This window comes from Macaca nemestrina, chromosome 8 (assembly GCF_043159975.1).
Source record: "Macaca nemestrina isolate mMacNem1 chromosome 8, mMacNem.hap1, whole genome shotgun sequence".
NCBI lineage: Eukaryota > Metazoa > Chordata > Mammalia > Primates > Cercopithecidae > Macaca > Macaca nemestrina.
Window position 1 is genome coordinate 2,574,069 of NC_092132.1, and position 68,951 is coordinate 2,643,019.

The 68,951-nt window shown below is 51.5% G+C and overlaps 3 protein-coding genes and 2 long non-coding RNA genes across 13 annotated transcripts in view; 3 read left to right on the forward strand and 2 right to left on the reverse strand.

Moving 5' to 3' along the window:
* Positions 1-824, reverse strand: part of LOC105488421 (lymphocyte antigen 6 family member K) — a 3,737-nt gene extending 2,913 nt beyond the window's left edge. For both annotated transcript variants that reach the window (XM_011752437.3, XM_011752439.3), the window contains exon 1: positions 321-824. In XM_011752437.3, the coding sequence (XP_011750739.2) occupies positions 321-423 (103 nt within the window). In that variant the 5' untranslated portion in view covers positions 424-824. The remainder of the gene's footprint in view (positions 1-320) is intronic.
* LOC105488420 (uncharacterized) overlaps positions 1-9,436 on the forward strand; it is a 28,057-nt gene extending 18,621 nt beyond the window's left edge. The window contains exon 3 of the long non-coding RNA XR_011606648.1: positions 1,092-9,436. This is a non-coding gene — a long non-coding RNA (uncharacterized lncRNA). The remainder of the gene's footprint in view (positions 1-1,091) is intronic.
* A 9,047-nt stretch (positions 9,437-18,483) lies between these two features.
* LOC105488417 (prostate stem cell antigen) lies at positions 18,484-21,510 on the reverse strand. Its single transcript, XM_011752427.3, has 3 exons — positions 21,338-21,510; positions 19,997-20,104; positions 18,484-19,282 (listed from the first exon to the last, which is right to left on the reverse strand). The coding sequence occupies exons 1-3, from the start codon at positions 21,387-21,389 to the stop codon at positions 19,071-19,073; spliced, it is 372 nt and encodes a 123-aa protein (XP_011750729.1). The 5' UTR covers positions 21,390-21,510; the 3' UTR covers positions 18,484-19,070.
* Positions 21,511-31,231: 9,721 nt separating this feature from the next.
* LOC105488418 (Jrk helix-turn-helix protein) lies at positions 31,232-59,056 on the forward strand. Of its 7 annotated transcripts, none has more exons than XM_011752433.3 (3): positions 31,478-36,659; positions 51,230-51,269; positions 55,567-59,056. In XM_011752433.3, the coding sequence occupies exons 1-2, from the start codon at positions 35,079-35,081 to the stop codon at positions 51,254-51,256; spliced, it is 1,608 nt and encodes a 535-aa protein (XP_011750735.2). In that variant the 5' UTR covers positions 31,478-35,078; the 3' UTR covers positions 51,257-51,269; positions 55,567-59,056. The 7 variants fall into 7 exon arrangements, with proteins under 7 accessions (XP_011750731.2, XP_011750732.2, XP_011750733.2 ...); XM_011752434.3 differs by having other exon boundaries at positions 58,471-58,510; XM_011752429.2 differs by lacking the exons at positions 51,230-51,269; positions 55,567-59,056 and adding an exon at positions 31,232-31,305 and having other exon boundaries at positions 34,628-40,862.
* An 8,474-nt stretch (positions 59,057-67,530) lies between these two features.
* The window catches only part of LOC139355730 (uncharacterized), a 6,452-nt gene continuing 5,031 nt past the window's right edge, over positions 67,531-68,951 (forward strand). The window contains exons 1-2 of one of the 2 annotated variants that reach the window (XR_011606651.1): positions 67,531-67,769; positions 68,690-68,814. This is a non-coding gene — a long non-coding RNA (uncharacterized lncRNA). The remainder of the gene's footprint in view (positions 67,770-68,689; positions 68,815-68,951) is intronic. The other variant, XR_011606650.1, reaches the window with a different exon arrangement.

A 68,951-nucleotide genomic window follows, 5' to 3' on the forward strand; every position in this document is an offset into this window, starting at 1 on the left:
GGAGGCGCCCACCCTCCTCCCGCGGTTTGAATTGTGCTCAGCCCGCGAAGCCCGCCGAGGCCAGGCCGCCGGGGCCTCCAGCCTGAGGGCTCCCGGGGACGCGGCGGAGCAGGCAACGGCTGGGGAAGGGCCGGGCTCAGGCTGCCCCGCCGCCCGGGGGGAAGCCGCACGAGGCGAGGCTCCCCGGAGGCTTCCAGGCGCCGCGGGCCCCCTGAACGCCCTGTTCTCGCGGCCTAGTGGGGGCGGCGGCCACGCGGTGCTGGGCAGACGCCGCCGGCCCCGTCCTCTCGGCCCTGGCTGTCGGGGCGAGCCCGGCTCACCCGTCTGCGGGGTGTCCTCCGGATCTTGTTGTCTCGCAGTCAGGTTGAGGTCTGTCCACACCCGCGGTAGGGCCACGACCAGGAGCAAGGCGAGCAGCGCCATCGTCCCCAGCAGCGCCCTGTGAGAGTCAGCGCGCGACGCCCCCTCCTGGCCCTTCCGGAACCTTCTTAGCCTCCGCGCGCCGCTCCCCGGGTCTGGCCGGTAGGGGGAGCCCCGCCGACCCCAGGGCGCCCGCCTCCCACCCGCCGGGGCTGTCGGGGTTCTTGGAGCCCCTCTCAGCGCCCCGCGGCCACTGGCGGCCCTGAATGCCTGTTCTGAGTCCCGCCTTGTGCTGGTGTCGGAGCGGCCGGCAGCCAGGCAGGAGCGGGCGCGGGAGCCCCGGGAAACGCAGCACCTGAGCCCCAGGGCCGTCTCCTTGGGGACCCCACACTCCACAGAAAGTGGCCAGTGGCCGGGTAGGGGATTTTCTCCGCTGAAGAGCACGGGCGCACCCCTAATAACTCGCCCCTGAATAGCTTTTAGCTCATTACAATACCAAAAAGACACACCCCTGGGCAGAGATTTTGGATTCTAAGGAAACACGCCGGTGCATTCGTGTGTGAGGTCACGGCGCATGCGTGCCCAGAGGACTTCGCAAAACTTGCTTACTGGTACGGCCCCTACCCGGGCCCTTCATGAATAATCCTGTAAAACTCTCATCAGGAGGGTCTCCCCAGCGTGAGTAGGGACGGACGCATTCTTTTGAGCAGCCCACCCTGTTCCTCTTTCAGGCTGTACTGCTTTCCTTCACCAAAAGCTCCAATAAGAATTCCTCCTGGCGCCTGTAGTCCCAGCTACTCGGGAGGCTGAGGCAGGAGAATGGCGTGAACCCGGAAGACACAGCTTGCAGTGAGCTGAGATTGCACCACTGCACTTCAGCCTGGGCGACAGAGGGAGACTCCGTCTCAAAAAAAGAAAAAAGAAAAAAAAGAGAAAAGAATTCCTCATAAGTCACTAGCTTTTGGCTCTATCTCCTGAGTGGCAGATTCTGTCTTGTCTCTCTGAGCTCCTGACTCTTTAAATAAAAAGGTTACTTAACCCTTTACCTCTTGCTGTGTATCTCTTGTCTGAATTCTTTCCTCCAAGAAGACCAAGAACTGGAGGATTTCCATGTCTCTCACACTAACAGTGCTACCCAAACATCAGGGTTGTCATCTAGGTCTGCTGCCCTGCACAGAAAGCCAATCACCAAGAGCAGTGCCAGAGAAGAAGGCCTCATTCAAGTGCTATAGCCCAGAGACGGGTGCTCAGTCACAAATCCCTCTCCTCAACCCACTAAAATTAGGAGTTTCTAGAGCAGGGAAGAAATGTCACCCCGTGTGGGAAAACAGAAATTAGGGAGAGTGAGGAGGCAGCTGGGCTTCATGACTGGTGAGGGGTCTGGCCTCAAGAACCTGCTGAGTTTCAGTGCCTTGATGCTGTCTGGAAGGCCCAACAGTTGGTTTCGTGAGAAAGGAACTCAGATAAGACAAATGTAACTTTCCCAAGTTTTAAGCTAGGGTGGGTCAATTTCTATGTTTATTCAAAAGAAACCCTAAATACTAGTTTTATGGGAAATTGGGCAGATCTGAGTAGACCCCAAAGGGCAATCCACAGGTGTTGTTCTCCACCATGCTTTTTCCCCTCAATCCTCTGTGTAGAGGCCCTCTGTTACCACAGGAAGGAGCAGGACTTTCACACTCTTTTCCTTTCTTTTCTTTCTTCTTCTTCTTTTTTTTTTTTTTTTTTTTTTTTTTTTTTTTTTTTACAGTTGTGATATGGTTTGGATCTGTGTCCCCACTGAAATCTCATGTTGAATTATAATCCCCAGTGTTGGGGGTGAGGCCTGGTGGGAGGTGATTGGATCATGGGGGTGGTCCTTCATGAATGGTTTAGCACCATCCCTTTGGTGCTGTTCCTGTGATAGAGTTCTCACGAGATCTGTGTTTTTAAAAGTGTGTGGGCAACTCCCTCTCTTCCTCCCAGCCACGTAAGAGGTGCCCGCTTCCCCTTTGCCTTCCATCATGATTGTAAGTTTCCTGAGGCCTCCTCAGAAGCCAGGACCATGCTTCCTGCACAGCCTGTGGAACTGTGAGACAATTAAACCTCTTTTCTTTATAAATTGCCCAGCCTCAGGTATTTCTTTATAGCAATGGGAGAAAGGACTAATACAAGTTGCATCATATTCCATGGCCTTGATGTACCATAGCTAATTTAAATAGCCTCCTTGAATGAACATTTGTGTTGTTCACAGTGTTTTTACATCTCACACGTCAAAGTCAAACACATTATAGGATGAATCTCTAAACATGTTATTCGGGAATCACAGAATTGTAATTCTGGGCATACACAGACCAGAAATGTGTTTGGTGTGTCTGACGAACAAAGAGAAGGTTGAAAGTTTTATTTAAGAAATGTTACCTATTGTTTAGAAAGAAAACTTGTGGGCACTGGTAGAGGTTTGGGGAGCTGGCAGGCTCTGATGGGTGAGTGACACAGTAGGTAGACCTTGTCTTTGAGTCACGGCAGGTCGTTCCAGCAGCTGTGAGGTACACCTGATTGTAAAGTTGCAGCAGGCATTTCAGCACATGGGCTTGCAGATGGTTCTTGGAGCAGGTGCTGTCTGCCTGAGTGGTTTTCCTCTGGCCCTCAGCCTTGACTTAGTTGGGTATGACCAGAATAACTCAATATATGAAGTCAACTTTCATATACACAACACTGCAATTGTCCCTAATGTCATTCCTTATGTATATCATTATACTACAACTTCCCAGAAATGAGACCAAAGGACAAAAGTTAAATATATTTGCAGTTTATATGAGTATTGCCCAGTTGCTGTATCTGGTCTTTGAAGAATTTTGTCATTGAGGAGTGAGTGCTTGTTTTCATGGCAGCGTCAGAAAGAATATCCTCTTATTCACTCTTTGGATTTTCACCAGTCTGACAGATGAAAATGAAAATAGTATTCAGGTGTATTTTTAATTTGCATTTTTAAATTATGAGTGAGGTTGAGCACTTGATATGGTTTGACATGTTTGATATGGCTAGTGGATATTTGTATTTTCCTGTGATCTCTCTATTTATGTCTCTCATTCATTTTCCTGTTTAACAGACATTGCTTAACAGAAGGCAATATTTGAGTTGCTGACCAATCCCAAAATAGTTGAGAGGTACGATATCAGCAGGACTTGTTTTCTGAGCCTTGATCGTGACCCTGTGATCAAAACAGGACGTAACAAAGAAACTGGCCCAAACCAGCTCGGACCAAGATGGTGACAAAAGTGATTTCTAGTTGCCCTCATTGCTCATTATATGCTAATTATAATACATTGTCATAAGACACAAGGGCACCATGACAATTTACAAATGCCATGGCAATGACCCAGAAGTTATATGGTTCATATATGATGCCATAAAAGCTCATGACACTGGATCTTGGGAGTAATTTTTCAAGGAATATCAACAAAGTCTTTCCTGTGTGGTTAATTCATGAATGCTACTTTGGAATGTTCTGGATGGTCTAGACTTTCCTCTGTAATCAACACTGAGCCCTGTAGAACTTTAGGAGGGCCACCAGACCTTGCTACTCTTAAAGAAAAGGCTGAAGTGGAGGAATTGATTCCCACTGATTTTTTTTTTTTTTTTTTTTTTGAGACAGAGTCTTGTTCTTTCACCAAAGCTGGAGTGCAGTGGCATGATCTCCACTCATTGCAACCTCTGCCTCCCAGGTCCAAGTGGTTTTCCTGCCTCAGCTTCCCAAGTAGTTGGGATTACAGGTACAAACCACCACGCCTGGCTAATTTTAGTATTTTTAGTAGAGATAGGGTTTCACCATGTTGGCCAGGCTGGTCTTGAACTCCTGACCTCAAATGATCCATCTGCCTCAGCCTCCCAAAGTGTAAAGATTACAGACATGAGCCACTCCACCTGACCTTGATTTTATTTTTAACCGTCCTGTCTGAGGGATTATTTGTGGAGGCTGACAACAAATGTGCAGGGTTTAACAGTGCAGTCTGCCGCATTTCTTCAGCTATACCTGATATTGTAAAGACCGTCCAGGTAATGCAACAAGCTGGAGGTAAGGGTTGCAGGTGGGATGCCCTAATATACTCCATTGGTCTAAAGGCACATTTCCTTCTTTTCCACCCACTATTGCAGTCCAGCCAGGCATAACTTTAGGAGAATGTGGTTTGGTAAACATGTACCATTTGGCACAGGGATATTTGAATTTGCTGGCATGAGGAGTGGCGAGACTTGGACTAGCTAACCATGAGAGTGAGTTAGTAGAGATGTGGGTGCCGTCATGCTGATGGCCTGCTCAGAGAAGCACTGGGCTGTTTTCACCCAAACACCCAACAGAACCTGGTCAAATGCAAGGCCCAGTCCGGTCTGGGGACTTCTCTGGAATGCCTGTGCCAGTATAACCACGAATGTCCCTCAAACAGAGAGAAGCAAGTTATTATCTCTTACTGAGCCCTTTGCTAAACAAGAAGCAGAGCTATGTGGACCTATGAGAGATTTGGAGACACAACATTCCCCATTGAGGAATACACTGCCCTTGCTATTCTGAATTCAAATGGGTCCATGAGCCAATAGAAGCATTAACGTATTTGCAAGAGGTAGTGCATGCAGCTTCACGCAGGCCTCCTGAGCCAGTCGTCGAGCTGTGGTTAGCAATATCTGCTATCAGGACACTTGCCGCCTGGGAACCCTTGGCAGAAGCCAGCATTGCCACCCAGCAGGGGCCTCTGGTGTGTTGCAGCTGCTCCTCAAATGCCTCTGGCAGACAATAGCAGCTTATGACCTCCTTGCCAGGAAAGAGCATCAGATAGCCTTCAAACCAGAAATGCCTTTCATGTCTTGATGTCAGAGAACCATTCTACCAAGAGGAGAAGCAGCCCAGCAAAGTCTCTCACCCAGAAAGGGTGAGAGTATATTCCAGAGCGGGGGGCAGGAGGACTTCCACAGCAGAGGCAATGGGAGGAGCCTTCAAGGGCTGCTGTGTGTTCAGAGCCCAGCCAGAGCCAAGCAGGCCTCTGAGCTACCTGCTAGAAGTTCATGTCTGCAGGGCATGTGGCTGCTTGGAAATTAGCCACATAGACCTCACAGTCTGTCTTTGCTGGAGAAAGGCAGGGCAAACCATATCATACACCTTTATAACATTGTTTCAAATCCAGAAGTGTGACGCCTCCACCTTTGTTTTCTTTTACAAAATTGCCTTGGCTGTTTTGGTTTTTTTGTGGTTCCATGCCGATTTTGGATTTTTTTCTTTTCTCTCTTTTTCTGGGGGGAGGGATGGAGTCTTGTTTTGTTGTCCAGGCTGGAGTGCAGTGGCACAATCTTGGCTTACTGCAACCTCCGCTTCCCTGGTTCAAGGGATTCTACCACCTCAACCTCCCGAATAGCTTGAGACTACAGGCGTGTGCCACCATGCCCGGCTAACTTTTGTATTTTTAGTAGAGGCGGGATTTTGCCATGTTGGCCAGGCTGGTCTCGAACTCCTGACCTCAGGTGACCCACCCACCTCTGCCTCTCAAATTGTTGGGATTACAGGCGTGAGCCAACGCCCCAGCCAGATATTTTCTTCTATTTCCATGAGAAATACCACTGAAATATTGATAGGGATCACATTGAATTTGTACATTGCTTTTGATGGGATTATTAGGGAACCAGGAGTGTAGGCGAGCCAGGGTGACACCATTTTCTTTTTTTTTTTTTTTTTTTTTTTGAGACGGAGTCTTGCTCTGCCGCCCAGGCTGGGGTGCAGTGGCCGGATCTCAGCTCACTGCAAGCTCCGCCTCCCAGGTTTACGCCATTCTCCTGCCTCAGCCTCCCGAGTAGCTGGGACTACAGGCGCCCGCCACCTCACCCGGCTACTTTTTTGTATTTTTTAGTAGAGACGGGGTTTCACCGTGTTAGCCAGGATGGTCTCAATCTCCTGACCTCGTGATCCGCCCGTCTCGGCCTCCCAAAGTGCTGGGATTACAGGCTTGAGCCACCGCGCCCGGCCATGTGACACCATTTTCAAGCCAGTTCCATTTTAAAACTAGCAAGGCACATTCTTTGCCAGTCACAGCCCATGGTCACAGCTATTGACAGCTAAGGAGGGAGTTTAGGAATGCCTGCAAGGACAAATTCCTACGCAACAAAATGTCCAGATGCACCAATATCTCATAACAATACGTGCTCTTAAAATAATTAGAGTCATGTGGGAGGCTGAGGCTGGAGAATGGCGTGAACCCGGGAGGTGGAGCTTGTAGTGAGCTGAGCTCGCGCCACCGCACTCCAGCCTGGGTGACAGAGCTAGACTCCATCTCAAAATAAAAACAAAAACAAAAACAAACCAACAAAAAATAATAATTAGAGTCATGCTTTGATGTACTTACTCACTAAAATCCCAAGGATAGTTTACTTTAAATCAACAAAGTAATAAGTTTTGTCATGCTGTCAACCCACCCACACATAGATGTAACTTAGCTTAGCCTTTACGTAGATTAGACCCCTATATGAGAGGAGTTTAAAACAAGGACAGTGTGTTCCTCCTCTTGCTTTCTGAGGATGCCCTACTCTGCATCTGAGTAGCTTTCAATAAACGAACTCTTCTCACTGCACTCTGCGACTCACCTGAATTCCTTCCTGTGCTAGACCGAAAAACCCTCTTCCAGCCACATCTTTCTGGCGATGCACTAAGGGACCATAAGATGAGACCATATGCGGGGGAAATTTTGTCTGCAGCACCAATTGGCCACCTCTGGTAAATGGGGTCCCTCTTGGCATCCTGTGTCACGCTTAGACAAGGATGCTCGCCTAGAAAGTCAGGTTAGAGGCTGGGCCCACAAGGTTAGACGCCCTGCGGTATATCTGGACCAATGGAAGTCTCTTTGCAAGATGTTTGTCAGTATGTGGTCTGAACTAATCCACCTTGTGCTCTCTGCTGGGGATGGGAAAGCTCTACTTCTCATCATCTCCCAGCTCATTGCTTTGCTGTACTGCGGGATTGGGCAGCCCTGAATGGCTGGCCCAAAGTTTCCACCTTCCAGTGGTGGCTTCTGATGCTCTTTATGTGTTTCTCTCTGTTCTTTTCTGCCTGCTTCGGATCTGCTGTTACTATTCTGCTGCCGAGCGGCGACTCTGCTTATCTCACGGTGTTGAGGTGAGACTCACTGTTTTTGGTATTACTAATTCAAGGCTCCTTGGAGATTGTCTTTTATTTTACAGTTCAGCCAGTTCTGGCTAAAATGTATGCATTAAAAACTCACTTAAAACGGAAGAAAAAAATGATGAAAAGGTGTTTTTTAAAAAGCCAAACTTCCTTAAAGACTACTTTACCAAAACTTTGGTCCACAGCTTTCCTTGAATTGCTTGTTGGATGTCTGGTTCATTTCCAATTAAGAAAAGTGTATGCTGTGGGAAACATGTTTCTAGGATTGTGGAAGGGTCTCATCTATAAAGCGCTAACAGCTGGCTAACAGCGCTGGCTCTCTTGCTTGCTCAGTTTTCCCACTCACAGATGAATGAGTGCCCTGTGCTGTCCCGTCCCTTCCCGCTCTGGTTTCCCGTATGCAATGTGCTCAGCCTTCCAAGCCCTGGGACACACAGGGACACTCATGCTCCTTTATGTTCCCCTAGGGACTGGGGGTTAGTGGACCTCACCCAGAGGTGTGGGGTCCTTTGGGTTCTGTCTGCTGGGGAGCCTGGAGCCAGGGATCCTCCAGGTCAGCCAACATCCTGTTGCATGGGGCTCTTCAGCCTTCCGGGTCCCGGGACTGCAGTGCCACCCCAGTGGAGAGCCCATTTAAGGCTCAGAGGGACATTTGCCAGCATGTACTGCAGGATCCCCCTCGTCCCCTTCATTGGCTGCATATTTGCTGTCTGTGCCTCACTAGTGATGCCCGTCATCCTGAGCTTGCATGCTCTGAAGCCCTTCTCCTGGTGATTTTCTTTCTTTGGGTTATTTAATTCAGCATGTCTCTGGGCAGCATTTGAGGCCAAAAGGCTCCCAGGAACTAGTCTTGTTGAGAAGAAAAATAATTTTGTCTAATTCAGAAGTTATCTAAAGGTTAATTAAAATGATGAACTTGAAAATAGTTACTTACGAAACAAGGTAGAAAGGAGCCAGTAAGTAGGGGAGCGAGAGATGTGAATAAAAGTGATGGATATGAAGATGTATTTTTGGTAAGGAAGATTATAAAGAATAGCAAATAATGTATGCAAAAGGATCTTGTGTGGTAAATTTTTGTCCTAAAGTAAAATGACTGATGATTATTAGTCACTAGTCATTAATATGACTATGACTTTTAGCCATTAGTCATGAATAACGACTAAATGATTATTTAGGAAAGAAAGAAGGTTAGGGCAAGGCAGAAAGTTCAAGCATGTATAAGATGGTCTGTGTACACTGGGATAAAGTTTATGAAGGGAAATTTATGAAAGGAGTTTTGTATATGATTAAGTTGGTTATAATGGAAAGGAAGCCATTCATAACAGTCTTTCTAGAAATTGGTCCCCTATGTTAAAACGAAGTTGTCTTGAGGTACTGATTTGCTCTTAACGAAGTTACAAGAAATTTTACTTTCAATTTTATACCCTGTTTCTCTTCTAAACTTCTCAGATCCATATTTTAGACATTCCATTGGTTCTGTCTCACTGCTTTCAACTTTTTCCCCCTTGAGCAGGCTCGAGAAGATGACCCTCTACTTCAGCATTTTTTGTCAGCTCCTGCATCCCTTTTTTCCTCCGTTTTAACTGTTGGAATGGCCTGATGCTAACGTTTTATCTTAAAGCTCTATAAATAAAGTAATGTTTTCTTCTAGTATAACTTGATTTTATATTCTTGGCTTTTCTTGCTGCGTCTAAATTTTCAGTGTAATCAGAAAACTTCTCATGCTGTTCCTAAGAGTCATATATGCCCATAACCTTAAACACTGTTCCTGCACATTCAAGCACTTCTTTCCTCAAGTTTGTCTTCCAGGTTATCTAAATGGGCTTCCCATAAGGAGAAGCAGTCTCACTGCAGAAGGTTTTCTCTGCCTTTTTATCAGCTGGCTTAAAAAAAACAAAAAACAAAAAAAACAAGATTTTATGTTTTTTCAAGATAATTCCTATGCTGTCTTTATTAGCTTTGTGATTGCAAAAAAACTGAAAGTTAAAAGGGTTAAGGTTTTTACATCCATACGACCTTTCTCTATTGCTTGTTAAAGTCTTTTTGATTATTACTCTTGGTTAAGTGAATAACTATTATAATGACCTGTGATTTTATGTTGATAAAATGTTTTGAGCCTTTTAACATCTTAGAGAAATATCCTCAAAATCAAAATCCTAAATTTAGTCTCTGATTTAGTCTTATTGCTGGGGCTTATTAAACCTATAGAAATTAATCTCTGCAAGGTCATAGAATCTTTTTAGAGCTTTCTGGAAGACCATGAAGTCCAGTATCACCACCTCCAGCCTGATAATTATATATTGGAAGAAAATCAGTTAAAGGATTCCCTCAGCCCCCTTGAAGCTGTCCTTATCAGGAGTTTTTAACCAATCCTTATGCTTAGTTAATAACCTGCTGTAGGACTTTGACTCCTGGACACACATATCTAAAGATGGCACTGACTTCTACCAGTATCTGGCAAAAACTCAAGTTAACTGAAGGCTTGTCTTTAGGCCTGGGCAAAGGGGACAAAGTAAAATGCTTTCATGAGACACAGGGACAGGTCTGTATTCCAAAACATTACGATGCATTTCATAATTTTGCCTTTATCTGAAATCATATAATTTCTTCTATGTCTTTGTGGAAGGAAAATATCTTGGGCCCCCAAAATCACTAAGGTAGAGGGAAAATTCAAGCTGGGAACTGCTCAGGGCAAACCTGCCTCCCATTGTATTCATAGTCATCCCTCTGCTCGCTGAGATAAATGTATATCTGATTACCTCCTTTGGAAAGGCTAATCAGAAACTCAAAAGAATGCACTGTTTGCCTCTCACTTACCTGTGACCCAGAAACCCCTTCCCTGCTTTGAGTTGTCCCGCCTTTCCAGACAGAACCAGCGTGACTCCCTAGAATGTATGAAACCAAACTGTGCTCTGACCACCTTGGGCACATGTCGTCAGGACCTCCTGAGTCTGTGTAATGGGCGTGTGTCCTCAACCTTGGCAAATTAAACTTTCTAAATTAACTGGGGCCTGTCTCAAATTTTCTGGGTTCGCATTTGGTAACCACGGGGAGATTCTGAGTGGAGGTGCCCCTGAGCTTTGACAGAGCTTCTATCGATGCTTGGTACCATCATGAACTAATTTATTGCTCAAATCAATAGGACAATTTGCTGAGGTCTGCGAACTGCCCCTCCAGAGAATCCCTGCTCTCCCAAGATTTGGTCAAGATCTAAAGTTTATTTTGGTGTACAACTCCTTTATTTTGGAGTTTTACTTGCTTCCAACAAGGAAGGGAAGTTTTCCTGTTTCCATGACGATGGAAGGCAGGCAACTCCTTTATGGAATTTGAGCTTGCTTCCAACAGGGAAGATGAGTTTTTTCCCGCTTCTTGGATGGTAGAGAGCAGTCTTCAGCCTGAGACCCATCCCTGGGTAAGTAACTGAATTGGGGTTTGTCTTGGCTAAAGTTAAAGTTAACAGCCAGCTGGTCTTAATTTCTTTTTACCGTTGGGAGAGTGTTCAGTGATCATATAAGTTGTGTCATTGTTTGTTTTGCTTACGTTTTTTATTGTTTTTTATTTTTGATGTTCGTTTCTGTTTTTCTTGTTGTTTCAGTCTTTTGCCCATTGGGTTTGATCAGCTCTATCCAACTTGATCAAATCTGAAGGGAAGTTCCAAATTATGGGGAACAAGGCCTCTGAAGTGACTAAATTCCACCCCTCACCTCCCCTCCACACACACACACACACACACACACACACACACACACACACACACAAAAGGTGGTATGGTTGGGGGAGAAAAACAGCCAGCAAAAGGAGAAAAAAAGGAAAGATTTTTGATTTTGACTACTAAAGGGGTTTTATTTACAGAACAAGGCCACCTTTTTGCTAGCTGAAAGCATTGACTGTTGCCCCATGCTGCAGTTCCACAGCTAAGGCTCTGCTTTCTTTTCACCGTGACAGCCTGGGTTTGGTGGGTTTGGTTCCTAAATCAAGTCCTTCCTGGTTTGACACTTGGTACCTCTGAAATAGCAGCAATTTTTTCTGGCTAAAATACGGTAACAAGGCCGGGCGCAGTGGCTCAAGCCTGTAATCCCAGCACTTTGGGAGGCTGACACGGGCGGATCACGAGGTCAGGAGATCGAGACCATCCTGGCTAACCCGGTGAAACCCCGTCTCTACTAAAAAATACAAAAAACTAGCCAGGCGAGGTGGCGGGCACCTGTAGTCCCAGCTACTTGGGAGGCTGAGGCAGGAGAATGGTGGGAACCTGGGAGGCGGAGCTTGCAGTGAGCCGAGATCGCGCCACTGCACTCCAGCCTGGGCGACAGAGCGAGACTCCGTCTCAAAAAAAAAATACGGTAATGAGATTTAAAAGGATTATTTTAAAAGGAGCTCAATGGTTAAAAGTCAGTTTAATTAAAAGGCTAACATCCAAGACATATGTGTGTGTGTGTGCACGTGCATATGTGTATGTTTGTATTTGAAAGGTCTTCATGTGTTTGTTTTTTAGTTGTTTTTCTCCTCTAAGACCTTGCCTTTTTTTTTTTTTTTTTTTTTTTTAGCAAAAGTTTTTTCTTCTCGGTTGACTGAATTCTGTTATTACCTGATTATTTGACTAAAATAGTTACTGCAACAGAGGCTACTCTGGGGTTTTTTAAGGAAGAGTGTAGTTTAGACACTTAGAAATGTTTTTGTTTTAAACTATTTTTTAAGTGCACTGTAAAAGCATCACGTTGTCTAGCCTCATAGTAATTCACCCTTTTTGGAGACCCAGCATTCAGTGTGGGCTCTACCCACACAGAGCTCAGAGATCTGGTTAAAAAAAGAAAAACAGGTAGTCTCTATCTAAATAAAATTGGTCTTCTTATATAATCCAATGATACATTTCTGTAATTTTATTATTGAGTTGGCATCCATCTTTAATCTTTCTCTAGCACCACCAGACATTTTCTCTCTGTACCTGATAAAATAAATTTTGCTATTTGACTTTCACCTGAGTTATGTCCTTTAATATGCAACTTTAAGGCTATTTAGCTGAGAACTGCCTAGCGTTGTGAAACAGGTTATCAAGAATCTGAAAGTCTAAGATATGAAAAAAAAGGTTTTTATGAATCTATAAGATGTACTTCTATCAGCATGCCTAATATGTCTATGTATTTATGTGTTGTGTACACAATGTTTCACTATGAAAAATATATAAAAGAGCTCTAATTAATTGGCTCAAAGTGAAATAAAAGCACTTAAATACTTTATCGGGAAAAAAGGAAAGACTAGTCAAATGCTTTTTCAAATTTGCATAACTTAAGTAAAGTTGTTAATAAATGAACTCACTTTAAAAATATTGCTGAAGTAATATTAGAAATGTCTTAAGAATTGCCAGCATACATTTTTGTTTGCAATTATTAATAAGCAATTTCATACTTACCCCTGCCAAATACTATAAGTTGTCAAAATTTGGCAGAGGGTTTACAAAACTATAAACCCAGCCCAAATCATAATGATCTTTGCTTGTGTAATCTTTAATAAGCCATTGATATTGATTTAATGAATATATCTGCATCTTGAATTTAGTAAGAGTATCATAACTTCTAATCCTGTGGCTTTAGCCAGTCTAGTGCACAGGCAGTAAGGAAGTTTGTTTTGGGAAAGGACTGTTATCGTGTTTGTTTCAAAGCTAAACTATAAACTAAGCTCCTCCCAAAGTCCAGGAATGAACAAGGACAGCCTGGAGGTTAGAAGCAAGATGGAGTCAGTTAGGTCAAATCTTTTTTCCCTATCTCAGTTATAATTTTGCAATGATGGTTTCATAACTTTAAATCATGACTATCACAGTTTTCATAAACAATCTAGGTAAACAATTCAGGTAATTAGGTAAATGTAATGGGATACATACTTGTAGAAAAACTTGTCATAATTTAGAATAGAAAGTTATATTAAATAATAGATATTTCACTATTTAGGTATTTTCCAATAAAAATATATTATAGGAAAACATTCATTCTTGCTAAAAAAAAAAAAGTGTGTCTTTTTTTTAAAAAGGTGAACAAGTTTTATCTAATTTAAAGTTTATTTAAAGGTTATATATAAAACAAGGTAAAGGAACCAGGAAATAAGAGAGATGTAAAGAAAGTTATAAAAATAAAGAGGTATTTTTTGTGGTAAGAAAGCTTAAAGAGTAATAATTTTATATGAGAAAGAATCTTGTATGGTAAGTTTAGTCCTAAAATAAAATGACTGTTTAAGAAAGAGGATGTTCAGGACAAAAGACAAAGTCCAGGCATCTGATGAATGGTCTGTATAAGTCATAGTAAGAGGATTTATTTTTTAAAAAAACCAAAAAACTTTATATGATCAAGTTGTTTATAAGTAAAGGGAAATTATATTGCTCTTCCTAGAGACTGGGCTTGATGTAAAAAAACATTTATGCACTAAATTATTGGTTAGAACAATGAAATTTTCTTAACGGATTGATTTACTCTTAATAAATTATAAGAGATTTTAATTTTTTTAACTGAAAGTTCAACTTTTATTGCATCTCACCATTTTTTGGCTTTTCCTCCCATTTTAAAAGGCATGTTTTCTTAAAGGTCTAAGGAAACGTTTTCTTCCAACATAACATTATGTGCACTGCAGACGGTCTTTTCTTTTGCCTTTTGGTAAATGACCTCACAGATGTAACATTTTATTGAAATAATTCCTATGCCATTATTATCAGATTTGGTTTGCTTAGGAAAAGGATGATTTTTTGTTTTTGTTTGAGATGGAGTCTCACTCTGTTGCCCAGGCTGGAGTGCAATGGCGTGATCTCGGCTCACTACAGCCTCCACCTCTTGGGTTCAAGCGATTCTTCTGCCTCAGTCTCCCGAGTAGCTGGGACTACAGGGGCACACCACCATGCCCAGCTAATTTTTGTATTATTAATAGAGATGGGTTTCACCATATTGACAAGGCTGGTCTTGAACTCCTGACTTCATGATCTGCCCGCCTCAACCTCCCAAAGTACTGGGATTACAGGCATGAGCCACCACACCTGGCCGATATTTAATTTTTTAAATTAAAGTTATTACATCTGTGTATCTTCCTGTATGTGCTTTTAAAGTTCTTGTGACATTGAATTACAGGGCTTTGACTGCTGGGTCTGAAAAGGACACCAAGTCCTGCTCAATTTTTAAACACTGACAACAATTAAAACCCCATCTTTGGGCCCAGTAGAAGATGCCAATCAAAATCAATTGCATTCCTGAAACACAGGGACAGAAATTAAAGCTATTCAACTCCTCAGGGCCCATGGACTACCTCGGTAGAGGTGGGTGCATGAGATTGTAAGGGCTGATTTTAAAGATAAAATAAGTCAGTTTCTCTATAAATTAATCATTAATGTTGAAGGCACACTGAAGCAAGACCAGCATATGGGCCCCTGAGTCAAATTAACAAGGTTTTCTTGAAGTATTAACTGACTCCTATATAAAGATTGTAAAGGTTATGAAAGGCTTATGGAAGTTGTATCTTATGATCAAGATTAAAATTTTATAATTTTTGAAAAACAAATTTACTTGGCTTCTTGTACACCTGTCCAGGATTAAGCTTGTTTCTTATGAGTCCCCACAGGCACCTGAGAAAGACGCCATGGCCTACACTTGTGAACTTTTACAATACCTAAAGCTGTTGTTTTGGAAATAAACAGATGACTAACATCCTTAGTGCCTCCTACTCAGCCTCCTTAACAGCTCCCATCCATATAGATTTGCACCCCCAGTGGATACCTATGGCCATGTGGTCACCTATTCAACCAGGCATAAATAGATTGTCTCTCATTTGGGATCATGAACCCAATGGTTACCAGCGTATTGATAACATTTGGTTCAGGGGTCAGTGTACAACAAGACCAGCAAAGCCCTATGGTATACAATTATATAACATCACTTACCTGAGAGCTAAGCGGGCAATCCGCCTTATATTGGCTGGGGTTGAGACTGCCATTGGCTTACTGACCCCATGGGGAAAATTTGCCTATCCTGAAGCAACTCTTCAAAACTTTACTTCTTCATTCTATACACTGTCTCATAAAACAGGAGACACTTAGATACATTAAAACTCTCTCTTGATTCCTTTACAGATATAATAATGGATGATAGATTAGCATGAGATTAATTATTGCTTGAACAAGGGGACATGTGCACTATAATCAATAAAACCTGTTGAGTTTATTAACGCTGAGTTAATACCTGAGTTAACACCTCAGGTCAAATAGAAGAAAATGCTTGTAAAATATATGAGCAAGCTGCCCGGTTGCATAAATATAACCGAGGTTCTGATCTCAACTATATCTGATCAACCTTTAAAAGCGCCTTCCTGAGTCTCACTTGGTTCTGCCCTTCCTAGGAACTTTGTTAGCTATCTTGTTATTACTAATTGTTGGTCCTTGCTTGTTTATCTTCTTGGTAAACTTGTGTCTTCTAGATTACAACAATAGGAAACATCCCAAAGGCTATGAAATGCTGGCAGATATTACGCTAGGGTTTAGGGATTCGAGCTCTGCACTTTTTTCTTTTTTGCTTTTCTATCATTTCTGGGAAGTTTTTTTTTTTTTTTTTTTTTTTTTTTGAGATGGAGTCTCGCTCTGTCACCCAGGCTGGAGTGCAGTGGCGCGATCTCGGCTCACTGCAAGCTCCGCCTCCCGGGTTCACGCCATTCTCCCACCTCAGCCTCCGAGTAGCTGGGACTACAGGTGCCCGCCACCACGCCCAGCTAGTTTTTTGTATTTTTTTTTAGTATGTTAGCCAGGATGGTCTCGATCTCCTGACCTCGTGATCCACCCGCCTCGGCCTCCCAAAGTGCTGGGATTACAGGCTTGAGCCACCGCGCCCGGCCGCTTTTCTATCATTTCTAAAGATGAGGCAAAGTGGGAAGACTGGGAGGTGCGGGTTCCAGTCCAGATGGAGCTGTGGGGCCCTGAGCGAATAGGTGACCTCTGGAGCCTGAGTGCACCAGGGCTGCGGCCTGCACTGTTGGTACAGGTGGCCCTCCTGGCTGGTCCTTGCCCTTGGAGAGGTCAGCCATCTGTCCTTCGAGGAGGCAGCAGGATGGGGAGAACCTCTGTCCCCCATAAGCCATGTGGCCAGAGCAGGCTCCTGCCCCATCGTGGTGGTGTGAGGGAGGGGCAGGGCTGTGCATCCTCACAGGCCCTTAGCTCAGAGGCCCTGTGACCTGAGGGACAGCTCAGGAGGTCGAAGGGGGCCACAGGTTTCAGGTTGGCCCCGGCATCAAGAGCCCAGCGAGGCCTCCCGCGTCCTTGCCCTTCTTCTCCTCACCTGGCCCAAGGCATTCCAATGCAAGGAAGTCTGGGGAACAGAGTGTGAGGGTCCTGTCTTGCTCCGTCCTGGACACCTCCAGCCCGATGTGGATGGGCCCCAGCCCTGAAGCATGCTGCCTTGTGTCTCTGAACCTAAGCCCCAGGGAGAAGGACCAGGGGATAGGGGCTACTGTGTGGGCACTGGAGTGGGCTGAGTCCTGCTCAGTGAGGACCGGCGCTCTTATCACTGAGGCATCTGCCTCTGCACTGCAGGCCTCCATCTTCCCTGGCCATCCCAGCATTCTTGATCCTCTTTCCTTGCTTTTTTCTCCTAGTTCTTATCACCAGGGTGATTAGGAGCACGTGGAACAGCACATAGACCATAGCAGGGGCTCGATAACTATGTGCTGAATGGAAGGAGCCGAGCAGGGCACCAGCCTCCCTCACCCAGCGTCCTGGATGCTCCCCAGAGCAGGTCAGCAAGCCCAGGCTGGCAGCTTCAGGAGACACAGTGTGGCCAGCAGCACATGCCTGAGCCTAGGGCCCCAGTTCCTGCACCAGAGCCCTGAGAGCTGCAAAGTTCTGTGCAGGTCTGCAGGGTCCTCCTGGAAAACAATGGCCTAGCCCTCGACTCTGGACTCGGCCCCGGGCCAAGGCAGGTCTGAGGGTGCCTTGGGCCCGGGAGGGTGGGTGGATGTCGGGCAGGCTGAAGCCCAGAGCTCACCATGGAAGCCCGGCAGGCTGGGCTGGGTGTAGGCAAGGTGGGGAGGGTGTGACCAGTGCCCAAGGTCACTCAGATGCTGGCCTGGGGAGCTGCACCCTGCTGACAGTGCCACCCTGGGCCCGCGGTGTTCAGGAGGGAGGTCTCCCCGTGAAGTCACATGTCAGACGGGAGGGCTCTTTCCAGCACAGCTCTGCCCACTGGCTGCTCCATGACCCACCCCCAGAGTTCCAGTCCTGGCTCTGTATGGGATGTGGGCAACAGACCCGTTCCCTTTCCTAAGCCTCTGTCTCCTCTTCTCTGAAAATCCCCCTGAGCCCTACCCCTAACAGGAGGCCCCACCCTGAGCAGGTCCCCACTCAGGTCACAGACTGCACCCCCAGCCCTAGGGCAGGAGGCAGGCTGTGTGCGAAAGGCTTCTCCTGAGTGCAGGAGGCAAGTGTGGATGGCGTCCTCCCACTCAGGTGCCTGGGGATGATGGCGGGGCACAGGTTCTCCCAGAAAGAAGCCCCCGGCACTCCAGAGAGGGAAGAGGCTGGGGTTCAGGGTTGGGGGAGGCCACCTGTCACTGGGGACCCTGCTGTAGTGTTTGGATGCTGTATGGTGGGTATGTAGCGCTAAAACAAATTTTGAAAAATAGGAGTGCTCAAATGAGGCCAAAAGGACGAGTGGGAGCGTGAATGGTAGTAGCCCCTCCCCTCGGAACCCTCTCCTTCCTGTGAACTTTCTGGGTCCATCCTCCCAGCAGGGAGGGGTCATAGATGGGCTGGAAGGCTCAGAGAGTTCTGGCCACATGCTTCAGGCAACACAGCAAGTGCAAGTCCTGGGAACTGCCCTCCCACCCTCTGCAGGGACGTCCTCCTTTCAGGGCCAAGCTTTGCTCCTGTCAGGGCAGAGGCTGCAGCCCATATGACCAGGGCCCTGGACCAGACACAGCCCCGGATCCCGTCCCCACCTGGGGTGTGCAAGGACAGAAGGTCTTTCTGGCTTATTCAACAGGTGTTTATTAAGGGCCTACCCTGTGCTGAGGCTGCCGTTCAGGGAGCCCCATGAATGTGAGGTCTGGCCCCTCCCTTCAGGCCTCCAGGCCCCATCTCTGGAGCCTCCCAGGAACTCATGCTACCCCCGTCCTACAGTTCTACTCAGTCCACTTCATCTCAGCCTTTGCTGGGCCCTCCTGAGTGCCTGTCCCCTGCTGGGTGTGGGGGACACCATGGACCTGGCTCAGGTCATAGATGGGGTAGGCAGGGAAGGCTTCCTGGAGGAAGAGGTGCCTGAGCACAGGGTTAAGGGTGGAGAATGCTGGGCCATGGAAACAGCAGCAGAGAGGGTTGGAGGGGCCGTCTGCAGGCCGATCTGTGTCACGAGAGCCGATCTGCCGGGTGGGAGTCCTGGAGAGGGCCATGGGAGGGTCAGGGTGGAGGGCAGAGGCGCAGAGGGACATGGTCAGACCTGTGTTAGGACGTGCCTCAGGAACCAGGACAGGCTCCCACTGGGCCGGGTGTGTGAGGAGTGGCACGGGGACCTGGGGCACCACACCCAGTGTGGGCTGCAGCAGGGCCCCCGGAAGCCTACAGCTGTCTGGGGCCCCAAAGCAGCAGGCTGAGTGCAGGGAGCAGTGCCAGGATGGCAGCAGCTGGCTGCAGGGCATGGGCCCCGCTGGCGTTGCACAAGTCAGTGTCACAGCAGGTGATGTTCTTCTTGCCCACGTAGTAGTCCTGTGAGTCATCCACGCAGTTTGAGCTGCAGCCTTTGCTGATGACGGTCAGGAGGCCCACGGCGCCTGGGGAGCAGCGGGACCCAGGGATGGGGCTGCCCTGCATGCTCACCCGCCTGACCTGTCCCAGGCCTCCTCCTGTCCCCACCCTGCCTGAAGCTCTAGAGTCCCCCTGGGCTGGCCTCAAGATTGCAAGCAGTGCAAGGGCCTGGTCTCAGCCCTATCCAGATGCCCAAGTCAAGTGGACCACCCACTGAACATCAGCAATGGTGTGAATGAGTGAGCAAGGACAGGGATGGGGAGGGACAGAAGGGTGGAGGAGTGGCAGATGGAGGATGAGGAGGGACAGATGGGTGGAGGAGTGGCAGATGGAGGATGGGGAGGGACAGATGGGTGGAGGAGTGGCAGATGGAGGATGGGGAGGGACAGACGGGTGGAGGAGTGGCAGATGGAGGATGGGGAGGGACAGATGGGTGGAAGAGTGGCAGATGGAGGATGGGGAGGGACAGACGGGTGGAGGAGTGGCAGATGGAGGATGGGGAGGGACAGATGGGTGGAGGAGTGGCAGATGGAGGATGGGGAGGGACAGACGGGTGGAGGAGTGGCAGATGGAGGAGGATGGCTGGAGGGACAAATGCTGGGTGATTGTTGGGGGGCAGGTGTGGGACGGGTGAGGGATGGGTGGAAGGAAAACAGCACATAGGTGTGGGCAGATGGCCAGAAGGATGAATAGTTCAGTGGCAGAGACCTAGGCCTGGCGACTTTCGTCTCCCCACTCACGGATGCGCTCGGTCCAGCACTGCTCCTCCGGCTGCGTGCAGTTCTCCACATTCAGGCAGTCCTCGTTGCTCACCTGGGCCTTGCAGGAGTAGCACAGCAGGGCAGTGCCTGTGGGGTGGAGTGGGAGGGGCCTCAGAGGCTGCCCCATAGCACTCCCCAGAAATGGTGGCTCCTGGGCAGGGGCCTGCCTGCCTCATCTTCTCTGCAGTGCAGAGGGCAGGGCAGAGAGCAAGATCCGGGCCCTTCCGGAGAGAGCACAGTCTGTGCTGGGACAGTCCTCTGCAGGGGCACGAACTTCTCCACACTCCCCCAGGACTGCTTTTCTGCACGCCTCCTGCCACAGTGCCCGGCAGCTGCCATGTGTGCCCCAGCTCCCTGCTTGCGAGGGTAAAGCTTTGTTAAAATGCCCATGCTCTTGAGAGAGAAGGGGCTCGCCTCACCTGGCAGGGGCCCGGCTGGACAGGTGGATGATGCTTTTCCAGGACTTCCTCAGGCCACCGCCATGGAGGCCCACCTGGCCTTGTCCCCAGCAGCCCGGCCTCTCAGCCCCTCTCAGGCCTCCCGCGTCAGGTCTCGCTCTGCCCCTGGGGTGGCGGCCCTGCTGCTAGGTGCTCATAGCCACTGTCTCCTCCTCCAAAACAACCGCACCTGCCTGTGTAGGCAGGTGCCCAGCACTGTCCTCGGTGCTCCTCACCCTCAATATCTCCTCCCCATCTTCAGGGCCCCCTCCTCAGTGCCTCTGCAACGCTGCCCTGTTTAATCCCTCGGTGGCTGTTTTTGTGACCTCGCGTTCCAGAAGAGGAAGCTGCGGCTGTGGGGGTGACTGACCCAGGACCCTGGGTCGGGAGGGTCCTACCCCAAGCAGAGCAGCGCAGGCCAGCAGCTCCCTGGGACCCTCGGAAGCTGCAGTGCTGGGACTGGGCTGGATGTAGACCCCCCGGGTCCTCGCAGGACACCCCCAGCACCCCCCTCTGGTGCCCTCAAAAGCACTTCTTAGCCTGAGGCTTCCTGCCCTGTGCCTCCCGGCTCCTCATCAGCATCTCTGTCCATCCGTCCGCCAGTCTGTCTATCTGCCCCCTAGGAGCCAGGCCCTGCCCCACGGTCGTGAAGGAGAGTGACTCCTTGCTGGCCCTGCAAGCCCTGGTCACAGGGGATGGCAGGGAACAGGTCGCTGCCTGGTCGTGCCAAGAGCTGCCTTGGAGGAATGGAGGCTAGAACGAAAGCCTCATCCCCTTCCCCCTTCCTCCTTCCCCCCCACCTCCATGTGCCCTGCAGGTATCCCTCTGGCCTCCCCGGCTCACCCCTGCTCCCTTCCCTGCTGGGGGCCAGCCAGGGCCTCACCTGGCTGCAGGGCCAAGCCTGCCATCAACAGGGCAAGCAGCACAGCCTTCATGGTCACGGGTGGGCAGCGGTGGAGAGGGCCTTGAGTGGCTTTATATGACCGCAGCTGGGGAGAGGCTGGACTGCCCACAGTCAACACCAGCGGGTTTCCTGGAGCCAGTGAGGGCCCCGGGACTGGGCAGATCTGAGTCTCCTCCCTGAGCGACCTGCACCTCCCTCTCCCTTTGTCCTTCTTTCCACCTCTGAAGGACAGAGCCTGCCCAGGGCCATATCTCAGCCACCCCAGGCTGAGGGCTGAAACGTCCTCAGGCCCCAGATTATGCCTCTCCCACCTCCCCAACCTCACAGCGCAAGGCCAGACAAGGGAGACCCTTTCTCCAGACTCCTCCAGGCCTCGGCCTTCCAGCCAAGGACGAGGGCACCTCCCTGGGCCCTGTGCTCCTACAGAAGCTGTGCCGCCCTCCTGGGGCCCACGGCCCACGGCCCACGGGGTGATAAGTCTTGGTCACAGTGTCACTGACAGATCAGCAGCAGGTGCTGCAAAGGACAGGGGCAGGGGCTATTCTGGGTGTGAACCAAAAGTAACATTCTAAGGACCCCCAGCCATCTGAATGGACCCCTCCTCTCAGCAAGGGCTTTCCCAGGTGAACCTGAAAAACTGGTTCAGGCCATGACAGCAAAGGGTTGGACAGCCTCATTATCCCTCCTCTCTTCAGAACTCAGGAAGAGCCAGCGTTAACATCAACACAGGCCTTCAGTCTGATGAGAAACATTTACCAGCTATTTTCTCTGAAGCTTGCTACCTGGAGGCTTCCTCTGATGATAAAGCCCTGGTCTCCACAACCCCATATAACCCAGACATTCCTTTCTATTGATAACTCTTGCAACCAATTCCCAACCAGAAAATATTTAAATTCACCTATAACCTGGAAGCCCCCAGTTCCAGTTGCCCACCTTTTTGGACCAAACCAATGTATGTCTTCAATGTATTTGACTGATGTCTCATGTTTCCCTAAAACGGATAACATCAAGCTGTGCCCTGACCACTTTGGGCACATGTTCTCAGGGTCTCCTGGGGGCTGTGTCACAGGCCAGGGTCCCTCATATTTGGCTCAGAATAAATGTCTTCAAATATTTTACAGAGTTTGGCTCTTTGTTGACACAGGGGACAGCCTCCCTGGGGAGGAGACCCTGTTGGACAGGTCTTCATTTGTGGGGCATTCAGTGTGGGCTGGGCCTTGGGCTAGGAGCTTTACCCTCAGGACCGTGAGTGACCCTCAGCTTGGAACTTTAGCTGCAAGGGAGTCGGGAAGTGCAGCTTTTAGCAGCCTCTGCAATAGCGGGAGGCAGGGGCTAGGCCCAGGGCTGTATGGCCTCTGTCTGCCCCAGATCCCCTCTCCCTCCTGCTCCATGACCTGGGAGACTGGTCTAGCTCTCATGGGCAGGAGATGAGAGGGTGGAAGAGACAAGGTCAGGCCAGCTCTCCTGCCAGCTGGTTGGGTGGTGGCTGCAGTGCCTCTGGCCCTCTAGAGCAGGCCCAGGTTCTCCTGTCAGCCAGCTGGGTGGTGGTGGCCGTGGCTGTGGCCTTCTAGAGTAGGCCCACGTCCTGTCAGCCAGGCTTCTCCTGTCCCCAGGGCTCTGGCCAGCCTCTGGTCACTGTACTCTCCCCCTCATTCCTGCAAGCCCATGGGGGCGGTGGCTTCCTGCTGCTGCTGATTTTGAGGGGGACTGGTGGCCCTGCTGTCTCCTTCAACCTGTCCCCTGCCTTTGTACATGGGGCCTGAGTTAGATGACTCTGCCTCGCAACCCTCTTGGGTATACTGTTGTTCCTGCCGGATGCTGGTGGGTCCACTGTGGGCCGTGGCCCTGCCTGCTGCCAAGTGTGTGTCTGGAGGGAGGCAGGCCCCTTCTCCCCTGACGCTCTCCCCTCCCTGTTGATGGGGTGTCTGGTGGGAAACAGGCTCCTTCTCCCCAGACGCTCTCCTGTCCCAGCTCATGGTTGTCTGGCTTTCATTGTTTCCTCCTCTCCTCGATTTTGCCTCTGAAAAGGGCTCTGGCACATTTTAGGGGGTGGTGAGGATGTTGCGGGAGGAAGTCTTGGGGAATCGGCCCCTCTCCCAGCCCAGCAGGCCTGCACCATCCGGGAAGGCTGGCAGATTTTCTGGGGTGTTCGGGGGACATCAGCTTCCCACTGTCTCGCCTTGAGTCTGGGATCAAGGTGACACTACTGATGGGAGCAAGGATGATGCGAGACCCAACCTCCCTGAGACTCAGTGGCACCAGGAATCTGCCTTCGGGCTTCCCCGGGGGCTCCAGGTCATCCCCTGTCCTTTTGGGGCCTCTCCCGCATGGCTCCCTGGAACTCATTGGGTTGGGCTCTTTTCCACGGAAATTGTCTCTTCTCTGGCAAGTGAGAAGCCTGAGCCCAAGAGGGACAGGAACTTACTGGAGGCCATGCAGGGTGACTGCGGCCTACCCCAGACTCCTTCCTTGCCCACTCTTGCCCACTCTCTGGACATGCCCTCCAGCCCATGTCCTGTAAGCTCAAGACAAGGAGCCTCACACAGTCGTGAACTGCTTCCATGTGTGGCTGACAGCCCCTGTCCCATCCTCCCTCCACCCCCAGCCCCAGCTTGCCGGGGCTCTGGCCACTCCTGCACAGTAAGTTTTCTTATCTGTCTCTGTATTCAAGGTACCAGCCTGGGACTTTCTGTTCTCAAATATTTACAGGTGTGTAAGTGTTTGTTGATCTGATTTGGTACACAGTGATTGCTGTAAGGCAGTGGTTCTCACGTGGGCGACTCTGCACCTCCAGGGAATGTTTGGTGATGTCTGGAGGCATCTCTGCTTGTTCCAGCTCAGGGGTGCTACTGGCCTCTAGTGGGTGCAGGCCAACGAGGGGGCAACACACAGGATCCCCACCACAGAATTCGCAGGCCCCAACATCAGCTGCACTGAGGGTGTGGCTGGCCTGAGGATGGCGTCATGGTCACGGCTCCTATACGGCATTCCTAGAGCCCCACCCCTAACCACAGGTTGGGTTCTGACCTCACCCGAAAACTGAGCCCTCACTGTGGTCAGTCTGAACTCTAATCCTGGTTACCTAACAAGCCCTGGTTATGGCCCCACCTTGAGTCATAAGACTAGTCACACCCGGAGCCCTGGTCCTGGCCACTGACTGAGCCCTGATCCTGGTCACAGAATGAACCCTGACTGTGGCCATCCTCTGATTTTTGACCCTGTCATTCACACTTTGGCCATACACCGAATGCTAGGCCCTGAGCCTGAACTGAGCCTGCATCTTCTGGCAGTTCTCCTTTCTGGGAAGTTCTGCCACAAGGGACATGGCTTCCTGTGGACCCTCATGCAGTGGACAGGGGCTGAGAGGCTGATTTGAGTGATAATAAAACTCCGGTCCTCCGGTCAGCTGGCTCTGTGTGAATTAAACTCTTCCTCTATTGCAATTCCCCTGTCTTCATAAATCGGCTCTATCTTGCCAGGGGTCAATATGAACCCAATGGGTGATCACACACTAGTGTATTTTATTCCTTCTCTTCCTCTCTTTCTGATCCCTCCCCAGTGCCAGAACGGACTTGGTCTTTGAGAAGAGGCCCAAGGTTCCCTGAGCAATGGTAGGAGCACCTGGGGAGGAGCCCCATGCATCTTGGGGATCAGGCCCCAGTTCCATGGCAATCCTCACTGCCCACCAGCACCGCCCAAGTCCTGGGAGACCACCTGATCCCATGTCCCTGAGGTGGTAAGCAGTCACACCAGGGATGGAGCCAGCCTTCCTGGGAGGACTTTGCTGTCCCAGGAAACCCTGCCTCAGGAGCCCCCATCCAGCGGCCCTGGGTTCTAGTCCTGCCGTGTGCCTAGTTTGCCCCATGACTCAGCGTCCTCCTCTGAAACACATCTGACTCTAGCGTGCTCAAATTCCTGCTCCACAGAATCCTGTGCAATAAAAACGGTTAGTGTGGCTTCAGTGTGACTCACCATTGGCCTCCTTCCTTTGCTCTGCTAGTTGCCTCCCAGGACTCTAGATTTTCCTGTTTGCTCTTGGCCTTCCACCCACCCACCCCACCGCCATGGACCTAAATCAGCTGGGCTTCCTGGAGATCCTGCCTTCCACCTAGTGCAGGGGATGAGGCTGGGGCCAGGGCAGCCAGACCAGGCCCTGGGGCTTCTGGGAGCCGACTTACCTCGCAGGGAGTCCCACCACCACCTTCGGGGAGCCCCACAGAGTCCCATGCTGGAACACACATTCCTGTGTATAAATTTTTTTATTTCATGCAGCATTAATTAAAAAAAATAAAGCTAGCATGTCACTTGCAAAGTCATCCTGGTGTCAGTTTGTAGATTCTTTTCTTTGGAAAAACGCCGTTGCAGATCAGGAGGAAAATCCGCTGGTGCACATGGGATGGCTGGGGGTACTCAGTGCCAAGCCCCCCATTTGGGTTCTGGAAATTAAGGCCATGACTTGCAAGCTGTGTGTGTGTGATATGTAACTGTGAGAGTTTGTATGTGCAAACCATGTGGGCATGGGAGTGTGTGCTGTGTGAGACAGGATGCTTGTCTGTGTGTGTGGATCAAATGTGCGAGTGTGTGGCATGTGTGTAAATGCGAGTGAGTGTGGGTGTGTGCACGGGTTGTGTGTTGTGTGAGCAAAAGCATGTGTGTAAATGTGGGTGTGTGTTGGGGCCACCAAGTCCTGAAGGTGCAGCTTGGAGCCCCTCAGAGGCGTTTTCCCCCAAGCCCACCATGGTGGGGCCCACAGGCCCTCCCCATCTCTAACTCTGCCAGGGCCCCTGTGTTCCCAGAGGAGGTGCCTTTTCCTGGCTTTCACAAAGGTGCCATCAGGGCCCTGCCTCAAACCAGCTCCCCTCCTGTCTGGGCACCAAGGTGGAGATGGGTACTGCTCCAACCCCTGTCCCACCAGCCAGGACCCTTGGCCTCCAATGACCCTCAGAACCGCCCCCACTGCTCTGCACCCTCCACTTGTGCCACTCCCCCTTCCTGGAGTGAACTCAGATTGGGGAGGAGACCCAAGGCACACCCTTCCCTTCCAGCTGGGCACAGCCTCACCAGCACCCCCCCCCCCCCCCCCCAGCCACCTCTGCTGTGGGAGGCCTGTCATCCAGAGACCTCCAGAGGGAGGGCTGGCTGGGACTGCCCCCACCTGAGGACTCCGGAAACTGCTGGGTACAGGCCCACCTCCAGGCAGAGGGAATAGCAGGCACAGGGGATGGCCCATGGGCTTGGGAGAGGACAGTAAGGGGTTAGCTCCGGTGTGGCCTTATGGCCCAGTGAGGACCTGGGCTATATTCAGAATGCACCGGCTTATTTGGGCAGGGGGAGTGACTGGCCCTGTCAAAGGCCACTCTGACTGTGGGTGGAGATGGGGAACCCAGTGGGGAAGGAGAATGGTGCAGTGGCCCAGGCATGGTCTGGGGGCTCTGCTCTGTGAACTTGGGGCATGGCTGGGGGAAGGTAGTCCTCAGTGCCAGCCCCCAGGAGACACTGGAAACTGCCTTTGTAAAAGTTACAACAGTGAGAAAATGATGACAGTGAACGAGATCTGATCTAACCAACCCCCAACTTGCCTTTAACCTCCACACTGCCCTTAGCCATTTCTGGGCATAATAGCCCTTTCCCAAAACTCAGCCATGTTTGTAAAGCTAATGAAAGGCCACCATTGCATTAGGAAGATGAAGGGAGTCTGAGTTCTGCTGAGGTGTAGACTTAAATGATTCCTAGCCATTATTCCAGGGGCCACAAGATTTGCAACTCCCCCAATTACTCCTGCAAGTAACATCACTATTGTGATCCTAAGATTGACCTTTTGAGATGCCGTTTCAGGTTGTTGCATGCCTAATGACTGTTGGGTGGCTCTAACGAGGTCCACCAACCCAGCAGCTGGTCCCGTGGCCCCACCTGGACGCAAACTCAGTGCACAGGGGACCACTTTCCACACCCCCAACCAACCAGCAGCACCCATTCCCTGGTTCACCAAACTCTCCTTGAAAAACCCCAGTGTCCGAATTTTCTGAGAGGCTGATTTGAGTAATAATAAAACTCTGGTCTCCCGTTCAGCTGGCTCTGCATGAATTAAACTCTTTCTCTATTGCATTTCCCCTGTCTTGATAAATCAGTTCTATCCTGCCAGGGGTCAAAATGAACCCACTGGGTGATTACACACTAGTGTATTTTCTTCCTTCTCTTCCTTTCTTTCTGACCCCTCCCAGTGTCAGAATGGATGCATCTTGGGATCAGGCCCCATCCCCACTGCCCACCAGCACCGTCCAAGTCCTGGGAGACCACGTGATTCCATGTCCCTGAGGTGAGGGTGATAGAGGAGCTAAAAATAAATTATTTAGGCAGATAGTGAGGGTAAGGAAGTCCTCAGTAAGGTGTTCCTTTTAATGGAAAGCAGCCCCCAAATCATTTTTTTTTTTTTTTTTGAGACGGAGTCTCACGCTGTTGCCCAGGCTGGAGTGCAGTGGCGCGATCTCGGCTCACTGCAAGCTCCGCCTCCTGGGTTCCCGCCATTCTCCTGCCTCAGCCTCCTGAGTAGCTGGGACTACAGGCGCCCGCCACCGCGCCCAGCTAATTTTTTGTATTTTTTTTTTTTATTTTTTAGTAGAGACGGGGTTTCACTGTGGTCTCAATCTCCTGACCTTGTGATCCGCCCGCCTCGGCCTCCCAAAGTGCTGGGATTACAGGCTTGAGCCACCGCGCCCGGCCAATCATTTTCTTTTCTAATAAAGAGCAGCCTATAAAATCGAGCTGCAAACATAAGACAAGCAAGCTGGAAGCTTGCACGGGTGAATGCCAGCAGCTGTGCCAATAGGAAAAAGCTACCTGAGACTAGGCATGATCAAAATGGCAGCTCCATCTTCCCTTCTCTTTGCCAGCCATGTGTACAGTAGGGAGCAGGCAAGATGGTGCTGGCCAGGTAGAAAGCCCATTTGCATAATAAGATTATGGTGGGGTGACCGGCCTTCCCCACGCCATATGTAAATATCACCCTTGGTCATACCAACCTGTAGGCCCTTCATAAATCAGAACTGCCTCCTCAAGTCGGCCTATACAATCTGCAGGGGTCTGCTGCAGGCCGGCTTTTCTCTTTTGGATGCCTCTCTTTTGAAAGAGAGGGCTGCTCTCCTCTCCTTTTTTCTGTCTATTAAACTTTCTGCTCCTTAAGCCATCCACAAGTCCATGTCCTTAATCTTCTTGGCATGAGATGATGAACCCCAGGTATTTACCCCAGACAATGATGCTGCCTCAGCAGCAGAGTCACACCAGGGATGGAGCCAGCTTTCCCAGGGACGGAGGACTTCGCTGTCCCAGGAGACCCTGCCATGGGAGCCCCAGTCCAGTGACCTTGGGTTCTAGTCCCGCCATGTGCCTGGTATGCTCCGTGACTCAGCCTCCTCCTCTGTGAAACACATCTGACTCTAGCACGGCCAAATTCCTGCCCCATAGAATCATGTGCAATAAACACAGTTGGTTTCAAGCTACTAAGTTTTGGGTGGTTTCTGATGCAGCAGTTGATAGCTGTATGGGGGTAAGGGCAGACACGGAGACTGGGGAGGAGGCAAGACCACAGAGGTGTGGATGGGGGAGGGAAGTTGGAGGGAGTGAGAAGAGGCCAAACACTGACTGGATTTTGAGGGTAGAGGATCTGGATATGAGGGATGGAGACTGTTGAGGCTTAGCCTGAGTGAACAGCAAAGTGAGCTGCCATTCATGAAGGTGGGGGCAATGCAGACGGAGCAAAGCTGGGCTGGAGGATCAAAGTTAAGCAGAGACATTGGGTAGCACACAGGAGTCTGGATTTCTGGGGAGAGGCCCTGGCAGGAGACATGAATTTGGTCGTTGACAGTGTTGGATGGTATTTAACAGCATGACACCAGAGGAGATCACCCAGGGAGTGGAGATTGGTTGAACAAAAAGAGCCAAAGAATGGCCTGGTCAGTAAGGAACCAGCAATGGAGGGTGAGGAAGAGAAGACCCAGAGGGTGGGAGGGGCCTGGGAGCCCAGGGAACAACTGAGCTAAGGATGAGTGAGCTGTCACATGGGCTCGTGCCTGGAATTCCAGCACTTTGGGATCGCTTGAGTCCACAAGCTCAAGACCAGCCGAGGCAGCACAGCTAGACCCCATTTCTACAAAAAATTAAAGACAGGTGAGATGGTGCATGCTTGTAGTTCCAGATACTCTGGGGCTGAGGCAGGAGGATCCCTTGAGCCCAGGAGGTTGGAGCTGCGGTGAGGAGAATGTACCACTGCACTCCAGCCTGGGCAACAGAGAGACCCTGCCTCAAAAAAGGAAAAAGGAGGAGTGAGCTACCCAAATCTGTGTTTGTTTCTTACTGCTGTCCTAACAAATTACCATAAACATGGTGATCCAAAACAATACAAATTTATATCTTACAGCTCTGGGGGTCAGAAGTCTAATGGGACGATGAGTGTCATGGGCTAAGATCAAGGGGTCAGCAGGCTGCATTCCTTCTGTTGGCTCCAGGAGAGGCCTTGATTCCTTGTCTCTCCCAGCCTCTAGAAGCTGCTCATAGTCCTTGGCTTGTGGTCCCTTCCTCCATCTTCAAAGGACATCACTCCAACCCCTTTGTCGGTTGTCACATTTCCTTTTCTCTCTGCTTTCATCCCATTGTCCTCTCACTTGGCTTCCTAACCCACACAAGAACCCCTGTGATGGCGCCTGCCCTCCTATCTGTACTTGTGGGCTCTCCATCCAGATTGAAACAACCAAGGATACAAATGATTCAGAAAAAAAAACCTGTGTCTGTACTGAACATGTACAAACTTTTCTCTTGTCACTATTCGCTGAACAATACTGTATAACAACTATCTACATAGCGCTTACATTGTATTAGGTATTATAAGTAATCCAGAGGTGACTTAAAGTATACAGGAAGATGTGTGTAGGTTATATGCAAATATTAAGCCATTTTATGTAAGAGATTTGAGCATCAAGGATTCTGGCGTCCTTGAGAGGTGCTGGAGCCAGTCCTCTATGGATACCCAGGTATGACTGCACACTGGGCTCACCCTGATAAACACAAGAATCTTCCCCATCTAAAGAATCTTAACTTCATTGCATTTGCAACGTCCCTTTTGCCATGTAAGTAATTATTCACAGGAGCTGGAGGTTAGGATGTGGACATCCTTGGAGGGCCATTATTCTGCCCACCACAGTCCACCCTCCAGTTTCCAAAGATTCGCATAGGTCTCATGGGCAAAATGCACGCACCCATCTCAAGGTCCTCCGCAGCCTTGATTTATCATAGCATCAACTCAGGTGCACGTTCACTTAAGTCGCACCCAGTTCAAAAGTTTCAAATTCCATCATCTGAATCATCTAAATTGGGTATGGAATGGGCCCCAGCTAAGTAAGGGGGTCAAGCAGGCGGGCTGAGCACTGGTCCTGGTGACTGGAAGGCAGCACTGCCCTCCCCGCATCAGAAACTGCACCGGGAAGGCTGTCCTGGGCGGGGCGGCACGAAACCCTGGGCGCCTGTGGCTGCCCCAGAACTGCAGGAGCCCCAACGCCTTCAGCGCAGGGGTCACTGGTCATGAAAGGAACGTGACACCCTGCGCCCATTCTACAGATGGAGAGAGCAGCTCGGAGCCTGGGTCCAGCCCGCGCGGCCCACCCCGGCCCCGTTTCCCCTCTCCCCTCCCTGTCCGCGCTTCTCCCCTCCTACGCCTCCCCCAACCCTGGGACTCCCACTCCTCCCCTCCCCGCCAGGCCTCCTGCCCTCCCAGGCCCTCCGTTACCACCCAGCTCTGGGAAAGCCGGAGTCTGGCTCCCAGACACCACTGAGCGCCGAGTCCTCCAGCCTGTCTAGAGCGTACCGGAAGTAGCTGGGGGAAGGCGACGAGGCGCGGACTGGAGGAGAACTGAGTGGCCGGCACTTCCGGCCGGCGGTGGCTGCTCCGGCTGAGCAGGGTGAGTAGGGTCCTGTCCTGAGGCGCTGGGCGGCCCGGCGGGGCCGGGTGGGCTCGGGCGGACTCCGGTCACTGCTGGGCGCGGGCGGGAGCCGCAGTCTGTGCAGGCGGGCGCGCGGGGCGGGGCTGGTCGCGAGGCCTCGGGGCCGGACCCAGCCGCGGGCGGCAGCGCCCCCTCCCGGGAGCCGCGCTCGGAACCCGAAGCCCTGTGCTTCCCGCGCGACCCCCGCGGCCTGAGCGCGCGGCCCCCGAGCCGAACCCACCTCTCGCCGCAGGGCCTGGCCTTGACGCCCCAGCCCGGACCCTTCCTGCGCTTCCACTTTCAGAGAGGCTTGGTCACGAGATCCGCTTGCCCTTAAAAAACCAGACCGAGACTTTTTTTTTTCTTTTTTTCTCCATTTTCGTTTTTGCTCTTGCCCCAGACTGAATTTCTACCCGCAAACGGGGACCCTGGGGTAGAGGTGCGTTTTAAGCGAGCCTCGCCGGTACCTCGGTGCTGTCTCCTGCGCCAGGATCCCCCAGCGTGGAGCGCTCCTAGCGGAACTCGGCGCCGGCTCCTGGGCGCGCTCTGCGGGGTGCACGGCCCCAGGCTTTCTGTCCCATCTTTTTCTGTCCCATACTCCTCTTCTGACCCCCCAGGTCACCTCTTCCCCCGGCCCCAGAATGCGACTTGTTTTTTGAGTATTTCTCTTTCATATCCTCCATACCCCCCATCCCCAACACGCGCGCGCGCACACACACGATGCCCGTGCGAAGGTTGTTTTCCACTTTCCCCCCGCGTTTCTCAGGTCTTCTTCCCCTCACACAGGATGGAGTCGGCCCCAGCGCTGACCCCTTAGGCCTCCCGTTTCTTGTCTGTGCCTTGGGCACAGGAGAATTCCATGTTTCATCCCGTGTTCACGTGACCTCCGGGTTCTGTGCTTCCTCTCCAGTCGCAAGGCAAGAGACCACCCTCATTTCGGGGAGACACGGAATCCCACAGTAGCTTGTGAGGGACTGACTCGGAACTGGGATGCCGGGAAAAGCTTCCTGGAGGAGACTCAGCACCAGACACGGGCCCCTTGTGGACACGTCTCCATACGTGAGCTGCAGGTGTGGCAGGATAACACAAAGTGCTGGAACACACTGCTGTCCCACTTGCAAGACCAAAAACTTCCTTTAAAAATAAAATTCAGAGATTTCCTTATGAAACAAATTCAGCCACTTTGTGTCATCCTGCCGCACCTGCACTTCAGGCGCGGAGACGTGTCCACAAGGAGCCCGTGTCTGGTGCTGAGTCTCCTCCAGGAAGCTTTTCCCGGCATCCCAGTCCCCAGTTAGTCCCTCACAGGCTACGGTGGGATTCGGTGTCTCCCCCAGTTTTTCTGCAGCGGGTTCATATTAAAAATCTCGAGGGTGGATTGTGGCTTTGCCATCCCTCCTGTTCCCCACGGTGAGATGCACATAGCTCACTGTGCTGTGCCAGACGACACACACGTCACACCGTCACCCTCAGCGAACGATGCAGGATCCTTAAGGGACCAGCCCACATTTTGCAGACCAGGAAACTGACTCCGGAAGAGGACAGGACTCATCCAGAGGTGGCGGCCAACAAGCCTAGAACTTGTCTTTGGAGCTTTTGCTGCATTTGATTGCACTCCTCATTTCACTTGAGCTCTGGCCTCAAAGGGCTGCGTTTCTGCACGCCACCACATGCTCTGCATGGAGTTGGCAGAAGCAGCTATGGCAAGGGCGCAGGAGGGAGGTAGGAACTCCAGGAGTCCATCTTCAAGTACTGCTGACCTGCGGAGGAGTGAGGGGAGGGAGACCCCAGGCCTGCACGCACGCCACACTGAGCCGGCCAGCTCAGCTGCCCGGTGTTGGGGCAAATAGCTTCTCAGCCCTCACCAGTGTCTTACTGGGTGAAGTGCATTGCAGGCCCTGACTCCATAGGCTGCCCTGGCCTCACAGGGGTGTGCCCTCTGTGCCCTTCCAGTGGGCTCAGGTGTAGGGAGGGGTGTGGGGTGTTTCGCAGATTTGTTAGGAGAGGATGGAATTGTCCACCTAGAAGGGATGAGAATGACCCACATCCTCTTTATGTAGAAGGGTGAGAAGATACTTCAAAACTCCAACAGAAAGATGTGTTTGATTAGAGCTGCGACGTTTCTCTGTCGTTTTTCTTCATATTGGTCAAAGGTGCGTATGAAACTTAAAAGCAAAGCTTCTCATAGGGTACACAACTGGCCCAGGAAGAGCCCTTGCTCCCAGCGGGCCATCAGGTGTCCTGCATTTGCTTCTGGTGTGAATTAGTCATTTGTTCATAGAGCCTCCCAAATTAGCAAATGCTGAAGAAGTTCCTGCTCTGGACTAGCTTGTTCCTGTGTCCTCTGAGCGTGTATGTGTGAGTGAGGGTGAGTGGTTGTGTGTGTGTCCGTGTCTGGCAGGCTCTGCGGCCCTGCCGTGGTTGTGGAGTCAGGTGGACGGGCAGCACTAGAGCCTGGGGTTTCAAAGACTGGCGGCCCAGTGTGGCTGCCTGGGGCAGGGTACCCTGAGCTGAGCTTGAGGAGAGCTCCCTCAAAGGGGCCTGGAGTGGTCACAGCTGTCTGTCTGCTGAGGCTCCCGGTAGAGGCATCTGAGTGTGTGTGGTCGGGGAGGTCAGAGGGTGATTGAGTAACTGGCAGTACCTCCTAGCCCTTGGAGGATCTTGGGGCCTGCTGTTATAGAGAAGCTTCCAATGCCCCGTTTTCTAGAGGCAGTTTGGGGCTCTGTGTTAGAGAGCGGAGTTTAGAGACCTGCTGCAGGTGGGTTTGTAAGATCTTCGGCGGGGAGGGTAATGAGGAATTCCTCCTCCCTGCATCCCTCCACCCCTGCCTCTGCTCCTCAGGGAGGAATAAGGGATTTGAGAAGATGGCCAGCTCAGGCAGCCCAGCGAGCAGTTACAGCAAGAAGCTTAGTCCGGGTCCGGGCGGGTGGGAGGTTTGTTCTCGGGTCTGCCCAGCGTCGGACTTCCTGGCTTCCTCTGATGGCTTCTGCCTGAGCGCTTCCCCAGGAAAGGCCGGGCTACTCCTGTGAGAGCCACGTCTCGTTTCTAGCCCTAGCTAATGGCTTCCGTTTGCTTGGTGGGAGTGGGGCAGAGTCCACCTGAGCAGCACACCCAGGAGCTGGGCAGGGCTGGGCCGTTCCCAGGGCCGCCCTCCCCGCACTGCGTGCTAGCGCTTGTGTGGCTCCTCTCAGTAGCACTCGCATTTCAGCTGGAGCGTCCCAGTGAGGATAGAGTCGTGAGGATGCCAGGTGTGTCCCGGGCGCGCCCCATCACTTTCCTCTCTCTTCCCTCTGCTTTCCAGCCCCTGAAGTGCTGTGCCTGGAGATACCGTCGTGGACCCTGGAGAGGCACCCTGCAGCTTATGCGGTAAAACCTCGACCACCCCAGACCTGGTCAGTTTGAGGGGAGCTGCTACCACAGTATCCACTGAGGCCGGGGTTCCGGTCGTGTGGAGCAGCAGAGGGGAGTCTGACAGGGTCACCTCCTCCACAGAGAGAACTGGCAGCTGACTGCACTGCCAGGAGCCAAGGCTTGGGTGTGTGGAGCCTGGAAGACCAGGGACACCTGAGGCAGGAGGTGCAGCGTATGGAGTGGGGAACCCGAGACGGACTGGGGCCTGTGCTCAGGATCAGGCAGGCAGAGTGGAGAGGGAGAGACGGAGCCCTGGAAGGGGAGCAGGAGGAGGGGGAGTAGTGGCAGCAGCCCAGGCCAGGCGTGTGTCCTGCAAGTGCTAGGACCAGCTACCCCTCCCCATGGCCTCCAAGCCGGCTGCCGGGAAGAGCGGAGGGGAGAAGCGGAAGAGGGTGGTGCTGACGCTGAAGGAGAAGATTGACATCTGTACGCGCCTGGAGAAGGGCGAGAGCCGGAAGGCACTGATGCAGGAGTACAACGTGGGCATGTCCACCCTCTACGACATCAGGGCCCACAAGGCACAGCTGCTTCGGTTCTTCGCCAGCTCGGACTCCAACAAGGCACTGGAGCAGCGGCGCACGCTGCACACGCCCAAGCTGGAGCACCTGGACCGCGTCCTGTACGAGTGGTTCCTGGGGAAGCGTTCCGAGGGCGTCCCTGTGTCAGGCCCCATGCTCATCGAGAAGGCCAAGGACTTCTACGAGCAGATGCAGCTCACTGAGCCCTGTGTGTTCTCTGGAGGGTGGCTTTGGCGCTTTAAGGCCAGACACGGCATTAAAAAGCTAGATGCATCCAGTGAGAAGCAGGCAGCCGACCACCAGGCCGCGGAGCAGTTCTGTGGGTTTTTCAGGAGCTTGGCTGCCGAGCACGGGCTGTCCCCCGAGCAGGTTTACAACGCTGATGAGACCGGCCTTTTCTGGCGGTGCCTGCCAAATCCCACTCCAGAAGGCGGGGCCGTGCCTGGCCTCAAGCAGAGCAAGGACCGGCTGACCGTGCTGATGTGTGCCAACGCCACAGGCTCCCACAGGCTCAAGCCCTTGGCCGTCGGGAAATGCAGCAGCCCCAGGGCTTTCAAAGGCATCCAGCACCTGCCTGTCGCCTATAAGGCCCAGGGGAGCGCCTGGGTGGACAAGGAGATTTTTTCCGATTGGTTCCATCATATCTTTGTGCCCTCGGTGAGAGAGCACTTCAGAACCATAGGTTTGCCGGAAGACAGCAAGGCCGTTCTCTTGCTGGACAGCTCCCGGGCTCACCCGCAGGAGGCCGAGCTGGTGTCCAGTAACGTTTTCACCATCTTCCTGCCTGCCAGCGTGGCCTCATTGGTGCAGCCCATGGAGCAGGGCATTTGGAGAGACTTCATGAGGAACTTCATTAGCCCTCCGACCCCCCTCCAGGGCCCTCACGCCCGCTACAATGTGAATGATGCCATATTCAGCATGGCCTGTGCCTGGAACGCAATTCCCAGTCACGTCTTCAGGCGGGCCTGGAGGAAGCTGTGGCCATCAGTTGTGTTTGCTGAAGGCTCCTCTTCTGAGGAGGAGGTGGAGGCAGAGCACTTCCAAGCGAAGCCCCACAACACATCCTTTGCGCACATCCTGGAGCTTGTGAAGGAAGGCTCCTCCTGCCCGAGCCAGCTTCGCCAGCGCCAGGCCGCCGGCTGGGGTGTAGCAGGAAGGGAGGCAGAAGGGGGACAACCCCCTGCTGCCATGTTGCCAGCAGAGGTTGTGTGGGGTTCAGAAAAGACTCCGAAAGCTGACCAAGACGGTGGAGGAGATCCTGGTGAGGGTGAGGAGGCGGCTTGGGAGCAGGCAGCTGTGGCCTTCGATGCGGTCCTGCGCTTTGCGGAGCGGCAGCCGTGCTTCAGTGCACAGGAAGTGGGGCAGCTGCGAGCGCTGCGTGCCGTGTTCCGGAGCCAGCAGCAGGTGAGGAGGTGGCGTGGCGCCCTCGGGGCTGTGGTCAAGGTTGAAGCCCTCCAGGAGGGCCCTGGTGGCTGCGGGGCCACGGCTCACTCTCCCTTGCCCTGCTCATCCACAGCAGGTGACAACTGATGGCTTCTCTGCCCTGTCCTGGCCACTGGCCCTGTTTCTCCACGCACCCTGGAGTGGCATGGTCCTGTGCCCCGACCCCACCTGAGGCAGGAGGGCGTGTGCAGACACTCAAGAGCCCTTCCAGGAGCGGGTCGCCCACGGTGTGGCTCGGGTGCTCAGGACAGTCTGTGCCCGAGGTTCCTGTCGATACAGGTTTTATCACTTGCCATGTCATCCGAAAGTGAGGAAATGTTTTGGAAGGGTCCACCCTAGCCTAGAACAAACCAGAGCCTCACTCTGGCTGGAATGGGGCCCAGGCTGGGCTGATCTGGCCTCGTGTTCGCTGGCTGATCATTGCAGTATCAGAGGGTGGAGATGTCTGTCTGTCCATGTGGAGAGAAGTTGCCCTCCAGGCCAACAGGAGGCCATGCCCACCGCCCCTGGACAAGCTCCGTCTCAGAAGGCTCTATCTGCTGGGCTGGCGGCCATCCCCTTGTTGGGTGGACCCCGGCACGGTGCCTGAGGGCCAATGGCCGAGAGCTGGGACTCAGTTCTTGGCCTGCTCTCGGCTGAAGAGGCCGCACGTCTCACTTCAGTCGTGGCCTCGTTCAGCAGAATGACTGGAACCATCCTCTGTTACCCGCAGATCCCATCCCATGGGCTCTGGCCCCAGGATGTGGGGGGCCCCACGGAGAGTTGACTTGGTAGAGTTTCTTTCCGTGAAGAAAGTAGGAGTGGCTGACCAGGCCCTGCTCATCACCCGGATACAGGACACAGACCCTGCGTGGTATTTTGGCATTTTGGCTCAGAGTGCAATGTGCCATGTTGCCCAGAATTTCATACTTACGGCCTTTACATGAATACGTCTTGATCAGGCGTTCAGAGATTAGTCTTAGGTTTGCACGTAAGTCACTGGAAACAGTAAAACAGGTTGCTTAGATTTCCAGCAATTATATTTGTGCTCTTATCCCCAGCTGTTAGCACGTTAGTAATACCTTGGGGAGGAGTTGTCTGTCCTGGTCAGTGTTCACAGACGCGGTTGTAAGAGGATGTGGTGATTTTCTCCACGTCTGCAGCTGCTTTGCAGCATCTCCATTTCACGGGCAGCACTCGCTTCCTGCAGCTGAAATTCCAGAATGCCCTGTGTCCACAGTGATTAGCCTCGTCTTTGAGCGAGCATGAAATAGGTGCATTGTTCTTTTTTTTCATTCTTGAGGCAGGGTCTCACTCTGTTGACCAGGCTGGAGTGAAGTGGTGTGATCACAGCTCACTGCAGCCTCGACCTCCCTGTTGAGTGATCCTCCCACCCCAGCCTCCTGAGTACCTGGGACTAGAGGCGTGCACCGTGACACCTACCTTTTTATTTTTTTGTAGAGACAGAGTCTCACTGTGTTGCTGAGGCTAGTCTGAACTCTTGGCCTCAAGCGATCCTCCCTCCTCAGCCTCCCACAGTGCTGGGATTACAGGCGTGAGCCCCGGCACTCGGCCTAAATGGGTTTTTCTTGCTATGTTATTTTCAGTGCTTTGCTCTTGAATTCTTTTCCCCTCTTAAATTTGTATCATTTGGCTGAGTCAGCACGTAGTTTGCATTCCAGCGTCTGCTGTTGATTCCACTGAAACCTTTGTTCTCATGAGGGAGAGGATTTGGCTCACTGTGGTTTCTTGTATTTTCACATCTCTGCCGATACAGGGGCAAAAGTCATTGCTGACAGAGCCCTGCCTATGTCTTGGGAGTGTGTGTTTCTTGCTTTGAATGCATGTGTGATGGTTACAAAAGCCAAATAGTTTCTAAAGATCTCGGTGCTGAATGACAGTCCCAGTTGTTCCCATTGGGATCCCGTTGCCTTCATGGTGTCACCCCCACTGTTTGCTTCCTGTGTCTGGGGAACTTCTGCACATCCGTGTACTTCGTGCCATTTCTGGGCTCACGTGTCTCACTCCTAGCAGAGCCTCATAACCAAGATTGCTGGATTGCGGCTGCTTGAGGCAACGCAGGAGGTTAGAACATGTCTCGAGGGCTCTGAAGCAGCAGGACATCCTGGGTGGGTGGAGCTGAGGAGGGCACGGGGTAGGCCTGCCGAGCTCCTGGCTGGCTCTCCTGAATCCTCTGGAGATGGCTTGTCCCTGTCAGACTGTAGCTCTTCAGGACCTGAGCTCTTCCCGCTCTTGACCTGCTTCTGTGCTGACTGTGCTGGGCTCATGGGTAGACATTTGTCCCCAGTGAGTGGCTGTGTCCTCAGGGTGCCCCTCTTTGAGACTAACTGCAACAAGGCTTGGAACCTGACTCTAGGCACAGCCCCTGTGGCTGGAATCCCTTGTGCCACCCAGGGGACTTGGGCCCTGCTCCTCCTGCAGCCCCTCCTCACCTGGGCTTGCTGCTGCGGGTCTCCCTGGAGTGAGGTTTTTAGGGAGCCCAGAGCTTACTCATCTCTGCGCTGCTGGGCCCAGCTGCCTGCTGAATACTTCCTGCCTCCATCCTGTCCCCCGGAACGCTTTGTGGAGACTGCTGTTTCCTCCGAACACTTTGTTTTCACTTCCTGACCAGTCCCAGAAGCTCAAGTGGTGGAATGTTTTAGCCTCAGAATCTTGTTCCCCAAGCCCTCTCAGGTGGATCCCCGCTGCACCAGACACCACAGCACAGCCCTGTGAGGCTGTGTCTCCTCACTCCGTTTCTGGGGCTGCTGAGGCCCCTGGGAAGCCCTGGATCTTGCCAGAGCAGAGCGTGCAAGTCTCTGGTCCCGTTTAAATGCCTCTCCCTTTTATCTGTGAACACGGGGCTGGAGCCACTCCTTGTCTTCTCACCGTGCCCCTACAGGTCATGGCCTCAGTTCTCCAGTGGCTACTGGGGCAGCGGGTGCTGCGACGTCTGGTTTGGGACCTCCGTGGCTGCTTCCAGCCTGCTAGTAGAACGAACCTGTTTGTACCACCACATTCTTCTCTGGTGGTGCCCCTGAGGGCTCAGGCCTGAAGGCACTCCTTTGTCCTCAGTTGGGACAGGCAGCCTCCACTCTGGGAGCTCCCATCCCTCAGGGTGCCCAGGAGAGGCCATACTTTCAGGGTGGCATGGTGAATTCAGGGATTGGGATTGGTAGGTGGTCTTTCAGCCCCTTCTACCTTGGATTGGTTTATAGAACACCTGTCCTGCCTGTGCCAGCCTGGATCTCTGTGGGCACCCCCGGCACGCTGTGCTGAAGGTTGTCTGCCTCCTGCATGGGAGGATCTAGAGCGGACCTTGCCCTGGGCCCGTCTGCAGGCCACTGTTCTTATCCAGCGGGCCAAATGAGTGATTGCTAGTGGTAGGTTGACTGGAAGAAAGGAAGTCGCAGCCCCTGCTCATGGCTTCCTCAGCTCCCTGGGGTTGGAGGACTGTCATCAGTTGTCCTCAGTTTGGAGGAGGTTCAGGGTCCCGGTGGCTGGATGTGCTTCCGGAGGGACAGGGTTTTGGAGGACTGTCATCAGTTGTCCCCAGTTAAAGTCCATTTGGAGGAGGTTCAGGGTCCCGGTGGCTGGATGTGCTTCCGGAGGAACAGGGTTCGAGGCAGGGATTTGCAGAAGGTGTGGACTGCATCCTTTCTTGGGAGGCTGTGGCACAAGGCAGCCAAACTTGGGACAAATCAAGACCCATCCACACTGCACCTCAGGGACCTCACCTCACCCCACATACATGTGCTTATGGGGGGCCAGGGGTGGTGGCTTCTGCCTGAAATCCCAGCGCTCTGGAACGCCAAGGCAGGAGGATCACGTTACTTCAGGAGTCTGAAACCAGCCTGGGCAACATAGGGAGACCCCATCTCTACAGAAAATAAAAGAAAATGAGCTAGGTGTGGTGGTGGTGGTTGCCTGTAACCCCAGCTACTCAGGAGGCCGAGGCAGGAGGATCCCCAAGCCCAGGAGTTGGAGGCTGCAGTGAGTTATGGCCTCTGCACTCCAGCCTGGGTGACAGAATGAGAGGCCTTCTCTCTAATAAAAATAATAATAAAATGTGCTTTGGGGTCAGGTGTGGAGATCAGAGTTGGGGAGGTCATGAGGTAGGGGTCAGGATGTGGACAGTCACGGGCTGGTGGGTGTGGCAGCCGTGAGGGTGGGCGGTGGGTGTGGCAGTCATGAGGGTGGGCGGTGGGTGTGGCAGCCGTGAGGGTGGGCGGTGGGTGTGGCAGCCGTGAGGGTGGGCGGTGGGTGTGGCAGCCGTGAGGGTGGGCGGTGGGCTGGGAGACAGGGCCTGGGCAGGGCTTCTGCATTTCCGCTGCCGCCTCTGGGTTCGAGGACTCTCCTTGACAAGGGCTGAGCTCTCAGGCACTGCGCTGGGCTCAGCTGCCTGCTGGGAGGCTGGGGAGAATGGACCTGTGAGGCCTTGTTTGTCCTCTTCCCTGTCCAGTTCCTGTAGACCCCAGGCCTGGCTGTCTGCAGGGCCAGGAGCTGCAGCCACCAGCCTCCCAGGTGAGCCCCAGCTCCCGGCCCTGCACGCCCGCTCCTTTGCCCGTGTGGACTCGGCTCTGGTGTCTGCTTCCACACATGGACCCTCAGACCTTACACATCTGTTGTTTCCCTTGCAGGGCAGTGATGATAACATGAAATGAGGTGGGGTCACTCCTGTTTAAATATGAGACTGGGGTCCAGGGAGGGGCAGGTGTGAAGTTGCTGAGGGCAGAGGGAGACCCACGGCTACCTGCTCCTGGTGACCAGCCTCATGTTCACTGCTCACTGCCTGCCATTCACCAGCTGCATGACCTTGAGCAGTGCCCTCAACTGTAAACAGAGGTGAAAACACTCCTTTACCAGCCTTTTTAGGGGCCACTCTTGTGTGAGGCCTTGAACCTCATTTCAGTTCCGTGGTGGTCCTGAGCCTCTGAATCTAGGCATGGCCCCTGCTGGGTCCTGGTCTCAAAGGCAGCATGATGGCCTCCCTGCTCAGGCCCTGCACCCAGCGGCCAATCCTCGGAGGCCCACTGGCCATGGCTGGACCCTCTCTCAGGGAACCTGTCAGCATGGCCATCTCCACACCCAGGCTGGCTGGGAAGCGAGATACGAGGTGCTCAAAGGCCGTCTATGTCTGTAGGCAGTCCCGTCCCACACAGGCCAGGATTGTTGGGCCTCCTTAGCAGCCAAAGGAACTGAGGTCCAGAGCAGGGAATGTGTTGCCCAGTGTCAGAGGGTGGTCTGCTCTGGGGTCAGGTGTCTTTCCCTGGTCCTAAGCCACTCCAAGCCAAGGCGTGTCCCTGGGCCCATTTCCCCTCTCGAGGTCTTGGGGTCCCTATTTCTGATGTGTGTGAAAGGAAGGCCTGTCCTCTGGGGTGGCCATGAGACTCAGTGGGAGGAGCTGCCACATGTGAGCCAGGACTTGGCACCTGGCCAGCCTTTTTCTGTGTCATTGTACCTTGATGGGCTGTCAGTTCTGAAGAGAAGAAATACACTAGGAATCCTGTTCTCCTCCCCTTTCTCCCTGGCAGAGGGAAGTGACCACACCCCTATGGTGTGGACATATGGACGCTCCTCCACGAAGCAGCAAAGTTCTGTTGTTTCAGGAGGCTGTGGGCCCTGAGGATGTGGTAGTGACCTCACCAGAGGAGCTGGCAATTCCTAAGTGCTGCCTGGAGGCCTCTACAGAGACATAATGTTGGAGAACTTCTGCCTCATGGCAGTGCTGGGTGAGACCCCTCTGTCCCCACCAGTGCCCTTGAGGGTATGGGTGTTGGTCGGTGTGTGGCCTCCATCTCCGTAATGATGGTATTAGAACTGCATGTTTGTGTCCCCACCAAAGTTTATATGTTGAAACCCTGACCCCCGGTAGGGTGGTATTAGGAGGTGGGGCCTTTGGGAGGTGACTAAGCTTAGGTGAGGTCGTGAGGGTGGGGCTCCCCGATGAGATTGAGTCCTTAAAAGGAAGGAACTAGAGTGAGGTCTCTTTCTGCTGTGTGATCATATGAGAAAATTGCCATCTTTCAAGCTGGGTGCAGTGGCTGACGCCTGTAATCCCAGCACTGGAAGGCCAAGGCATTAGGATTGCTTTGAGTCCAGGAGTTCGAGACCAGCCTAGGCATGATAAGACCTTATCGCTAAAAAGAAGAAATAAAATGGAAAACTGCCATCTGCAAATCAGAAAGAGCCTTCAGCAGATACCAGACTGCCAGTGCCTTTGATATTGGACTTTCAGTCCCCAGATCTGTGAGAAATTAATTTCTGTTGTTTAAACCACCTAGCCTGTGGTATTTTGTTATAGCAATCCAAACTGAGACAGGCAGTAAGGAGAGAACAGAGGTTCCAGCCTGCTTCAGGTCCAGGCAGTTCTGCCATTGCCCTCGACTCCTCAGTTCCAGTCATGGGCCAGGCCCCTGGGGGACTTGGGATGAGTAAAACATGCACCTGTCATTAAGGTTCACCTGGTCTAGAAGGGGAGGCAGACCCACACTGCCCACCATGACCCGGACAGCGGTGATAAATACAGAGCACCTCATGGCCAGGGCCTGGGGGATTCCCACCCTGCCCTACCCAGTGCCAATAACAGAGGGACCCTGCAGAGTTGTGTACACAAGATAGCAGTTTAGTTCTTGCACACATACTAGTTGAGAAGGGAAATCAGGGCTGATGAAACAGCTCAACTGTCTGGCAGAGCCAGGCTCCTCCTGCCATGATGCAGTTTGGATGCTTGTCCGTTTCTAATCGTACATGGAAATTTGATCCCCAGTGTTGAAGATGGGGCCTGATGGGAGATGTTCCTGTTATCGGGATGGATCCTTCATTAGTAGCCTGGTGCCGTCTTTGTGGTAACAAGTGAGTTCTCACTTGATTAGTTTCTGTGAGAACTGTTTGTTAAAGAGAGCCTGGCACCTCCCTCCCGTCTTCCTCCTCTTGCTATGTGATGCTGCTCCCCTTTGCCTTCCATCATGAGTGGAAGCTCCCTGAATTCCCCACCAGAAGCAAATGCTGGCACCATGCTGCTTGTACAGCCTGCAGAACTGTGAGCCAAATAAACCTCTTTTCTTTATAAATTACTCAGCCTCAGGTGTTACTTTATAACCTTGCACACAGACCAAGATACGCCATGTGTATTTCATGAAGGGAACCACAGGGTTGAAGATGTCACAGGACACCTGCTCCAGTCCCCTCCACTGTGTCTGCCTCCAGAAAGCACACCACTTCTGCTCATGTCCCTCAAGCCAGGTCCCAGTCATACGAGTACAACTAGTTATAAAAGGTTTGGGGAGCCTGGTTGTAGAGGATGGGTGAGCGAGTATAGGACTCATCTAGCAGTGCAAGTCGGCCCAGGCCTTGTGCCTTCATGCCTGCTCCAGCAATTATGTCTGATCTCCCCCATCTCTGTAAGGAGAGAGCAGAGGTTCCAGCCTGCTTCAGGTCCAGGTAGTTCTGTGGGCTTCGTGGATGTGGCAGTGACTTCACCAGAGGAGCTGGCAATTCCTAAGCCCTCCCCAGAGGCTTCCACAGAGACATAATGTTGGAGAACTGCCTCATGGCAGGGCTGGGCACAGGGCCGATTTACGAGGTGAGCTTAGGGTGTGAGGGATGGAGGCAGGCAACAACCCTTAGTGGGCCTCACCTGTAGAATGGGGGTTCCATACTGAGAGGCAAGCCCGGACAACCTGGGATTGCTGACTCCTCTCCCATCAAATGCTCAGCTGTCAAAGTTAGGGGGAGACACAACATTGTCCCCACCCCAAACAGCAGAGCCACTGGAGAAGCAGGCCATAGAACAGAGAGCTCCACATTCCTCCCCACAGGAACTGCCTTTGTTAGAGTGTGAAGTTCCAGCCTAAGGGTGCTCTCAAAAAACAGTGGAAGTGATGGAGAAAGGCAACTGTGGTCAATCAGTAGATTCATTGGAGATCTATGCCAAAAATATTGTCTGGCTAGGGGTCATATAAGTATCACAGACACTTAACTTCAGGAACTATCCCTTCAAAGGAGCCCAAATTTGATTGGATTGACCTGTGAAGCAATTTATGTCCAGGGCAGCATTCAAAATAGTGGAGCAATCAGCTGACCATTAGTGGAGCTTAACGGCTGGATGTGGTCAGGGAAAACAAAGCGCTTTGCAACACTTTCAAACCACTGTCATCCAGGGCGACTGACGGCATAACCAAGATGGTGCCCCTGAGGAGAAAAACTGAGATGCAGTCAGAGGCTCTGGGATGTGGGGTAGGAAATAGAAGCCACTAAAATAGTCTAGCTGGTCCCTAAGCAAAGAAAGCAGAAAAATAGTCTAAGATCAGGCTGGCTAGTATCCAGAATTGCTACAATGGTTACCTAAGATGTCCATGCTTCAACAGATAATTATGAGGCATGCAAAGAAACAGGAAAGTATGGCCGATACACTGGGGGAAAAGGCAGGTAATAGAAACTGCCTATGTAGAGCAAGATGCTGGATTTAAAAGAAAAAGGTTTCAAAGTGGCCATCATAAATGTGTTCTAAGAACTAAAGGACGTTATGATTAAAGAACTAAAGGGGGTAAAACTAAAGGAAGGTGTGAGCCAATATTGCCTCAAATGGAGATTAAGAAGGTAGAAATTATATGTTTTGTATTTAAAAAAACAAAAAAAACAGGCTTGACTCAGTGACTCACACCTGTAATCCCAGCACTTTGGGAGGCTGAGGCAGGAAGATCATCTGAGTCCAGGAATTCAAAACCAGTCTGGGACAACATAGTGAGAACTTGTATTTACAATTTTTTTTTTTTTTTTTAATTAGCCAGCATGGTGGCACACACCTATAGTCCTAGCTACTCAGGAGGCTGAGGTGGGAGGATTGCTTGAGCCTGGGAGGTCAAGGCTGCAGTGAGCTGTGATAGTGCCAGTGCATTTCAGCCTGGGTGACAGAACGAGACCCTGTCTCAAAAAGAACCAGATGAAAATTCTGGAGTTGAAAAGTACAATGACTGAAATGAAAAATTCACTAGGCAAGCTGAGCTCAACAGTAGATTTCAACTGGAAGAAGAAAGAATTAGTGAACTTGAGAACAGAGTGATAGAAACTATGCAATCCAAAGGACAGTAAAAAGAATGAAGAAAAGAGCCTTAGAGAAATGTATTATACCACACGAATTGCACCAACATACGCTTGGAGAACCAGAAGAGAGGAGAGACAGAAAGGAACAGAAAAAATGTTTAAAGAAATAATGGCTGAAAAATCCCCAATTTTTTTGAAAAATGTTAGCCTACAAATCCAAGAGGCTCAATGAAATCTAAGTAGGATAACCAGAGATCCACAAATAGACTCATCATAGTAAAATTGCTGGAAGCCAAAGATGAAATCTTGAAAACAGAAAAATGATTTGTCACTTACAAAAGAACACCAGTAAGATCAACAGCTGACTTCTCATGAGAAACAGTGGACGCCAGAGGGCAGAGGGATAATATATTCAGAGTGCTCAAAACAAACAAAAACAAAAACAAAAAAACCATTAACTAAGAATCTTATATCCAGCAAACTATCTTTCAGAAATTTAAGCAGCTGAACATGGTGGCTCACGCCTGTAATCCCAGCACTGGGAGGCTGAGGCAGGTGGATCACCTGAGGTCAGGAGTTCAAGACCAGCATGGGCAACATGGTGAAACCATGTCTACTAGCCTGGCATGGTGGCATGTGCTTATAATCCCAGCTACTTGGGAGGCTGAGGCTGAGGCAGGAGAATTGCTTGAACCTGGGCGGTAGAGGTTGCAGTGAGCCAAGATTGGGGCCAGTGCACTCCAGCCTGGGTAACAGAGTGAGACCCTGTCTCAATAAACAAACAAACAAGCAGTTTAAAGATGAACCCAGATACTACATACAAAAGCCAAGAGAGTTTGTTGCTAGCAGGCCCACCTTATCAGAAAGATGAAAGGATGTCTTTCAGGCTGAAAGTAAATGACCCCAGAAGGTAATTTAAATCCACATTGAAAATAATACTTGCAGAGGTACTTGTATAATTGTATAAAACAGTATAGATGCACATTTCTTCTTAATTGATGTAAAAAGCAATTATATAAAATAATATGGGTATAACGTTGGGCCTATCACATATAGAAATATAATGTATTTGTGAATAATAACCCAAAGGAGATGGGTGGAAGCAAAATAATCTGACTAGGAAGTGAGTCCAGATAGTAACTCAAATTCACAGAACAGATAAAGAGAACCAGAAACAATGAAAGTTAATGTGGCAAAATCTAAAAATATGTATTTGGTCTTCTTTTATCTCCCAGCTTCCTTAAAAAGCATAACATTACATAATAATAATAACAACATACTGCTGGGTTTGTAACATTTAGAGATGTGATAGGTGCATAACGATAATACCGCAGAAGGGAAAAGGGGACGGAACTGCACAGGAGCGGCATTTCTGTCTCACTGGAATTAGCGCAGATCCAAAGTAGATTCTGATAAAATGTAAATGGTGATCCCTAGAACAACCACTAGAGAAATAATTCAAAAAATAGAGTGAAAAAATCATCAAAGAAATTAAAATGCTACATTGGAAAATACCCAGTGTAAAAGCAGCAAAGGAGGAAGAGAGGATCCAAGACGACAGGAGGCAGAACACACTTAGTGGGGCCTGTGCTGTCCACATTCTGGTGGCCCTTAACTCATCGAATCTTCCTGGCACCTGGCTGAGTCACTAGTGCCATCCCTTTTGTACAGATGAGCAGTTGAGGCTCAGGAGCATCAGGGGTAGTCAGGGACACAGAGTTTGGAGTCCGGAGCCATTTTACTCCACAGCCCAGGATCTCACTGCATCCCTTCCCCTGCCTGTTGCCTGTGATTCCCCGCTTTTCTTGGCCTCTGGCAGCATTTGCCTTGGCTGTGTCTGCCAGCCTCCTGCTGTGCTGAGCTGGATGTGCCTGTGGTGCCGCTGTGTCCTGCTTTCCCTGGGCAGTCCTGGTGGCACCTGTTGTCCTGGAACAATTACTGATACCCCTTTCACTCTCAAAAGTGTCTGAATCGTGTGGGGCCACTCTGCAGGGCTAACCTTCACACAGTGCCTAACACATGGTGTCTGTGGGGTGTCAGCTCTTCAGGAGCCCCAGGCCAGCAGTCACAGCAAGGTCACCACCAGAGGACATTGAATGGTTCCACCTCTGAAGTCAGTGCTGGCCCCCAGGGTCTCTGGGTGGGCAGTAACCTGGAGCAGCCCTTGCTGGGGAAAGAGAACTGGCACTACTAGGACCCATCTCAAGGGGGTGTGCAAAGGCAGAGAGGGATCCAGCCTGGGGGTGGTCACCTGAGGGCAGCCCTCATGGCTCCAGCGGTGGCTCGAGAAGCCCGTGAAGCTGCCCTAGGAGGCTGAGCAGGGGAGGCCTCCTCAAAGCCACCCTGGGGTGGGCAGAGCCTCAGAAAGGACCCTGAGGCTGGCAGGGCAAGGAGCTTCTGCAGTTGACCTCCAGAAGTGCGGCTGCCTGCTGAGAGACGCACCTCAGTTGGGAGGTCTGGGTCCTCTGCTTGCTCTTGGCCTCATCTTCACTGAGGAGGGCCTGAGGCAGCTCAAGGCTCTTGGCTGCAGCAGATCAGCACCCAGGAGGCTGCGCCCGTTGGCCCCTGAGCTGGGGGGTGGCTGGGGGCTTGGGCAGGGTGCCTGGGCAGGACAGCATTAAGCAGGTGGCACCTGCACTGGCTGTGCCTGAATCTGGGGTGGGGAGGACTCCAGATGCCCAGTGAGAGCTGAGCCAGCCAGGGAGGGCCCAGAGAGGTCAGGCGGGCTCTGCCAGCTGAGGAGGGCTGGTGGGGGTCTGTGCTTCTGAGCCCTGGGTACAGCCCTCCTCTTTGAATCGCCTGTTCTGGGGTAGCTCTGGTGGTGGGGCAACAGGATCCCACCAAGACACAGGGACCACATTGGCCTCCAGCCTGGGAGCCTCACAAACATTCCTTGCTCAACAGAATCAGGCTGGACCCTTACTTAGCAGGGAGTGGCTGGAGTCTGGCTGGAGAGGTCAGACGTCAGGAGGGAGGGAGCCAGGGCCTGTCACATCTTTCCTCTGGCCGCTGTCCTGATCTTTGTAAGCCCAGAGTCTCCCCTTCCCTGAAGGGAGGCCAGCACCCCAGGAGGGCAGCAGGTGTGCTGTGAGGGTTGGAGCAGTGTGAGAGGTCAGGATACACTAGAATGGCCATGGACACCATGTGGGGGTGCTGTGGGCTGGGCTGCAGAGCAGTGTCCTTCCTGCTGCTCCTCCCCTGCAGGTTCCCCTGACCTTATGGTTTATTGGGTTTGATACCAATCAGCAGACCCTGCAGGGTGGAGGCTCCCAGGCCTCTCAATCCCAGCATTCTCATGTGCCAGTCAACCCCACTGTAACTGCCCAATTAGTTCTACTTGTCCACTGCCCAGATAGAGCCAAATTTACCAAGACAGTGGAATTGCAATAGAGAAAGAGTTGAATATACATAGAGCCAGCTAAATGGGAGACTGGAGTTTTCTTATTACTTAAATCAGCCTCCCCTAAAATTCAGAGGTGAGAATCTTTCAAGGACAGTTTGGTGGGCAGGGACCTAGGGAATGGGTGCTTCTGATTTTTGGGGGATGCCATCATAGGGGTGTAGAAAAGGTCCTTGTGCACTGAGTCCACTTTTGGATGAAAGCTACCAAGGAGCTGCTGGTCTGCTGGTCCAAGTAGAGCCATCTGGTGTCAGCAGTACAAAAGTGTGGCCAGGCACAGTGGCTCACACCTATAATCCTAGCACTTTGGGAGGCTGAGGCAGGAGGAGTGCTTGAGCCCAGGAGCTCAAGACCAGTCTGGGCAACATAGTGAGACCTCTTCTCTATAAAACATTAAAAAAAAAAAATAGCCAGAAGTGGTGGCACGTCCCTGTGGTCCCAGGTACTTGGGAGGCTGAGGCAGGAAGATTGCTTGAGCCTAGGAGGTCAAAGCTGCACTGCGCCATGATTCTGCCACTGCACTCCAGCCCGGGTGACAGAATGAGACCCTGTCTGAAAATACATCTTAAAAGCCCAATCCTAGTTTCTATAATAGTGATGTTATCTGCAGGAGTAATTAGGGAAGTTGCAAATCTTATAACTTCTGGGACAATAGTTGGTAATTGTTTATCCCTACGTCTTAGCAGAATCCAGGCCCCTCTCATCCTCTTAACTTGGTGGCCTTTCATTAGTATTACAAAGGTGGTTTAGTTGTGGGAAAGGCTGTTATCATTTAAATCACTAACTAAATTTCTCCCAAAGTTAGCTTGGCCCACGCCCAGAAGTGATCAAAGGCAGTTTGGACGTTAAAGGCAAGATGGAGTTGGTTAGGTCAGATCTCTTGCACTTAAAATTTGTGCAAAGATCTCTTCACAATGATCTGCCTGTGATAGATGTGGCCCAAGCCAGGCCTGTGGGGAGTGGCTGCATACCCCTCTGCAGCGTGGGGTACCTGGCCAGTCTGGGTCAGTACTGGGGCCTGCACAAAGGGGTGTAAAAAACGAATAAACATCATCAATTTTTGGAACCCTAGAAATGACATTGAGCCTAGAAGGAAATGTGGCTGTGTGGAATAACCATGCAGCATGCAGCTGCAGCTTCCGCTTCTCTGGCTGTAGGTCACCTCTCTTTCTCTTTTTTCTTGTTCTATAAATTGATTATGTGAAAGGACAATACATTGGGGCTCCTAAATCACTAAGCTAAAGGGAAAAGTCAAGCTGAAAACTGCTTAGGGCAGTTATTACTTAAATCAGCCTCCCCTAAAATTCAGAGGTGAGGATTTTTCAAGGACAGTTTGGTGGGGAGGGGCCTATGGAATGGGCCCCTGCCTGCCTCCCATTGCATTCAAAGTCACCCCTTAGCTCATTGAGATAAATGCATATCTCATTCCCTTCTTTGGAGAGGCTAATCAGAAACTCAAAAGAATGCAACCATTTGTCTCTTATCTACCTATGACCTGGAAGCCCCTACCCCACTTTGAGTTGTCCCGCCTTTCCAGACTAAGCCAATGTTTATCTTACATATGTTGATTGGTGTGTCATATCTCTCTAAAATGTAGAAAACCAAACTGTGCTCTGACCACGTTGGCCACATGTCGTGAGGACCTCCTGAGGCTGTGTCATGGCGTGTGTCCTCAACCTTGGCAAAATAAACTTTCTAAATTAACTGAGACTTGTCTCAGATTTTCTGGGTTCACATTTTGGTAATCACAAAGGGATTCTGAATGGAGGTGCCCCTGACCTTTGAAAAAATGTCTTATGAGTGCTTAGTACCAGCTTGAGTTATCTTTATGGCTCAAATGAATAGGACAATTTACTGAGGCCTGGAAGCACCCCCTCCAGAAAATCCCTGATCTCCCAAAATTTGGTTGAGATTTAACGTTTTATTTTGCTGTACGACTCCTACCACCACCCCTCCCCTTTTTTTGGAGTTTTACTTGCTTCCAAAACAAGGCAGGCAAGTTTTTTCCTGCTTCTGTGACGATGGAAGGCAGGTAAACTGAGTTTGAGCTCACTTCCAACAGGGAAGATGAGGTTTTTTTTTTTTTTTTTTTTTTTCCTGCTTCTAGGATGGTGGAGTGCAGTCTTCAGCCTGAGATCCATTCCTAGGTAAGTAACTGAACTGGGGTTTGTCTTGGCTAAAGGTAAAATTAATAGCCAGCTGGTCTTAATTTCTCCTTACTGTTAGAGCACTCAGTAATTATGTAAGTTGTTCAATTGTTTGTTTTGCTTTGCTCCTTTTTATTATTGTTGTTGTTGTTGTATGTTTCTGTTTTTGTTGTTTCAGTCTTTTTCCCATTGGGTTTGACCAACTCTGACTTGATCAAATCCAAAAGAAAGTTTCAAATTATGGGGAACAAGGCCTCTAAAGTGGCTACATTCCCACCAAAAAAAAAAAAAAAAAAGATTGATTTTGATTTTCACTACTTAAGGGGCTTTATTTACATAACCAGACCACCTTTTTGCTAGCCAGGCCAAACTGAAAGCAATGGCTGTTACCCCACACTGCAGTTCAATGCCTAAGTTTCTGCCTTCTTTTTTTTTTTTTTTTTTTCCGGCATGAAAGCTGGGTTTGGTTCCTAAATCAAGTCCTTTCTGGTTTGATACTTGGTACTTCTGAAATAGCAGCAATTTGTTCTAGCTGAAATATGGTAATGAGATTTAAAAACTTTTTTTAAAGGAACTCAATGGTTAAAAGTCAGATAAATTAAAGCTAATATCCAAAATGTGTGTGTGTGTGTTTGTTTTAAAGGACCTTCATGTTTTTGTTTTTGTTTTTTTCCTCTCCTAGAACCTTGTCTTTTTTTTGAGCAAAAGTTTTTTCTTCTCAGTTGACTGAATTCTAGTTTCTTCATTTACTTCTGCTGTCTCTCCTTTCTCTTGCACCCTCTGCTGCACGGGGGACCTAAAATAGTTTATAATAGCGTGGGGTTCCTTAAAGAAAATGGAGAAGGTGCTAGACTCCCTTTGGGAGAGAAACCTCTGTTTTTCCTTATGGAACCCCAAGAATTTAAACAGACAAGTTTGTTTCAGCCCTTAAACCACTTAATTTTGTATTGTGAACCTGATTTTTTTTTATTATACTAAAATAGCTATTGCAACAGAGACTACCCTTGGTTTTTAAGGAAGACTGTAGTTTAGACACTTAGAAATGTGTTTGTATTAGTCCATTTTCACGCTGCTGATAAAGACATGCCAGAGACTGGGCAGTTTACAAAAGAAAGAGGTTTCATGGACTTACAGTTTTGCATTGCTGGGGAGCCCTCACAATGATGGTGGAAGGCAAGGAGGAGCAAGTCACATCTTACATGGATGGCAGCAGGCAAAGAGAGAGAGCTTGTGCAGAGAAACTCTCATCTTTAAAACCATCAGATCTCTGGAGACTTATTCACTCTCATGAGAACAACACAGGAAAGACTGACCCTATGATTCAGTTACCTCCCATCGGGTTCCTCCAACGACATGCGGGAACTGTGGGAGTTATAATTCAAGATGGGATTTCGGTGGGATACAGAGCTAAACCATATCATTCCATCTCTGGCCCCTCCCAAATCTCATGTCCTCACATTTCAAAACCAATCATGCCTTCCTAACAGTCTCCCAAAGTCTTAACTCACTTCAGCATTAACTCAGAACTCCATAGTCCAAAGTCTCATCTGAGACAAAGCAAGTCCCTTCTGCCTATGAGCCTGTAAAATCAAAAGCAAGTGAGTTACTTCCTAGATACAATGGGGGTGCATGCATTGGGTAAATACAGTCATTTCAAATGGGAGAAATTGGCCAAAACAAAGGGGCCACAGGCCCCATGCAAGTCTGAAATCCAGCAGCGCAGTCAAATCTTAAATCTGCAAGATAATCTCCTTTGACTACATGTTTCACATCCAGGTCACACTGATGCAAGAGGTGGGTCCCCATGGTCTTGGGCAGTTCTGCCCTTGTGGTTTTGCAGGGTACAGCTTTCCTTCTGGCTGCTTTCACAGACTGTTATTGAGTGTCTGTGGCTTATCCAGGCACACAGTGCAAGCTATTTGTGGATCTACCATTCTGGGGTCTAGAGGTCAGTGGCCATCTTCTCACAGCTTCACTAGGCAGTGCCCCAGTGGGGACTGTGTGTGGGGGCTCCCACCCCACATTTTCCTTCCACAATGCCCTAGCAGAGGTTCTCCATGAGGGCCCCAGCCCTGCAGCAAACTTCTTCCTGGACATCCAGTCATTTCCATACACCCTCTGAAACCCAGGTGGAGGTTCCCAAACTTCAGTTCTGGACTTCTGTGCACTCACAGGCTCAACAGCATGTGGAAGCTGCCAGGGCTTGGGGCTTGCACCCTCTGAAGCAATTTACAAAAGAAGAGGTTTAATGGAGTTACAGTTCCACCTAGCTGGGAGTGCCTCACAATTGTGGGGGAATGGAAGGAGGAGCAAGTCATGTCTTACATGGATAGCAGCAGGCAAAGAGCAAGATAACATGTGCAGGGGAACTCCTCTTCATAAAACTGTCAGGTCTTGTGAAACTTATTTACTATCATGAGAAAAGCATGGGAAAGACTTTCCTCATGATTCAGTTACCTCCCACTGGGTCCCTCTCACAACACGTGGGAATTCACGATGAGTTTTGGGTGGGGACACGGCCAAACCATATCACTCTGCCCCTGGCCCCTCCCAAATCTCATGTCCTCATATTTCAAAACCAATCATGCCTTCCTAACAGTCTCCCACAGTCTTAATTTCAACATTACTCAAAAGTTAACAGTCCAAAGTCTCGTCTGAGACAAGGCAAGTTCCTCCCACCTATGAACCTGTAAAATCAAAAGCAATTTAGTTACTTCCTAGATACATTGGGGGTACATGCATTGGGTAAATAGAGCCATTTCAAATGGGAGAAATTGGCTGAACAAAAGGGGCCACAGGCCCTGTGCAAGTTTGAAATCCAATGGGGCAGTCAAATTTTAAAGCTCCAAAATGATCTCCTTTTACTCCATTTCTCACATCCAAGCCATGCTGATGCAAGAGGTGGGTTCCCATCTTCTTAGATAGCTCCACCCTTGTGGCTTTGCAGGGTACAGCCTCCCTCCCGGCTGCCTTCATGGACTGGCATTGAATGTCTGCGGCTTTTCCAGGCACACAGTCCAAACCGTCAGTGGATCTACCATTCTGGGGTCTGGAGGATGGTGGCCCTCTTCTCACAGGTCCACTAGGTGGTACCCCAGTAGGGACTCTGCATGGGGGCTCTGACCCCACATTTCCCTTCCACACTGCCCTAGCAGAGATTCTCCATGAGGGCCCTACACCTGCAGCAAACTTCTGCCTGGGCATCGAGGCATTTACATACATCTGAAATGTCGGCGGAGGTTCCCAAACTTCAATTCTTGACTTCTGTGCACTCAACAGGCTCAACACCATGTGAAAACTGCCAAGGCTTGGGACTTGCACACTCTGAAGCCATGGCCTGAGCTCTATGTTGGCCCCTCTTAACCATGGCCGGAGTGGCTGGGATGCAGGGCACCAAGTCCCTAGGCTGCACACAGCATGGCAACCCTGGGCCTGGCCCATGAAACCACTTTTTCCTCCTAGGCCTCTGGGCCTGATGGGAGGGGCTGCTGTGAAGACCTCTGACATGCCCTGAAGACATTTTCCCCATTGTCTTGGAGATTAACATTCAGCTCCTTGTTACTTATGCAAATTTCTGCAGCTGGCTTGAATTTCTCCTCAGAAAATGGGATTTTCTTTTCTATTACATTGTCAGGTTGCAAATTTTCCAAACTTTTATGCTTAAAGAGAAATAATTTTATATGAGACAGAATACTGTATGGTCAATTTAGTCCTACAGTAAAATGAGTGGTTGTTTATAAAAAAGATATTCAGGGCCGGGCGCGGTGGCTCAAGCCTGTAATCCCAGCACTTTGGGAGGCCGAGGCGGGTGGATCACGAGGTCAGGAGATCGAGACTATCCTGGCTAACATGGTGAAACCCCGTCTCTACTAAAAATACAAAAAACTAGCTGGGCGTGGTGGCGGGCGCCTGTAGTCTCAGCTACTTGGGAGGCTGAGGCGGGAGAATGGCGTGAACCCGGGAGGCGGAGCTTGCAGTGAGCCGAGATCACGCCACTGCACTCCAGCCTGGGAGACACAGCGAGACTCCATCTCAAAAAAAAAAAAAAAAAAAAAAAAAAGATATTCAGGTCAACCCAAAAAGTCCAAGCATGTCATGAATGGTCTGTGTAAGTCACAATAAGAGGATGTATTTTTTTAAAAAGCAAAAACTTTTATGTGATCATGCTGTCATACTATTATTAAGTTTTGGTTTGCGTAGGAAAAAAACTGAGATTAATGTTTTTTAAAATTAAAGTTATTACATCCATGTATCTCTCTGTATGCACATTTAAAGTACTTGTGACATTGAGTTACAGGGTTTGACTCCTGGATCTAAAAAGAACACCAAGTCCTGCTAAATTTTAAACACTGACAGGAATTAAAGCTCCATCTTCAGACCCAGTAGAAGATGCCCTTCAAAATAAACTGCATTCCTGAGACATCAGGCCAGAAATTAAAGCTATTCAATTCCTCAAGGCCCAGGGACTATCATGAAGAGGCAGGTGTGTAAGATTGTAAAGGCTGACTTTGAGAGATAAAATAAGCTCAGTTTCTCTATAAATAAATCATTAATGTCAAAAGCACACTGATGCAAAACTAGCATATGGACCCCTGTGTCAGATTAACAAGGTTTTCTGGAAGCATTAACAAACTCCTTAATAAATTAAGGCTATAAAGTTTATAAAAGGCTTATGAAAATTATATCTTATGATCAAGATTAAAATTTTATTAATTATAAAATTTTGAAGAGCAAATGTAATTGGCTTCTTGTTTTTCTTAGGGTTTATTGTTTGGAAAATTAAGTTTTCTCTGAAAGAATGAAGGTTTTCACCTTTTTTGAAATCCTCAAGTTAGCACTTTGGTTAAATGAATGACTTATTTTGCAATAGCCTGTGATATCAAGTGTTTTAAACCTTTGACAAACTTTCCAAAATCAAATTATAAATTATGTCTTTTTCTGACCTAATTAATCTTTTAGGATATTAAGTTCCATAAAGTCCAAAAATGACATAATTTGTCCTATTTGGTATAAAAATTATATAGGAAGTGTTGTCAAATATGAAATGGTGTTTGGGTTTCTTTGGGCTGTGTTTGTATAAACATGTTATCGTTATGTGTTCCCAAATCATAGGAAACTCCTATAATTCTGATATGACTTAGTGTACATTATCAGTAGTAATTATAATTATTATGTTAAATTATCGTGTGCCACAGAGGTAATGAATTTTCTTGTCAATGGTTATTTTGACTGTGGCTGCCCTAAAACCTTTTGTCATTCACAGACAATTGTTGTCTTATTTTGGTCCTTCTTAGAAGGTGATTTTATAAAAAGCCATAAAACTCCAACAGGTGCTCTTGCATACAAGTTTTTAACAGCTTTGGAGATGGTGACATCAGAATAAAATAAAAACTTTCAGGGCCCATGGAGAACTGAAATGTTCAGGAATATCAAGCGGAACAGGAATTAACTACAGCAACTGAACTATTACAAGACTGAAGTAATCCTTTTGACTTTTCACTTAAAATGTTGCTAATCCTTTGCTTTGCTTTTTCAGAGCCAAGGAAACTTTTCTTTGGAGCGATTAACAGGATTTAACAATTTAGTATATTCCTATGAACAAAATTTATAACATATTTGTTTTTCCTCTTCCTGATTTCTCCAGAATTTGCAAGCTATTTGTGGCAATACAGTTATTTACATAAGTGCAATAAGAATCTCTTTTCATGTATGAGAGGACACACTTGGAGAAACTGGTTATTCTACCAAGGCTTTGACTGGAATGGTGTGCTTTCCTTTAAGGACTCAAACTTGACTTACAGAGCCAATAAAAGCCCCTTGGGAAAACTGGCCTCATGTTTGTCTACATAGTCTCTGTACAGGGTTCCTGAACTGTGGTAAGTAAAGAACGTCACTTTCTGACAGGCCCACCAGCCCCAAGTTTTATCTTGGAACCTCAAGAGAATAGGATCCCCCAACTCATAGATATTTGATGATACGAATCCGTGACTACACTCAGCTTTAAAAAAGTCTTATTTAGCCGGGCGCGGTGGCTCAAGCCTGTAATCCCAGCACTTTGGGAGGCTGAGACGGGCGGATCACGAGGTCAGGAGATCGAGACCATCCTGGCTAATACGGTGAAACCCCGTCTCTACTAAAAATACAAAAAAAAAAACTAGCTGGGCAAGGTGGTGGACGCCTGTAGTCCCAGCTACTCGGGAGGCTGAGGCAGGAGAATGGCGTGAACCCGGGAGGCGGAGCTTGCAGTGAGCTGAGATCCGGCCACTGCACTCCAGCCTGGCCGACAGAGCGAGACTCCGTCTCAAAAAAAAAAAAAAAAAAAAAAAAAAAAAGTCTTATTTGAGACAAAGTTCCATCAAGGCCAATTTAAAAGCCTGTGTAGGCTGGTCATGGTGGCTCATGCCTGTAATCCCAGCACTTTGGGAGGCCAAGGTGGGTGGATCACCTGAGGTCAAGAGTTGGAGACAAGCCTGGCCAACATGTCAAAACCCCATCTCTACTAAAAACACAAAAATTAGCCAGGTGTGGTGGCATGCACCTGTAATCCCAGGTACTCAGGAGGCTGAGGCAGGAGAATCACTTGAACCTGGTTGGTGGAGGGTGCAGTGAGCTGAGATTGTGTCACTGCACTCCAGCCTGGGTAACAGAGGAAAACTCCATTAAAAAAAAAAAAAGCCTATTTAAAAAATAATTATTCTTGCTGCACTGAATACAAATAATTAGGCCAAGTATAATAAAGCAAACTAGTCCGACCATGATTTGTGTTTATTAAAAATGGGAAACTGGAGAAAGAAAAATTATGTTGCAAAACCTATAGTATACCTGTTGTTAGATTCTAGTCTTGCCTAATGTTTTAAAGTTTTTATTATTTTCTACAGTTTTGACTGAATTATAATTTTTCTTGGCTACAACTCTTCAAAATAATGTTTTTGATTTTTTTCTTCTGTCTTTTTCTCCCATGTTTCCCAATTTGGAGTTACTGAAAACTAAGCTGTGCTTTCATAAAGCCCTGTGAACTGAAGCCAGGCAACTTAAACTTCAGAAGAAAACAACAGCAACCTATTTACATACATAAGCCACTTTCATACCTGCCTACTAATGTATGGGCTTCAGAGTAATGTGGCCTATATTGAATTTTCCCAGCTTGTTCTTTTGTTTGTTATTGTTTTTCCTCCCTCCTCCCCCTATTTTCTTTTCACAGGACATGACACTTCACAACCTTCTAAAAATGAGGTTTTCTAATAACTCCGGACCTAACTGTACAGGAATAAACCATCCTAGCCATGAGAGAGCAGACAAAACCTGAGACCAGAGACTCATTTTCTTATAAAATGCTTTCTCCAAAAGACTTTTAAAAAGGGGGAAAACGTGAAAGGAACATACCTTGGGGCCCCAAAATCTCTAAGCTAAAGGAAAAGTCAAGCTGGGAACTGCTTCTGGCAAACCTGTCTCCCATTTTATTCAAAGTCATCCCTCTGCTCACTGAGATAGATGCATATCTGATTGCCTCCTTTGGAAAGGTTAATCAGAAACTCAGAAGAATGTAACCATTTGTCTGTTACCTACCTATGACCCGGAAGTTCCCTCCCCGCTTCCAGTTGTCCCGCCTTTCCAGACTGAACCAGTGTTCATCTTGCACATGTTGACTTGTGTCTCATGTCTCCCTCAAATGTATAAAACCAAACTGTGGTCTGACCACCTTGGGCACATGTCGTCAGGACCTCCTGAGCCTGTATCGTGGGTGCGTGTCCTCAACCTTGGCAAAATAAACTTTCTAAATTAACTTAGACCTGACTCAGGTGTTTGAGGTTCACAATTAATAGTCAATGACGTGAGAGATAAGCCCTCCTCCTCTCCCGGTTGTGGACCTTTCCCTCTGTATTACCTTGCACCCAACTCAGACCAGAAGGCGCACAAGATCCCATGACTCTTCCATCCTCTGTGTTCAATATGCCTCTGCCGGAAAGAATACAGCCCCACCTAATTGGATGTGCTGGCCTGTGTGGACAGTGTTGAAGTCCCGCTAAGCTTCCCAAACGTTATCTATATAAATGACCCCTAAACCTCTCCACTTGGGAGCACCAACTTCCATTCTTTGGAATCTGTGTACCCAGGTGGCCTTTCTCAAGCATTGTGTGCAAATAAACTACATTTAACCATATTCCATACTTCCTGATCTTTTTAAGGTTGACAGGAGCCACCAGCACCCTCACGTAGCCTCATCGTCACCCTAGACAAGCTGACTGCAGGCTTGGCTCAGAGGTCAGCTCTGCTGGACACAGGGAGGGACCCAGGACACCCATGGGCAGGCAGAGGCTGGGTCTGATGTGCAGCTGCAGGGCCAGTGGAAAAGGGCTGCCTCATGAGGAACTGTTTTCTCCCCACTTCCCTTCTGAGGTCCTGGGATGAGCCTTGAGCAGATGCCCCCATTCCACCAGCCTTCCCTCCTGGCCTCCCCTTCTCACACCCAGTTCTCTTCCTCCTGCCCGGGTCCCAGACGCCGAGGGCTCTGCTGCCTGCAGAGGGCAGGGGAGGTGTCTGGGGCTTTGGGGGCCATAAGGATGGCCCAGATGCCGGCCCTTCCCTGGGTGGGAGAGCCACCTGCCCACCTTTCCCCAAGGCTACTGCCCAGGTTCTCCCTTGACTGGCAGCCTCCTCCCAGACACAACCGGGCCACGTGGTCCTCTCTCTTAAGGGGGTGGCTGAAGCCCGGGTCTTGCACACGTGGTGCTGCAGTTCCCCTGGGGTCCCTGAGGGAAGCCGGGGACTCTGTGGACTCCATGGCAGGGAGCCCTGCACTTGGACGCCGTGCCATCCTTATAGCCATCTGAAGGGCAGGAAGGCCTGGCCAGACTGGGGATGGTGAGAAATCTGGACTTGAAGGTGGTGGCGGCAGCTGCTGTCACCTCTTCATTGTAGATGGGGGCTGAGCTCAGTGGGCAGGGGCCGCTGAAGTCACACGGCTAGGGAGAGGGGACGCTAGAACTAAGTCCAAATCTGTGGGACCAGGAGCTGGGTTCATCCTCCTGTGACCCTGACTCTTGGTGAGGAGACACCCTGAACTGGGCAGGGTGGCAACCATGACAAGCATGGGGAGGTGGCAGGTCCCCAGGCTCACTTGCTCCTTTGCATAGAGGGGCCTCTGGCCTGTGGACAGGGGCACCCTCCCAAGGCTCAGCCCTGCCACCTGCAACACACTTTACCCAGGATAAGTAAGTCACACTGCCCATTTTTCAGGGCAATAAATTTTAATGAAGAGTTGTATTTTCCCCTGCAAGACCCAGAGTGAAGGCTGTCTCTTCAGCGACAGGGTTCACCGCAGCTCAGGCTCACTTCCATCATGAGCTGTCTCATGAGGACTCTCACAAACCTCTCTCTCTCTCTCTCTCTACCCCCCCTCCACCGGTTCCAAAAATGAAGCCACCAGCTCTCACCATACCTTGCTGTTGAACTGAATGACAGACATTATTCAAAACCCCCACCCTAAGGCTCAAGATGAGGGGAGCAGGACAGAGTTCGGGGCAGCTTCTAAGAGGGAGGAGCCCCGGCTGGGAGGCCTTAGAGGATTCTTGTGTGACGGGGGAAATACCGGGTGTCTCTGAGGCCCCTTGTGGGTGCTGAATGCTCTGGCCTCCCCAGGGCTCAGCCCAGCCCCCGCTCTGCAGGACCCTGGGGCCAGGGTCTCCCTCTGGCAAGTGGTCCCAGGCCTTCTGACCACCACCTTTGCCAGTGGCCTCATCACAGTTTATTCCTAAAACCAGAGTCTGCTCCTCACTGGCCCTAAAGCCTCAACCTCCAGCACCCCTCCCGTGCCCCGTGACCCCTTCAGCCTACACACGAGCTTTCTGTTTGTGGCGGGGTCCCTGCCCCTCACAGAGGGGCACCAATGAGGGTCACTTATGTAAGAGCAGGGCTGTGTCCACAGCTTGCAAAGGGCAGAAGTTGAAAAAAACTGCTTTATTGCAGCTCAACAATTAAGTAAATAAACAGCCTTTCTGTTTATGGAACTCAATCATGGTGTTTAATGAATTGAATTGTCCTCTCCAACACATCTGCAGGGGTCATCGGCATGTTATGGGCTCCTCTTTCATTCGTATTCATGTTCTGCTTCTTGGGTGATACCCTGAGTCACAACTAAGAGATGGGGGCAGCCCAGAGAAGGCTGAGGTGGGGTCTCTGCACTGCTGTTCGGGACAGGCATGTGTCCCCTTACTCTCAAGGCTTCCTTGGAAGCTGACCGCACGCAGTGAGGCTGTGCCTTTCCTCAACTGTCCTTGGGGACCCTCCATGGGGCACCAGGGCCAGCGCTGCAGGTGCCTTGGAGCTGGCGGGTGCCCAGAATGGGGAAGGAGGCAGTAGTGGGATGGGAGAGGCCTGACGGAGGGGATGCTCCTGGCCTGATCCTCGCGCTGACATTGGTGCAGAGCGAGAAACCAGGAAAGGCCTGGGTGGTCCCCTGTGCTCATGGGGTGGTGGGCAGAGACCCCCTTACTTGTGACTTGAGAGGGAGCCCCTGGCTTTCTGAGCATGTGAGTGTGTGCCCATTTCCACGAGGGGCTCCGTCTGCAGTCCGTGTGTGTGCTGCTCATGTGCTCGTGTGTGGGAGCGTACATGCACACATTCACTGTGGCAATGCACACATGCACTGTGGCAATGCATACATGCACATGCATGTGCCAGAAGCTAGAGGGACAGAGGTTCCCCTGCCCAGCCAGCCCTGCTGACCAGGAGCCTGCAGCCACCTGCCTCAGTCTTCTCCAGGAACGACCCAGGGCCATTTTCCTCCAGACCCTTGAGGCGACACAGACTACTCCCGCTCTGTGGAAAGGAAGCTTGAACCCTGGCAGCTCCTTTCTTTGTGCTGGTTGAGTCAACCCATCTGCCTGTCCAACCATCCACCCATCCCCCGTCAGTCCATCTACCCATCCCCCATCAGTCCATCCACCCATCTGCCTGTGCGTTCAACACCATACGCCTGTCCATCTGGCACCCTGGCCCTTACTGGCTGGCCTGCTGTGACTCTCATCCACACCTGCAGCCCCACCAATCCGCTCCCCCTCTCAGGGACCCTGCCCTCCACCTCTAAAGTGGGGATGCTGGACAAGGCCGATATGAAGTCAGGGGGAGACTGGTTGAGAGCAAATCTCAGAAGTTCAGAGATTCCCCCTAGACAAGGCCTAGCCTGGGAGACCCTCACCCTTGATCTCTACTTGGCTTGGGCCCTTCCACAGTGGGTGCTCCATAGATACTCCCGGATGTGATCCTAACAGACCCACCCTGGCTGCTCGCCACCTGCCTTGGCTGGGCCCTGGGCTGGATCCCCCACTGTTATGGGGCTGCCACGCTGCCCAGCTCCGGTTCGCAGCCCTTAAGTGCCTCCTCCCACGATCGGCAATGCCGAGCCCCTTCTGCCTTGTGCCGTGATAAAGAGCTCACGGGGGTTTCTTATTGACTGAATTTTATTTGCTGACATTAAATGGTGCAGTGGGCTGGTGGGCCTGGCTTCCTGGTTCATAAATGGGATCAAAATGTCACTGATTCCGTTAAAACCTTTAAAAAGGATGGTTGTGTCAGTCAGATCTAGTTTGTAAACCTACTCCAGCTGCTGTGGGTCTCCTGGGGCCAAGAGGCCCACCCTGTCCTCCCTTTTCTCCGCTGGTGCTGGCCCTCCCTCCCCACATCTCCTTCTCCACCATGAGCGTCCGGCTGAGCCAGTGTTGAAGCTGTAGACATAAATCTACAGGCCGTTTGAGTATTGAAAACCAAGCAGTGCTGAGTGGAAGAAGTCTGTCTGTCCATCCACCCATACCCATGTCTGTCCATCCACCCATCCGCCTGTCCATCCAGCACCAATACGCCTGTCTGTCCATCCACCCATCTGCCTGTTCATCTGGCACCCATCCCCCTGTCCGTCCATCCACCTATTCCCCTGTCAGTCCATAAACCCATCTGCCTGTCCGTCCATCCACTCATCTGCCTGTCTGTCTATCCATCCATCCCCCTGTCCGACCATCCACCCATCTGCCTGTCCATCCATCCACCTATCCCCCTGTCCGACCATCCACTCATCTGCCTGTCCATCCATCCACCCATCCCCCTGTCCGTCCATCCACCCATCTGCCTGTCTGTCTATCCATCCATCCCCCTGTCCGTCCATCCACCCATCTGCCTGTCTGTCTATCCATCCATCCCCCTGTCCGTCCATCCACCCATCTGCCTGTCTGTCTATCCATCCATCCCCCTGTCCGTCCATCCACCCATCTGCCTGTCTGTCTATCCATCCATCCCCCTGTCCGACCATCCACCCATCTGCCTGTCCATCCATCCACCCATCCCCCTGTCAGTCCATCCACTCATCTGCCTGTCCATCCATCCACCCATCCCCCTGTCCGACCATCCACCTATCCCCCTGTCAGTCCATGCACCCATCTGCCTGTCTGTTCAGCACCCATATGCTTGTACATCTGGCACCCTGGCCCTTACTGGCTGGCCTGCTGTGACTGCTCCCTCCTGGACCTACTGGGCCAGGTCTCCCCACTCCACAGGAAGTGGGGCCAGGCCTCTCCCTGGTGACCTCAGTACCAGAGTTCACAATGTGCTCTTTGTCAGTCTCCCCCTGACTTCATACCCGCCTTGCCCGGCATCCCCACTTTACAGGTGGAGGACAGGGTCCCTGAGAGGGGCAGCAGATTGGTGGGGCTGCAGGTGTGAATGACCCTTGGAGCGGGCCAACTGAGATCCTGGCTCCTCCAGTAGTGTGTGGAGCCCTCCTCTCCTGCTGTCTGGATTTGGACTCTGCTGCCTGGGGTCCAGGCTGAGCGGGGCTCCTGCACCCTTCTTCAGGGCAGCCTGTGACAGAGGGTCTTCTCACCTCATTCCAGAGGGGGGCTGAGGCCTGGAGGAGCGGGTCCTGTGTTTGCTCTCCTGGGCACCCATTTCGGAGGTGGGCAGTTCTGCTTCCTAACTCACACTTATGGTCCACCCACTGCCTCCCGAGTGCCACGAGGGCCGCCGCAAGACTGAGCCCCGGAAAGTCTCTGAGGTGGAGAAAAAGCTGTGGGGCTTCAGGGTGGGCTCAGGGTCTTTCAGTCACGAAGCCACTGCCCAGGGCCTCAGCCACATGGCCACTGGGGTCATGGCCACCACAGGACCCTTCCTGTGAAGGAACTCACCTCCCCAGACAGCCTGGACGTTTCCAGGGTCAGCGTTCTCTCCCGGCACCTCCTTGGTCTGCACGGACGTTTCCCGCGTCAGCGTTCTCTCCCGGCACTCCCTTGGTCCCCACGGACATTTTCAGGGTCAGCGTTCTCTCCCGGCACCCCCTTGATCCACAGGGACGTTTCCAGGGTCAGCATTCTCTCCCAGCACCCCCTTGGTCCCCACGGACGTTTCCAGGGTCAGCGTTCTCTCCCAGCACCCCCTTGGTCCCCACGGACGTTTCCAGGGTCAGCATTCTCTCTTGGCACCCCCTTGGTCCCCGTGGACGTTTCCAGGGTCAGCGTTCTCTCCCGGCATCCCCTTGATCCACAGGGACGTTTCCGGAGTTAGCATTCTCTCCCAGCACCCCCTTGGTCCGCACGGATGTTTCCAGGGTCAGCGTTCTCTCCCGGCACCCCCTTGGTCCCCGTGGACGTTTCCGGCGTCAGCATTCTCTCCCGGCAGCCCCCTAGTCCCCACGGCCTCCAGGCTTCTCACTGTCTCCCTCCAGCTCACAGCAACCACCCACAAGGGCGCATGGGGGAAGGGTGGCAGGGGGAGGTTCTGCCCCATGCACTGTTGCCCCCCACACCTGGAAAGGGCTCCCCAAAGGTGCCCATCCCAGGACGTCCTCCCACTGTTGTTGGCACGTCAGGGGCTCTATGCTGCTCTGTGCTGACGCACAGCCCCAAACACAAAGCCCTCCTTCCACTGAGGAGGGTCTGGGTACCTGGGAGGTGAGTCAGCCTGGGGTGGTGAGTAAGTGGCCTGCGTCATGCTTCGCTAGCTGCTGGCACCTGCAGAGGAGCTGCTGTAGGAGGGCAGGGAGGGAACAAGCCCAGCCCCTCTGAGCCGAGCTGGGACTTCTCTGCTGCACAGCCGGCTGGAGGAGTTGGGCTCGGCTGGGGCCCTGGTGAGCAGGGGATTTGATGTGTGTGTGTGTGTGTGTGTGTGTGTGTGTGTGTGTGTGTGTGCGCGCGCGCGTGCGCCCCACAGGCCTCAGACAGAGGGAGCTGGAGCCCAGAGCCAGGAAGATGATGAGAAGGGTTTCAGGCTCTACTGGGTGCTGGGCCACGGGTCCCCAGTTCTCCTGCAGCCTCCTTCCCCTCCACACTGTCCCTGCCTAATTGCGCCCCCCATCCTCTGGAGCGCTGGTCGCCCCAGCACCTCCTCCCAGTCAGTGCTGTCCACGACCCGCAGCGGGGACAGGTTGTTACACCCCAGGAACAGAGAGGAGCAGGGCCTTGCCCAAGGTCACACAGCATGCACCTCTAGGATGCTGGGTCTCTGCTGTGGACAAAGTCAGACTCCTGGTGGGGCACGGTGGCTCACACCTGTAATCCCAGCACTTTGGGAAAACAAGGCAGGCAGATCACTTGAGGTCAGGAGTTCAAGACCAGCCTGGCCGACATGATGAAACCCTGTCTCTACTAAAAATACAAAAATTAGCCAGGCGTGGTGGCGGGTGCCTGTAATTCCAGCTACTTGGGAGGCTGAGGCAGGAGAATTGCTTGAATCCAGGAGACAGAGGTTGCAGTGAGCCAAGATCACACCACTGCGCCCCAGCCTGGGCAATAGAGTGAAACTCTAGCTCAAGAAAAAAAAAAAAAAAAAATCAGACTCTTCTGCCCAAGGTGGAGGAGCAGAGTCCTGTCCTGTCCCCCACTGCCTAGGTGGGGAGACCAAGGCTGATGCTTGCAGTCAGTCCTGGCCTCCCGACACATGGTTCCTGTGCCCGCCGGAGCCTAGGGCAGAGCTGCCTCCCTCCCCACTCTCCTCTGGCCTGTGGGGTACCAGGGATGTTGGGAGGGTGTCTTGGTCCGTTTGTGCCCTAACGACAAATTCCTGGGGCTGGGTAATTTCTAAAGAGCAGAGATTTGTTTCTCAAAGCTCTGGAGGCAGGAAGTCCAAGGTCTGGGCACCAGGTCTGGTCACGGGAGGGACTTCCTGCTGCGCCCTTCCATGGCAGAAGGCAGAGGGCAGGGCAGGGGCGCTGTGTGGAGCCTCGTAAGGGCCTTGGGCCCACAGGAGAGCAGCCTCATGGACTCATCACCTCTTAATCCTGTCATGGTGGTAACACTTGGGTTTTGGAGGGGTCACATTTGCACCTTAGCAGATGTGGAGAGGGCAAGGCCAGGTGGTGGGCTGTGGGGTGTCCCCACAACAGCCCCTTTCGCAGGGGACTCGGGACACTCCAGGGACCCCTGGCTTCACTCTGGGTGATGCTGTGCCGGTGTGTCCCGCTCTCTGGCCCCTTGGTGGAGGGGTTGCTGGGCAGTGCCCTGGCCCTCGAATCTGGCTGGTGCCTACCCTACCTGAGAAATTTCATGCCCCAAAAGTCCACACCTGGCACAGTAGGTTGGAGCTCAGGGACCACCACAGGCCTCCAACTCCAGACGCCCTTGTGGAGTGGCCTCTGCCTGGATGGCTCTTCCCGGTCAAAGAGCAGGCTGGAGCCACGGACCCTGGGAGGAGCCGGCCTGGGGCTGCCACAGGTATCCGACAGCATCAGTGGGTACAAATGCCCATCATGTCAGTGTCTCCTGGGACTGCCAGGGGCTGCCAGGAACTGGGCCCCGGGATGCCAGCCTCTGCACACACTCCCTCTCTGGCAGTCTGGCTGTCCCCTTCTGGCCCCACTGCCCTAGGCATACTGCTCAGCACCTCGAGCCCCTGTGTCAGCAGCAGGGCCAGGGATTAACCCTGGGGGAGCAGCTGTGGCCCAGACTGCCCAGGGCTGGGCGGGAGCTGGGTAGGGGATGTGCCCGTGGACAGGAGTTGACCTTCTAGCTGTGGGCCAGCCCCGGGCAGCCAGTGGGCCAGTGGGAGGCAGAGGCCAGAGGGTGGGAGGCCATGGCGGCTCCCGGTGTCTGAGATCACTGGCTGCTGCTTAGGCAGAGGCTGGACGGCCAGGTGGGACTGTCGCCTCCTTGGTCACAGCCCCTCCCAGGATAGCCTCTCAGCTGGAGGCAGGGCTGTGCTGCCGGGTGTGGACCCCGCGGATGGGTGACTGGCACAGACCCCCTTCCACACAGACCCCGGCTTGCTGTGTTTTCTCTCGGAGGAGGAAACAGTGCCCTCTGCCGGACTCTTCAGGGATTGCAGGTGCCCCCGACCCAGAAAGCAGCTTCCTCCCGGATCAGCCCAGAAGCAGGACAGCCAGGGGCCGGGCAGGCGTGGATCTGGGCAGTGAAGGCGTGTGTGAGCCACAGGCACTGTACGACCTATGGGATGGCAGCAGAGCCAGGATCAGAGGATCCCAGAGGGCCTCTGGAAGGCAGAGTGCAGTGACCCTGCAGGAAGGTGAGATGCAAATTTCAGAGGAAAGGAGGGACGTGGAGGAAGCAAGGAAGCCCCTGGCAGGGGCTGGGGTGGGGCCTGGGGCCTCTGTGGCAGGGGCTGGAGTGGGGCCTGGGGCCTGTAGCAAGGGATCCCTGGCAGGGCCTGGGGTGGGGCCTGGGGCCTCTGTGGCAGGAGCTGGGGTGGGGCCTGGGGCATCAAGGGGCCAGCAGGGCTGGGGGAGCCGCATTTCCTTGGGGCTCCCAAAGGCCCCAGTTTCACTGGGACGGGGGCCTGGGTCCAACTCCTGGGGAGGTGGGTTCTTGGGGAGAGCCCAGGAAATGCAGGGAAGGGCAGGCGTTAGAGGTTGTGCCACAGGACTGGCTAGGTGGACAGGGGCCTGGTGCCGGGCAGGGGCTCCCTGAGGCCTCATGGGGGACAGGGAGGAGGGCCTGTGCAGCCTGCTTTTTTCCTCCTCGCCTTTCTGTCCTTGTTCCCAGGGACAGCTCAGAAAAGCTCGCCTCTCCTTCCAGACCTCCAATGGCCCCCCTCCCATACCTTCTGCTGTCCCCTCCCATGGCCACCCCAGGTCCCTGTCATTGCCCAGAACACTCCACCCTCAAATCTTCCCACTTTCCTCTGGCTCCCCCCTTCCCCCAGGGAGACCTCGGTGCCCAAGCACGGACTCCTCGGTGTCAACGGGAAAGTTGTTCCTTCCTGGGCTCGCACCAGGCTAGTTCCTCGGGGGCTGGAGTGCCAGGCACAGGGCAGGCAGTGTGTTTCCTACATGACGTGCAGGATGAAAGGAGGCCATGGCTGCAGGGACAGATGCTGGGAGGGCACACCTGAGGGCCTGTAGCAAGTGTGGAACGTGGACACGTATGGGCCAACTGAGGCTCGAAGACCAGAGCTGGAGCCTAATAACTGATGCTTCTTTCTGGCAGCTTGGACAGGAGGACCAGACCCGGCCCTGGCTCCTACTCTACTCCAACCCCAGGCACGCACTGAGCCCTGGCCCCGTCCCCTGTGGACCGTATGGAGGGTGAGACCACGGGATGGGTGTCCGCAGGTGTGTGCTTTGCTCTTAACCCAGAGAAGCCAAGAGCTGTCTTCCTGCCTCCTCCCCCTCAGTGACTCAGTGCCGTCCCTGGCCACACTCCTCTCCTCTCGCCCCCATCACAGCTCCACATTGACTGAGGGTGCAGG

What these genes read in the sequence shown, in the direction of transcription:
- LOC105488417 (XM_011752427.3), bottom strand. Translation starts at nt 21,389, where the DNA reads ATGAAGGCTGTGCTGCTTGCCCTGTTGATGGCAGGCTTGGCCCTGCAG. An exon ending in AGGCTTGGCCCTGCAGCCAG is followed by an intron (nt 20,105 to 21,337) that starts GTGAGGCCCTGG and finishes TCCACCCCACAG; the next exon opens with GCACTGCCCTGCTGTGCTAC. An exon ending in GTGCTGGACCGAGCGCATCC is followed by an intron (nt 19,283 to 19,996) that starts GTGAGTGGGGAG and finishes GCTGCTCCCCAG; the next exon opens with GCGCCGTGGGCCTCCTGACC.
- LOC105488418 (XM_011752429.2), top strand. Translation starts at nt 35,079, where the DNA reads ATGGCCTCCAAGCCGGCTGCCGGGAAGAGCGGAGGGGAGAAGCGGAAG.